At 39.1% G+C, this 72,089-nt stretch overlaps 3 protein-coding genes across 4 annotated transcripts; all 3 read right to left on the reverse strand.

The window, feature by feature from the left end:
- Positions 1-10,009: 10,009 nt before the first annotated feature.
- On the reverse strand, positions 10,010-13,825 carry LOC131330401 ((-)-germacrene D synthase-like). Of its 2 annotated transcripts, none has more exons than XM_058363967.1 (7): positions 13,673-13,825; positions 12,971-13,241; positions 11,952-12,330; positions 11,402-11,623; positions 11,004-11,142; positions 10,648-10,896; positions 10,010-10,515 (listed from the first exon to the last, which is right to left on the reverse strand). In XM_058363967.1, exons 1-7 carry the CDS (start codon positions 13,808-13,810, stop codon positions 10,222-10,224), a joined length of 1,692 nt encoding a protein of 563 aa, XP_058219950.1. In that variant the 5' UTR covers positions 13,811-13,825; the 3' UTR covers positions 10,010-10,221. The 2 variants fall into 2 exon arrangements, with proteins under 2 accessions (XP_058219950.1, XP_058219951.1); XM_058363968.1 differs by having other exon boundaries at positions 10,011-10,515; positions 11,952-12,327.
- A 15,084-nt stretch (positions 13,826-28,909) lies between these two features.
- Positions 28,910-44,438, reverse strand: LOC131330400 ((-)-germacrene D synthase-like). Its single transcript, XM_058363966.1, has 7 exons — positions 44,279-44,438; positions 43,182-43,467; positions 30,858-31,233; positions 30,307-30,528; positions 29,905-30,043; positions 29,549-29,797; positions 28,910-29,416 (listed from the first exon to the last, which is right to left on the reverse strand). The coding sequence occupies exons 1-7, from the start codon at positions 44,414-44,416 to the stop codon at positions 29,123-29,125; spliced, it is 1,704 nt and encodes a 567-aa protein (XP_058219949.1). The 5' UTR covers positions 44,417-44,438; the 3' UTR covers positions 28,910-29,122.
- Positions 44,439-53,364: 8,926 nt separating this feature from the next.
- On the reverse strand, positions 53,365-58,629 carry LOC131328740 ((-)-germacrene D synthase-like). Its single transcript, XM_058361642.1, has 9 exons — positions 58,332-58,629; positions 58,154-58,182; positions 57,023-57,145; positions 56,322-56,592; positions 55,353-55,728; positions 54,804-55,025; positions 54,403-54,541; positions 54,039-54,287; positions 53,365-53,906 (listed from the first exon to the last, which is right to left on the reverse strand). Exons 1-9 carry the CDS (start codon positions 58,627-58,629, stop codon positions 53,613-53,615), a joined length of 2,001 nt encoding a protein of 666 aa, XP_058217625.1. The 3' UTR covers positions 53,365-53,612.
- Positions 58,630-72,089: the final 13,460 nt, after the last annotated feature.

Below are 72,089 nucleotides of genomic sequence, written 5' to 3' on the forward strand. Positions count from 1 at the left end.
ACTAATAAATGTAGTTTGGAGGGCCAAAATATGTATATTTTGGCACTTATTACCCATGTCAATTGTGTTGTGGACAGTTTATGATGAATATACAGGTTAGACCTCTCAACAAGATATTTGAACCTTTCAATTTTGAAGAATAAGTTTCGTTCCGCTAAGGAAAATAAGTATTTATTTTTCAAGTAATTGTTTATTTTTTGAATTAAATGTGTTGTATTGTGAGAAAATGACCTATTTTGTAAAGCGAAAAATAAGTACTTAAAAAATAAAAATCTTAACAGAATGTGTTAATATAGAAATAATAGCAACAATCTGCAAGACTTTAAACTCATTGCATTTTGTAGGTAATTTTATAGAGATTAAATTATTTACACCGCCGGTGTAAAACATTTGTTTTCTCCAAATCAATTACATTGCGCTACGTCGCCTTGTTCTATTAATTAGATACCTTCCCCCGTGCCCCGCCCTTTTACCATTTGTACCGGCACCAGTTCCGACTACTGCGAGATGTAATTCAACGTCATGAAAGTTTCTACAAAGAAGATGCCAAATTTTTCAAGTTTTTTTGGCGTAGAACCTTTCAACCTATATTATGTTAATCAGGGTCGGCCCAAGAAATTTGGATGTCCAAGCTAAATTGTGGGATGGTGCTCTACGTATTTTTAGAATTAAACAATGATAGAAATATTTCTTTATATTACTACTTTAGACTTTATAATGCATGTTAATTACTTTGTCACCAACAACAAAATGGTTGTCTTGATTTGTATTTGACTTGGTTTCAAAACCTGGCAATTAAAATAGTATTATTTTTGGAGAAAAAACATTTCAATAGAAAAAGCTACGGGAAAGACTCAAACTTGAATACTCCACATGGACTAGATATTTGTGTTATAAAATGATCAAATAATATATATACTAATTTAAAAATAATATTGGAGTACCCCTTAAATTTAAATTTTTTTGAATGCCCGAGGCCCTGGGGGCTGCCCAGGCCCCGATGTTAATTCAACACCGACGTCTGGGCTCGGACAAAATGCCAGAGGAAAGTTCTGAATTAAGCACGCAAATCACGGTCTAAACTCGTGGATATTAAAGCTATTAATTTAACCTGGCCTCTGAAGCTCGCAGCAACCCCTGCATCTAAACGGCTTTTTTTTCCCTTAAGCCCAAAAATTACACGAAACTGAAAACAATTCCACAATCATCGTATATTACTATTTTTTATCAGTGAAGAAAAGCTAATTACTCCAACATATTTTGAATTAGTAAGTATGTACAGTCAATTCTATTAAAATAATATTAGAAAATATTAGTATTTTACCATATTTTCTAAGGTTGATTTTTGTGTTTCCTGTTTAGTTTAAACTATTATTCATGTTTCATAGTTAGCCTATATATGTTCCTCATTATTTATATTTTCCTAATTTGTTTATGTTTCTTAGCCATCAAGTCGTTTTTTTAGCCAACTTAAAAACATGAATAATTGTCTAAACTAAAATTATTCATGTTTTATAGTTAGCCTATTTTTCGTTATTATTTATGTTCTCCTAAATTGGTTATGTTTCTTAACCATCAAGTCTCGTAACCGGCACCAGTAACACCTACAATTCAACGACATGCTAATTTCTACAAAGAAGATGCAATATGTTTCTTTTTGGCCTAAAACCTTTCAACCTATGTTTGTTAATTCATGAACACCCTCATTTGGGCTAAGCTCGGACAAAATGCCAGAGGAATTAAAGTTCTGAAGCACGCAACGTACGTACGGTCTAAACTCGTGGATATTAAAGCTAGCTGCTAGTATTATTTTAATTTAACCTGGCCTCCGTAGTTCGCGGCACCCCTTGGTTGAATATTTATAAAACCTGGTCTCTTCAAATTGGCTGGAAAGACTATTCAAACCATTAATTGTTATTTTCTTTTCTCTTTACTCTGCCGTGCAAGACAAATATAGACCTTTTTTTTTTTTTTTTAATCTGCAAAAGATGTAGTTTTATGAAAAACAGGAAAAGGGGAAATAAATCCAACAAAAAGTTGAATGATACATCATAAGGGCAAAGTCCAAAACACCCAAAGATCTACAATGGTCCAAAACAATAAAACTTTACAGGTCAACCCTATACCCAAATAAAACAAATGAAAGCCCAAACACCCTAACCCGATCCAAACAGAGATCGGCCCACCCAAACCCTAACCACTTCAATCTCTACCGCCGCACAAACCACCGAAAAAACAACCTCGCCGTTAAGTTACCACTTTTTACATGCATCTAAACAGCTTTTTTTTCTCTTAAGCGGTATTAGAATACAAGTGTAATTAGAATTAGGCATGAAATGGTAAACAATTCCACAATACCCATAAGCCAAACCCAATTACTAGCTTCCATTATATAAAGAAACAATCTCAAATAATTCCACATTCAGTATATGCCAAATCCAACTATGAAGCTCCATTATGGGGAGAAATTATATCACCAAGTACAAAGAGAAGAACACGCCCACACAAATGCGATGAAGAAATTCAAACTCTTGACCTTTTAAGCGATGTAATAGTCTCGGTCAACTAAACTAGGCTCAGTTGGTTTAGACATATGAATAAACCATCTATACTCTTCATTCATTAAGTACGCCTCCTAATCCTTTTACAGTTTCTTCGATTCTCTGAAAATAATACTCCATCTAAGAGCATCCGCACTAGAATTTCTATATTTTGGATTAATTTACATCTCAAAAAGTCACTTTATTACTTTAACTATTTACTTTTAAAATAACTACTGCATCAGGTTCTTTACTCTTACTCTCCTCTCAATAAATAATCAAACTCACCTCAATTAAATACTCCATTTAACTCTTCCTTCTGATAAAAAAAAAAAACTCTCCTTTGCCTCTGAGAGAAAGTGAGAGTTGTCTAAACAAAAGCAGGACTCCGCTGTTTAGAGAGAGATGTGCGCGTCTAACGTAGATAGCGCGTGCGATCTGTGCAAGGCTCCGTTTCGATCGGGTTTGAGGGGTTTGAATCGTCCAATTAAGGGCTACTATATTATGGGATCAAATCTTCTGTTTCTCAAGTTTGCAACCTCGTCACTCATCGCCGAGAACCTCCTCGATCTGAGCCGTCGTCGGCAACAACACCTTCGCGATCCCCTTTATCTGCGCCGTCGTTGGCAACAACACCTTCGCGATCCATGCCCGCAACTCCAACCCAACCGCTGGTATGCAACAATTACAAGAGAGAGAGAGAGATTGGGAAACAATATAAAAATCAGAAGCAAGTGAACAGTTGCTCGTCTCAATGTTCTAAATGGGGCTTGGCGCTAGTAGGGCGGAGACCCACCTCCAAGCGCCAAGCCGCCTAGGCGCCGCCAAGCAATTCGGCGTTTGTATTTTTTTTTTAACAAACCATTATCCAATCAAACTATATTCTATGTATCCATAATACAAGTTCAAAGTTCTACATAACCATAATGCAAAGTTTAATGTACAAACCCAAATGAAATTAAGTAGTAGCAACTAGCAAATAAGTTGAATAAGACAATAAGTAGAAATAAACGAGATCGGAGATCTCTAATGCCAAGTTAAAAGTTCATCTCCTTTCTTTAACTCTTCTCCTCCATACCCTTCCAAAACTTGATCTACATTAGTTTAATACTATACATTTTAGGCCGCCAAAGGCCTCCAAAGACGTTGATGATGCCGCCAAGACCGCCAAGGCCGTCTAGGCGGCCGCCAAACACCGCTAAACCTCCCTGGGTGCCAAATCGCCGAGACCGCCATGGCCGCCAAGGCCGCCAAACACCGCCACACCTCCCTGGGCGCCAAATCAAATGCCAAACCTCCAAGCGCCTAGGCGGCCTCGGCGGCCGCCATTTAGAACAGAGGCTCGTCTGTCCAAACGAGTTACCGTAGCAAAACTAGAGTTTCTTCAAAGTAGAGAGGAAAGAAGATAGACTGATCGATGTAAGGGATTTTGGGTGTTTTTTTCTGTTTTGGCTCTTTAATTTAGTTTAAAGAGGATAGTAAAGAAAGAGATGTGGATGCCCTTAGAGCAAGTTTACCAGTCAAGGTAAACAAGCTCTTTAGCTATATTAGCTCATCAAAATGAGAAAAAGTGTCATGCAGCAGCCTCTGTAAACAATTAAGTAGAGTTCCTCTATCTACAGTTGTACGCTACTAGTAGCTAAGGACTGTTCATTAGGTATGTGATTTTTAACATTATTTTCTCTCTCCTCTCTCCGTCCCTCTCTCTTCCTCTTTCTTTTTTTTTTGAAAAATCTGCACTTTGGTGCACTATTGAAAAAGGAAAGAAAATATATTTTAATAGAGGATAGGTTAAATAGATAGTATTGGTGTAATGTTAAAAGAAATATAAGTAGATAAAATAAAAAATGTGCACTATTTACAAATTTTTTTACCTAATGACCGATAAACTTGCTCTTGGTGTCTTTAAAAGCTTGTCCAAGCTTTCCTCCTTCCTATGAAGGAAAGGCTCCTCAAAGAAAAACGTTGCTTTCATCTCATGTCATTTCCTCGAGATTTTTTGCCTTTGACTTGACTGCTGCTTTGTCTGTGTGGCGAAAAGATCCGCCTGAAAAAACTAAAAAAAATTCTGCCTAAAAAAAATTTGACTTGCCTACTACTACCTCCGTCCCAATTTAATTGTCACTTTTGGGAGTTCGTGTTACTTTTCAATTGATTATATCTTGTAATTTATAATGTTTTTGGTGATTTTGAAAACACTGAATTATAGAATAAATCGATCTATTAAACAAGATCCATATTGGATATAAAATTCATTATCAATTTAAAGATATAACTAGTTTTTTTATCTAGTTAGAATAGAATTGGGACAAGTAAATTGGGACGGAGGGAGTATTTTATAAATAGCAAGGAATTAACTAACATTTTAATTAGTTAGTGTTTATACCCGTTCTTAGCACCCAATTTTAAACGAGCACCAGAAGGCCATTTAATTGAAATTTCATAAAATGAAGAGTTGTTGGATCAGAATCAGTGGGCCAAAACAAATATCAATTGGGTCTACTTAATTATAGTTCAATTCAGCCATGGGTTCAGAATCCCTTATTTATTATGAGCTATGAGTATTCATGGTCAAATGAAGCCCATAAATGAAGAAACAAGATTTGGCATAGCGAAAAGGCCTTTTTATATTATCTATGAGGCCCAATATCACATCAATTAGAAGCTGGAATCTCACGAAGAAATGGGGAGTGAATTAACGGGGATGATTGCCACATGGCCATGTAACAAGTCAAATGACCCATTATTCTTTGACGCCCATGAAATGAAGAAGGGAGAAGGCCCACTATCTCTTATAAACCACCCATAACTTCCCATGATGGGGAAAAGCATTTGGGTAATTTTATTAGCTTCCAATAACCCCACTATCCCATGATCCCATGAAGTGGAAGTTACAAAGGACACTTGGCATCACGAGAAGAGAATAGCAAATCCGTTTGCATGCAAAACCGTGGAGCACCTCAACCTATAAATATGAGAACTCAAGAAGAAAAAAGGGTTCTCACACCAATCAAGCCCACCGCTTAACCAAAGTCTTCCCAGCGAAGCAACTATATTTACTTTTCCTACATTCAACTCAATTACTTCTTCAAGTAATTCGGGTTTTTACTTTCCTTATACCTGACTTTGTTATTCCGATATAATAAAGTCCTTTTTACGTTGCTTTCTTTCCTACACGGTTAGGAAAATTATGAAATCCACGCTCGTTGTGGCAAAACCACGAACCGTCACTGCGATCTAGCCCATAGGTTCGTAGCACTTTCGCCGCTATAGTTACGAAGTCAAAAAATAGACATCCAGTCCTTACGTTAGACGCGACAAGTCATGGCACGCCCGTGCTCAGTCCTTAAGCCATTTTGTGACCAAACATCTTTTGGCACGCCCGGTGGGACCCTAATTGTTTAAGGATTTTTATTATGGCAAGGAAGCAACAGCAGTAACTATCGGATCCACCCATCCCGGATTCACCACAGAGTCCTGAGGGAATGGCAGTCGACGTGCCATTACTCGAAGAAATTGGTCCTCAGATCAGCGCTCAAGATCTTAGCGACGCTACAGACAACGTCAAAAATTATATGTTTTTGGCAGGACGTGAGATCTCCCACAATGTTACGCAGTCAATCTCGCAATCATTCACTCAATCCTTGGAACATCTGACTCTAGCAATGAACAAGATAGTTGCTACGCTTACAGAGAGACTACCTCTCGCTCCTTAGCAGCAAATCTTCCCACAGTTCAAAGGTGGAAATTCCACCTCGTCCAACTTTTTATCATGCTTCCTCGTCCAACAGCCCTGCACTCGGGGGGGGGGGGCAAGGAGGTAAAGGAGTCACTATTGGAGGAGTTCAAATGCTTCCAATAAACAAAGACCAAAGGTTTATGATATCGGAAAACCAACCCAAACCTGACATGACGGACAAAAGGCCTCTGCAAGGAGGCCAGGGTTTTAGAAAAGACAAAAGAATTGCTCACACACCTCAGGGCTCTAATACTCAGGGGCAATTCCAATCTAGAACCAACATGCACAAGAGGCATGCCCACAGCCGCCTCTTGTGCCAAACATGTTTATAGGAAGAGATCAAGTCCTAAACTTGTTCCAGGAGCAGTTAGGACCTAGTTTCAGACCTTTGAGTAGACCAATGTATAGGAAACCTCATACCAAAAATGTGGATACTACACCTTTCCCAAAGGGCTATAGAGTCCCAGAATTCTAGACATTCAATAGAGAGAGCATGCAGTCGATTAATTGTAGAGCACATTACCAGGTTTCGAGTTCAATGCGTAGAAGCTGGGACCATTGATGCTCTAAAGTTATGGCTTTTTCCCAATTCTCTCACTGGAACAGTCTTTACTTGGTACATCAACTTACCACCAAACTCAATGGAGACCTGGGCATAATTGGAGGTCGGAGATGTTCCACCAGCAGTTCTACAAGGTAGAACCTGAAGTGACGTTAGATGATCTGTCCTATTATCGCCAAACTCATCTCGAATCTGTGGAGTCCTATCTCTTATGTTTCAAGACTACTCGATTTAAGTGCAAGATTGTCCTCCCAGAAGCCGAATATGTGCGCATAGCATTAAATGGCTTAGGCTTCGAAATGAAGAAGAAATTCTATGGAATAGAGTTTAAAGACTTGTTTGAATTGTCCTCTAAGGCATCTCATTACGAAAGACTCTTGGTGGAGGAGCAAGACAGGAAGATAGCATTTAAGGAAATGTATTCCTAACCACGAGGTTGCTGCAATAGAGACAGAAGCAGACTCGGATGTGCTGTGGCTAAAATCATCAACAAGAAGCCATACATTTACAAGGCCTTTGTCACAATGGAGCCAATGAAGTAGCCTATCCAGAACACTCCTAATAGGCCAATCAGGGCCAATACTTTTGAAATCATCAACAAGAAGCCATAAGTTTGGCATGCATATAGCTCATAAAAGTTAGCATGCTAATCCTAATAGTCTTCCAACTTCTAACGCCAAGGAGTTTGTTCAATTGGGTATGAGAAAGAAAATAAGTGTTTGTCCTCCAGGAGATCGTGCATGTATTCGAATTCTACGAAGGCCAAGCATACTAAACATTGGGGTCATTGCAGGATTTGCTAGGTTGTTAACTTCATAGCGAATAGAATTAGTCGAGGTGAGCGAAAACTGGCAAGAACATCCGGTCATCCAAAAAAAAATAGTCGTCAAATTTCTAATATATCTAAATCAGAAAGCAAGCCTCAAAGAAGGCCTACTTTGCCTATATATCATCTACTCCATACGGCAACTCCAATTCATTTAAGAAACAATGTGACCTCTATTTCATCTTGGGCCATTATCCGGTTAAAACTGTCATAAGAATGACTTTGGCTCACTTCAACTTAGTAACTTTCAAAATCTCTAAGTGTTTCATCCCACTTTAGGTCCATGAAAGTTTAAGATGGATGTATTTCTTGGGCTCACTGCAACCAGTAGGAACAATGTGCTTGGGTATCAAAAGGCAAAATTTAATAATTGACATGAAGTCAAATAAATAATATGGCTATGTAAGCGTGTGGACTCCCGCAACTGAAGGGTCATACTTGGTCATAGAACTTGAGAATTCAATTTTTAAAAATTGGATTACTTCAGCCAGTGAAACAATGAACTTGGTATCACAATTTGAACAGGAAATTCGGTGTTGGAACAACAAATAGGAGCAACAAATAGGAGTGTGGATGCCATGTTTGATTATTATCAAATGAAGTAGGCAGTGTAGCGAGCATGTGGTTATGCAATGTCCTCTTCTCTGATTCTTGCTATAATGACAACCATTGGAGTCAATACTATTTACGTTTCATTTCAGAATTGTACTTTTTCTAAAAATCAATAAAATGTGAGAATTGCAAACCAAGGAACAAATCTCTGTTGTCCCATTAAAAAATGATGCACTTGTTAATTTATTGTTTAGACATTTTGTCGAATAATTGGTGAGCAACCTACGTACAACAAAACTAACTGTATTTTACTCAGGAATAAACCAACTAATGATAAAATTTAAATCAGAGGGAGAGCAATTAATCATGTTAAAAAAAAGCTGTACCGATGTGTATCTATTCAAAATTAAACCGAAGGGAAATAAATAGACACTAATACCCACGATCTTTGTTCCTTTGGAGACGTTGAAGACGTTGGTCAACCATCCCGGCCGCTTGACAAGCTTGAACAAGTACTTGTTGCCAAAAAATTCAGGGGAGGGTAGAAGATAAAACAATGTGGCTCGGTGGAATGCGCTTAAATATTAACAAATTATTCAATCTTTGCTATGTCAAATTGAGAGGAATGCCATGCTAACTAGGGAAGAGGCTTTACTATCAAACATGATACATTCCAAAAGGGCTACGAGATGCGTTGGTCACTTGGTTGTAACCAAAACTGCAAAGGCCATTCGGTTTTTGTTTTAATATCATACAGAGAGATGGCAGTTTTTTTTCCCTTTTTCCGAAGAGTTGCCATTGGTTAGGCAATGGCTAGCCATGCAAATATTTAATGTTTTAATTTGGTAAAAGACACATACTAGTTGGGAGGGGTGACCGGATGGGTAAGAGGTGTGGAATAGGGTTGGAATTCATAGGAATTGGTGGGGGTATTTTTGGGAAGCAAAAAGTAGGAAACATCTTTATGCTTTTAAAAGTAGTATAGATAAAATCCACACAGACTGACTCTTAACTAATCAAACACAAAATTTGAAGCTTACTGTAGTTTTTGCATAGTCAGACGCATATGATTTTCCTTCCTTAGCCATCTCATCATCGATCTTGTTATAAACATCTAAAAGGGCTTGATAATATAGCTTCATGTAGTCTAGAAGTTGATCCAATTAAGGCTCTCATTTTTCCCACCTGAAAATCAAGTTGCCAATTTGAATGCCTTATCTTGCATTAGATGAAATCTGAATTAAGATCGGGAAGGGGAAAGAACGAAAGCTCTCAATTGCATCGGTGAAGAGAACAAGTTCTTCCAAGGTACATCATAAACGTCGTCCATAATTGAAGCCAAGGTAATCGCTTTAGTTACTAATATTGATGCTCAAAGCACACACCCATCATCCAAAATTATGTGGCACTCCACCACTCTATATCCCTTGCAAAAGGTAGTTTTATCTGCAAAGTCTAAATCTTTCCAGCACCAGAAAAAACAAAAATGAAAAATGGAATTAGTAACATGAAACAAGATCGTTATCTTATACTTGTAAGACCACTACAATTTGACTCAACCAACGAAGGCGATTACCTGGTGATTTCACTTAGCTCCCTCTGGTGCAAATTTTGCAATAGGTTAAAATCCAATTTTGCAAACTCCATTAGAGTTTTGTTGTGGGAATCATCTTGTTTTTAGTGGCATAGCGATACAAATAGGTGTTCATAAGATTACTTGATCTTCGGGTGATACAAGGGGAAGTAGAGATAGATTGAAATGGGAATTTTATTGATCAAAGGGATAGAGATGGGATCGAGCATATATTTCATCCCAATTAATTCGTTACATACAAGTGCTTGCCCTCCTCCTCGCTCTACCTCACCTTTCTACACAACTGGAAAATGAAAACAGAAAGGAAAAACAGATCTTTTATTGAAAACAGAAATTGGCTATTGCAACATCACACAACATTCCTACTTGGCACCGTATCATTGGGCTCAACCTTTTGCAAGAGAGATTTCAAATTGGCACAGAATCAACGAGTACCGAGGTCACTATTTCCTTGAATTTGGCCCCAGAATGTGTGTAACTATCTGCATCCTTGTATACAATATGAAACGTTCGTGCCACATTGAAAACTCTCAAGAGGACAGGCATTGGGACAGCGGTTGGGCGGAGGCACTCTGAGTTGTTGTCTTTCCATGCACTTGTAACTTGTTTCTGAAATTCAGCAACGGCCTCTTCTTCTGTCGCACCATATTGTTTCATGTAGCATTCAACTGCTGAGGCTGCGTGACCTCTTTCTTGCTCAAACTGCAGTTGCACCATCACAAATGTTAGCATGAAAAAAGAGGTAGTACGAAGGATCGATGTCATAATTATATATATGCTGTACTATGAGTCTATGGCTACTTTAGAACAAGTTATATCCTCAATCGATCTTACCGCGTGGGAAACGATGTCGTCCATGAGCCTGCCAATCACTCCAGAAGCTTCAACAATTAAAGGATCACTGATAACCCAATCAAAGGCCTCTTTGGTCGCAACCTCTCCCATTCCAACAAGGGAAGCGGTCGCAAGTGATCGGAGACCAGCACTCAGTTTCCCAACTGGCATATACTCTTCCAAGGTTGGAACGTAGCCTTCGTGATACCATTTGGCTTCAATCAAGTATACTCTAACCATATCTTTCAACTGCAATTCATTTTGAGGACAATGAGTAAGTACTATTTGACGGAATTCTAACTTCTAATAAATTGTAAAAATTAAACAAAGAAGTCAGTTTGTTCAAGGCGAAGTACTGCGGATTTGGCGTATTCGACTCGATATGATCTTCCTTGCTTGGCCATTTCATCCTCAATCATGTTGTAAGTATCCAAAATCTTCTGATAAAAGTGTTTAATGTAGTCCGGAAGTTGATCCGGGGCATTGACATCCCACCTGACAATCCAAATAGGTTATGGGAAATGACCAAGGGGTATAGCAATAGTTGTTGAAACCAAATTTAGATAATAACTTTACATTCTACTTTTAGATTTCGAAATTTATACTCTAGCATTAGTTGACAACGTTCCATCACAAATTCAAGATTCAAACACAGTCTAGGAATCTCAACTTAAAACTTTTCAAGGTTTTGATCTTGTGAGAACAGGTCAAATAAAAAATAGTTTAAGATCACGATGGAGAGGGAAATTTTAACCTTTGAATTGCATCATGGTAGATCACAAGTTCTTCGATGGTAGCATTGCTAGCATCATATAAGTCATCATTAATGGAAATCAAGGAAATCAATTTGGTTAGAATCCTTATAGCAGGAAAATATTGGGGCTCATAGTACACTCCCAATATCCAAAAGAACAACTCCACCCCTCTGTCTCTAGCGAAAGGTAGTTTCCCTGCAACGTCCAAATCTTTCCACCACCTAAACACAAAAATTGCACGGTTAAGAAAAATGAAATGATATATTATTGATTGTATGTAAAACATAGGTCTAACATGTATATAATACCCCGGATTTCTTTGTGAAGATGAACTGATAATGTAGCATTTTTTTCGAAAAGCTATAAAGTCTTCAAAAAAGACGATACAGGCGATACAACCTTAGGTTAGTAAGTTTTCCTTCAGATGCCCTTGTCCTTTTAACCTTTGTATCTTTTCAGAGATTAATGAAATTCTTTTGCCGAGAAAAAAAAAAAAAAACTAATCAAGAGCTTCTAGATAGGCTTATTGAATAGTTCATATTATGTCACCTTGTGAATTCACTTAGCTCTCTCTGGTGCAATTTCTGCAATAAGTTGAAATCTAATTTCGCAAAATCCAATAGAACTTTGTTGTGGGAATCATCTTTTTCATAGAAGGAGATATAATGCCTTGACTCGAGCCTTGTCAAGCCCAGGTGGATGGGCTGATCTAGAGCATGAACTACTTGTGCTGCAATTGGATTATTGCTCAAGTTTGGTAGTGCAGAATTGAGGTGAGTGGTGGTAAATTCCAGTGCTTCATCTAGTATGTCTTCTTGATGCACCCTCAGATGTGTAGCTTCATACAAACTCAACAATCCTCTCACATCACCAATCAATGATTTCTTAAATTTCCCTTCGTCGTCCTTGAATTTGTTGAATACATCTGCTTAAACCATTCAAAAACATGCATGCATGATCAATTTGAAGACAAGATGTTAGAGATATGAAAATTATAAGAAATTGAAACGAGAATCAGTAGTTGTGGCTTTAGAAACTTTCATGAAAGTAGTCAAAAGGCAATTACTTTTGTATAATAAAATAACGTATGATGAATCTTATAATTGTTGTTTACTATCTGTATAGGATTTAGTATTCAAAAATCCTATTAGCACAATTGCAGTCAACGACAGGTAAATTAAATATTGGTAATTTCACAAGCAAAAAGATCACTAAGAAAAAAATAAAAGGTTTTCCTGGCTCCATTAAAAAAAAAACATTTTGGCTATCTTTTCCGAGAACATATATATGATTTCCAAGGTCTCCTTTATCGTCATTTAATCGCCTTTTTTTTTTCTTAATTGGTCCGGTTTCCTACTTTTTGATGAATTTTTCTCGATCAATTACAAATACTTACATATACACACTCACATTCACATGGGAACACACACACAGTACACATTCAATGAGTGTGCGTCCAGGTTTATATATCTCTTCGTTGAGAATAACAAATTTCAACCAAAATATGGGTACTATAAAAATCGGGGATGTAACCAAATAAATATAGGTAATAAGTAAAAGAGAATTACCATAGGAGACAGGATGTCCTTGCTGTCTAAGTACTCGAAATGAGAGAGCCACAGTGTAAAGATCTTCATCGTTGGCTATTTCATGATTGGTTTCATATATGTGCTGTAATGTTGTATCAATCTCTGTTTCGAAATGGTAGCCTACGCCTAGGCGTTGAATTGCATCAATCAAGCTCAACTTCTGTGAAGGTTTATCAGCACTTGCCACTATCATCTCTCTGACTTTTTCTTTGAGCTGCTCAATTCTTTGCTCCGTTTTAACCTCTGGTTCCTATGAAAATAATGATAAATATGCTCATTTGAAACTAGTCTAATTAATGCAGTTGTCTTGCATGATACTAAACATGTCACAAATGGGTGCCAGATATTATGTCTATGAACTATATAGTGTTCAAACAACAGTATTTGTCACCAAAATATGACCGAAACATTTGTAACTACGAAATCAAATATCCCTAACAATCTTGGCTTTGTGAAGAGAACTACTAAAGTATATATGATGGAAACGAAGATATTGAAATTATATATATTGCTACGTAACTCAATCAAATAAGAATATTTTTATGCTTGTTTTTCACTATATATCCTAAACCGAGATTAATATATAAAAAAAATAGCATTTATGTTGATCATTTTGGAAGGCTGTAAGGATTTAATTTAAGTATTCTACATATGATTCAAGACAATCTGAGACAATTTTACCATGGCGACAGAAGCGTACGCAAGGAAATAATCTCCCCAAACACTCGGATGGAAATTTGCAGAGCGACGTGGAGGGCCCTGGGGTACTTGGCCTTGGCCGTGGGTCAATGTAAGAGTTGGGCTAGAGTTTATTTCCATTTTCCTAGTGGGTTGCTTTGGAGGCTATGAACGGTTAAGAGAAGGGGGAGCCCGACTAAACAAGAAAGTATACTCTTTTAGTCCTTGCTTTCTCTCTCTAGTTGGTTGGATAGACAGAAGAGCTCTCGTACTCGCTATTTATAGAGTTTGGATGTCCTCCTATTCTAAAAAAAATTATATAATAAAGATTGCTTGCGGTTATAGGTCAAGACTACCCTTTTCTTGGCCAGGTAAATTGTATTTCAACGGTTGATTAGATTTTATTTTTTTTAATCAGCAAAGAAAAGTTAATTATATACTTGTAACTAAGGCTGTGTTTTTATTAACTTAACTTAAATTTGAAAATTGTCCTTATTTGAATTTTTTTCGCATTTGTTAATTTTTTATCAAATTTTTGTGAATTATTGATTCGTCTTAACTAGAGGAATTGGAAAAATAATTTTTTTTATTTTTACCTACGTATTTTGAGAAATAATCACTTTTTAGCAACAAAAAAAAAATCACTTTTTGGCCTAGGAACGGGTCAATGTTGTTTACTTACGTTTTCACTTCAAGTTTTCTCCCTCGTGCTCATTTGAATTGTGGAAATTAAATATTAGGTTTGTTTGACTAAGCTCGTGCATGCAACTAATTAAGAGATTAACAATGCATGGCTGGTCGTATTTATTAGAAGAATATGAAATAGTGGTTTTATTTGGTTATCAGTTTTGAAATAAATTTTTTTGATAATTTTTTTTATAAATTTGTGTAATTTTCGTCTTTAGTGAATTTTTTTAAAAGTGCTATATACATCCAAAAAAAATACAGTAAGACAAAAGACTTGATAAAAAATTATTAAAGACCAAAATCACGATAACAGTCAAAAAAATAGAAAAGAACATTTTTTAGAGGAAAACCAAACAAAGTGAGTGTCATTGCATAACTTTTCTAAGGCCAATTCTAATTAATACGAAGTGTTAATCTATAATTAACTTTTCTTGTAATAAACCGTTCTCAAACAAGAAGCCTTATTTTCAATTGAATTGTGAAAACTCTTCTACGAAACTACGTGCAATTTTTTAGTTTAAAAAAAATGGGCTAGCTAGTTGGACAGGCTTAGAAATATTGAAACTTTTAGAGGGCTGGACTTGAATATGCACAAGTCTCGTTATTATCTGGTATAAGCCTCGCCCCGCCCGATGCATGTGCACCATACCCCTAGTACCACGTACTATGACATGTAATTCTACCATTACGAAAGTTTTTCCTAAGAAGAGGCTAAATTTCCAAACGAATAGTAGAATTTTTACCCCTTGAGTATATTAATTGTATTGGTGATTCTCAGAATATATAACCAAAATATTAATAGAAAATGCATATAGAAAGAAAATTTTGGCATATCATTTCAAATCAAAAGAGAACACAGAGATGATCGGCTATTTTATTCTAAAAAAAATTGAAAAAAAATTGCAGATTGCTTATAGTTCTAACTATCCCTATCGGGCTAGTATTAATATACATATTTTTGCGGATCACCAAATCTGTGTATCTAGAAGAACAATATTTTCCTTGCGAGGGACATTGTGCTTACACAATTCATTCTCTTGTCAGCGAAGAAAAGTTGGTCTCCAAGATATATATAATTTTGACTAGGTATGTAAGGTCAGTTCAAATCTTGGACTGGATCGATGTTGTTTGCTTACGTTTTCACTTCAAATTTACTCCTTCGAGTACAAACTTTTACCGCGGAAAATATTGGCTCTCTGATTATGAGGTTCGTAGAGACTTTTTCTGTTGTGTTTATTGGACTACACCCTCATTTTGTGGAATTTTAGTGATTTATAGAAATAAAAGAAGCTTTCTTGTTCACAAATTTAAGTAGAAAAACATATTGTACCCAACAATTATACCAAAATAAAGTCATGATTTTGAGGTGAATGTTATTGTTAAATCAGGAGCTGAGCGATTGACTCAGGTGACAGAGATGTGACAGACACTTTCCCACGAGAGGTGAGGCCACCCAAGACCTAGCTCTGATACTATGTTAGAATTCTTGGTAGGTTCCAACTCAAAATCAATTGGCAATATATAGATGAAATAAACTCTAGAATATATTAATCAACTTTGGGTAGCTTAAATGAGCGATGTGAAACAAGTCTAACAATTATGAACTGAGAGTGATGTAGTTATGAGAGTTTGAAGCATGAAAAAGTTGTAGTTACGAGAGTTCACGGCTATACAACAGCTTTCTGCATGTGATGAGATTTTGTGGTAAAAATGTAACATCCATTCCAAATTAGAGGTCTACATATGGATGATCACGAGTATATAAGAACCAAAGTTTAGTAGCTGGGCCGCGGCAGTGAGCCTGATGTAAAGTACAAGGAAATTTTGCCTCAACCTATAGGTGATTCAGGTCTTTTCGTAAACGGCAAAGAAAACTTTATTTATCGTCAAGATCAAAAGATGACAATACAATAAAAGAAGAAATGCATTGAAAGAGCCTCAAAGAGTATGGTGACTCTTCTGCTATTACTACTCACAAAAACAAAGACTTCCATATATACCTATATAATTTCCTCCAAAGAAGAGGCCGAATTTTTCGAACGAGTTGTGGGATTTTCGTTTCTGCAACAGTAGCCTAGAGAACCTTAATTTCAATCCAAGTACGTACAACGTACGCGCCCTCGTTTGGGGTCGGACAAAATGCCTGAGGAAAGTTCTCATTGCGCACTGTAAGCATCCTTTGTTGAACAGTATTATTCATGGCTGGCAAGACTCTTCAACCATCAGTCTTTTTCTCTTACTCTGTAGTGCAAGACTCTGATGCCTGTTTGGATGGGGTATTGTGAAGGGGTTGTGATATCCCCTTTTAATTCCTGGCCCCAGCCGAAGACTCCGTTTGGCATTCCAAAATGGAGGGGTATTCTCTTTATCCCGTCTTTCACTACACCAGCTAATACTGGCTGAGGGGGTATTAGCGATGGGTAGGGTTCGACCAGTTGCTGTGGAATTCCCCCAATTCCTCCTATATTTCGGACAATTCTACCCCTCGTAATCCCCTTTTCCCACCCCAAGGAACCCATTTCCTATCGCAACTGTTCGCGGCACTGGTTCTTCGAAAGAGACGAGCAAGAAAATTAGTATTCCAAATTTCAATCCGTTTGAACCGGTGAAAAAATTTTAATTTTCTAATCATTTTATCCTAAATGGTCATAATTAAATTTTGACTCTAGGACTCTTGTTGGTTAGCCCTAAAAAATATGGTTAAAAAATTAAGTGCTCTAATTTTTAATTCGCTTAAACCGGTACGAAGATCATATTTCTCTGATCATTTTATTCTAAAGGGTCATAATTAATTTTTGGCTTTAGGGCTCTCATTGGTTAGCCCTAAGGATATTTAGTTATACGATTTTCTTAAAGCTAATCAACAAGAGTTCTAGAGTCAAAATTTAATTATGACTCTTTAGAATTAAATAATCAAAAAAATAAAATCTTCCCACCCATTGAAACGATCAAATTGAAATTTGGAACACTTCATTTTTTTTCTCAACTTTCCTCCAAACCAAGCCTTGCAGCTTTTTTCTTTTTTTCTCTGTCCCTTGTAGCTCATTTAACAGCTTTTTACATCAATCCTCATTCTTTATACCCCTAATTAATCCTCCATTCAAACCAAGTACTACTTTAACCCACATTTCTAATACATCATCCAAACCATGTATTATTTAATACCCCTCCATAAATGTGGGTAATCCCTTATTAACTAGAAGAAATTAAATAGACATCATACCTACTAGACTTATCTAGGTGTTCATTCTAGAGGTTTTAAATACTTATGTTCTCATCCTTAAAATACATTGTTGCCCCATTATACCCCTATCCTTATATTATTATATATATTATTTATAGAATATTTTTATTTTAATCCTTAACTATAGGCCACTAAGTTTCAAATCCCCCAATCTCTCTTTATCTCTCCCGATTATCCCGATTATGGAGAAGACCCACTGGCGACGGCTCTCGGCATCTCCTAGGATTGCGCCCTTATGATAAGTATAAGCCAAGTGTGGTATATGCCCAACACCCCAATACAAATTGGTACCCGTACAAAGTCAAGTTGTCCAACTAATCCATCCTTCTCCCATTCAGCATCTCTCTCTCCCCCCGCCAACCTCCTGTACTCCGCCGTTACCTCTGTCACCGATGCTCCTGGTTCTTCGACGAACCATGGATGGCCCACGTCGCTCGAGCGATTAATTGCTCTATAAGTGACGGATGGCATGATTTTGTTTTTCAAAATAAGCGATGGTTCCGTAGTCGCAGGCAAACATTTACCATCGTCGTATTTTAACCTGTTGATTGTGAGAACTCGCCCTCCTGAGATCACATCCAACTCACCGCCCCTGTACTGAATTAGTTGCTGCATCATGCCCACTATTTCGAAGACCGGTGGATAAGCCACTATTTTTGTCATGATTTCGGTATATGTGTTTTGATTATTTCAAATTTTGTTATGATTTTTTATTTCGGTGTATGTTTTTCGATTTTTGTCATGTTTGTGAATTGATGATGTTTTGTTCATCTACCTCGATTGAAACCTATACTTCTCAAAACTTGTCATGTTTTCTGATTTTTGTCATGTTTTCTGATTTGATCATGCTTTGTTCATCTACCTCGATCAAAACCTATACTTCTCGAAACTTGCCATATTTTCCGATTTTGTCATATTTTTTAATTGATCTTATTTTGTTCATCTACCTCGATCAGGTATTGCCGTATTGCCATGTTTTGTGAATTGATCGTGTTTTGCAATGTTTTCCGACTTACACATTTGTTTTTGTAAGAGTCATGTTTTCTTTTCAGATTTTAGGGGAATAAAAATATGAGAGAGAAGATTAAGAGAGAGAAAAAATTCAAAAGATTAGGTGAGAGAAATGTTTGAAAGAGGAGAAAGAATTGAGATAATTAGAAAAGATAAAAAAAAAATGAAAGATTTGAAAAATTAGGAGAAAGAAAGGATAGTTTAGGATTTAATTGAATTTGAGGATAGAAAGAGAAGTATTTAAACACATTAGGATGAACACCTAAATAAGTAGGGTAAAAAGGATGGCTAATTAAATTCCCCTATTAACTAATACCCCATATTATCTAATCCCTCTTATTGTATAATACCCTCAAACGTAATCCTGCATCCAAACGAGCCCTAAGGGCTTGTTTGGAGGGGGGCTATCAAAGGAGTATTAGTAATATCCCCTCCTAAGACCGTGGGCTCATGGTTAAGCTATGGTTTGGGAAAACATTTTGTTGGGGTATTAGCTAAGCCCCAGATTCTCTTGTACCCCCTAATACCCCGGTGGGGAGATTATTTATAGAGAGGTTCTGGAGTGTTATTACATAATACCATATTTCTCTTCCATTTTAACTACAAAACAACAATATCCCCTCATTTTTCTCTTATTCAAACCAAGTACTATTTAATTCCTCCATCACATCAATATAGGTCCATTCTTCTTACATAATACCCCATACTATCTTATCCCCCTTCATAAATCCCGCATCGAAATGGGCCCTTATTGGTTATCTGATTACTTGTTCCCTTGAGTTAATTTTTCCCATACACATTGTATCAATTTTTTCCCATACACATTGCATTTTTTCTGGATTCGTAAGGTGAAAGTATTGCTGATCAACTGCTCAGACTATCGCAATTAAACTTGTGCACTATCCAATTGAAGGGACTAAATGGAGAATTAAGTTGATCCAATAGGTATTAATTACTCATTCTGTTCCTTTTTAAGTGTCTCGGTTTGACTTTCACACAGTTTTAGGAGTCAACATAATTGTACCTTCAAAATATTACTCCCTCCGCCCCAGTTTGTTTGTCCAATTTCGACATACATGCCTTTTAAAAAATTGTCAAAATCTCACAATCTATAATGTTTTACATAATTTCAAAAACATCATATTTTAAATCTAATTGAGATCTATCAAACAATATCAATATTCATATAAAAAATATTATAAATTGAAATATATAGACAATTTTGTAAGAAATCCCAAATAGTGAAAATGGACAAACAAATCGAGTCGGAAGAAGTACTTTTTATACTTACCTTTTATAAAGACATCATCATTACACTTTTACTTATCAAACTTTACAAAAGGACACTTATTTAGGAAAATCCAAAATAAAATACAAAACACTTAAAAAGGAACGAAATGAGTAATAATCAACAACAAAAAAAATATGCTTACCCCAAGATGAAGAAAAAATCTTCACGTGGAAGTCCAAGTAAATGGCTCATATTATGCATGCTTTTTAGCTAAAATATATAATAGATAAATTAATCCTTTGATGGGATGTGCTTTGGGCTTCCGGCTGCTATTGGTTTTCCTTGCTGGTTTGGGATGTGCGTGCCGTTTGACTCGTCTCGCATTTTTTTTTTCTCCATCCAACTCTTGGTTAAATTTCTCCCTCCCCTTTCCTTGATGTACCTTGTTGAGTTCTCCTTAAAAAAAATATTTTTGCAGGGCATTTCAGAAAAATTAATCCTTGGAATGTTAGCAAATTTCTGTTTGTGGGCCTACATAGATCATAAATTTAAACATTGTATGTTGTCAAATAAGACTTGAGTGATGTCGGTATTACCCATAAGGTTGTGATCGTTAAATTAATGTGACCCGAGTAATAGACACATTTCTATTAGCACGTATTTGGGTCATATAACGTGCGTTAAGTGGTGCAGACTTATTTTATATGTAGAGACCAATTAAATGGCTCAATATGGTTCCATCTATTATGATGGGCTATGATGGAACCAGGGCATATAAATAGGTGATCAAGGTCCCCACTCCAACCCTAGCCTCTTAAATAATTCCACATTCAGTATACGCCAAATCCAACTACGAAGCTCCATTACGGGGAGAAATTATATCACCAAGTACAAAGAGAAGAACACGCCCACACGAATGCGATGGAGAGATTCAAACTCTTGACCTCTTAAACGATGTAATAGTCTCGGTCAACTAAACTAGGCTCAATTGGTTTAGACATCTGAATAAACCATCTATACTCTTCATTCATTAAGTACGCCTCCAAATCCTTTTACAGTTTCTTCGATTCTCGGAAAATAATACTCCTTCTAAGAGCATCCGCACTAGAATCTCTATATTTTGGACCAATTTACAGCTCAAAAAGTCACTTTATTACTTTAACTATTTACTTTTAAAATAACTACTGTATCAGGTTCTTTACTCTTACTTTCCTCTCAATAAATAATCAAACTCACCTCAATTAAATACTCCATTTAACTCTTCCTTCTGATAAAAAAAAAAAAAAAACTCTCCCTTGCCTCTAATAGAAAGTGAGAGTTGTCTAAACAAAAGCAGGACTCCGCCGTTTAGAGAGAGATGTACGCGTCTAACGCAGATAGCGCGTGCGATCTATGCAAGGCTCCGTTCTCGATCGGGTTTGAGGGGTTTGAATCGTCCGATTAAGGGCTACTATATTATGGGATCAAATCTTCTGTTTCTCAAGTTTGCAACCTCGTCGCTCATCGCCGAGAACCTCCTCGATCTGCGCCGTCGTCGGCAACAACACCTTCGCGATCCCCTCGATCTGCGCCGTCGTCGGCAACAACACCTTCGCGATCCCCTCGATCTGCGCCGTCGTCGGCAACAACACCTTCGCGATCCATGCCCGCAACTCCAACCCAACCGCTGGTATGCAACAATTACAAAAGAGAGAGAGAGAGAGAGAGAGAGAGAGAGAGAATATAAAAATCAGAAGCAAGTGAACAGTTGCTTGTCCTTCCAAACGAGTTACCGTAGCAAAACTAGAGTTTCTTCAAAGTAGAGAGGAAAGAAGAGAGACTGATGTAAGGGATTTTGAGTGTTTTTTCCTGTTTTGGCTCTTCAATTTAGTTTGAAGAGGATAGTAAAGAGAGATATGTGGATGCCCTTAGAGCAAGTTTACCAGTCAAGGTAAACAAGCTCTTTAGCTATATTAGCTCATCAAAATGAGAAAAAGTGTCATGCAGCAGCCTCTGTAAACAATTAAGTAGAGTTCCTCTATCTACAGTTGTACACTACTAGTAGCTAAGGACTTTTCATTAGGTATATGATTTTTAACATTATTTTCTCTCTCCTCTCTCCGTACCTCTCTCTTCCTCTTTCTTCTTTTTTGAAAAATCTGCACTTTGGTGCACTATTGAAAAAGGAAAGAAAATATATTTTAATAGAGGATAGGTTAAATAGATAGTGTTGGTGTAGTGTTGAAAGAAATATGAGTAGATAAAATAAAAAATGTGCACTGTTTACAAATTTTTTTACCTAATGACCGGTAAACTTGCTCGTAGTGTCTTTAAAACCTTGTCCAAGCTTTCCTCCTTCCTATGAAGGAAAGGCTCTTCAAAGAAAAAGGGTTAAATATCTACTTCCCCCTCCAACTATTCCAATTTTAGTTACTTTCCCTCCAACTATTCCAATTTTAGTTACTTCCCCTCCAATTACCAATTGAAGCTACTTCCCCCTTCAACTTTCAAAACGTTAGCCACTCCATTCAATCCTTAACTCCCATCCAATTCATGGACGGAAAACCCAATAGCACTAACCCCAATAATGGTTTTGGTGCCCCAAAAGTGGATTTGGTGCCAAAAGAAAGGTAATCTGGACATTCTAACTCAAACCCCAAACGTGATTTCACCATTGTGTCCGGATGTCCAATTCACCGAATCCACGTCATGAAATGGATGCTCTTCCACAGGGAGAAATGGAAGAGGCATTAAAGGGTTGTTGGGCTAAATAAGCCAAGTGGCTTTTTTTTTTTATCCATATTCAAATTTTTTTCGTATTTGTTAGTTTTTCTTCAATTTTTTAGGGATTATTGTTTCGTTATGACAAAAGGAATCTAAAAAAGTAAAAATTATGATCGAAAATCAATTTTTTTGAATAAAGACGAAAAATTGGCTTATTTGCTTATTTTTGTCTTCAAAGAATTAGGTTTTCGATCGTAATTTTTAACTTTTTAGATTCCTCTCGTCACGATGAAGCAATAATTTTTAAAAAATTGACGAAAAATTAACAAATGCGAGAAAAATTTGAATAAGAACAAAAAAAATAAGCTACTTGGTTTATTTAGCTAAATAATGCTATGGGAATCACACTAACACTTCAGCTATTTTTTGCAACTATTTAGTGGGTCCCAATTTAAACTTTGGTTAATAATTTTTAACACGTCAAAATTGAGTAGTATAGATGGAATATTGTTGAGATATAGTGTATGCATTTTTTGTACGTTGAGCCACAAAAATTTGCATTTCAAAATAGACAAATGTTTTGAATTATTATTTTTTCTTTATTAAAAAATATTATAGTTTGGTTCATAATTTTTTTACTTTTTAAATTCTTCTTGTCGAGTTGAGCTAATAATGCATAAAAAAATTGACGCAAAACTACCAAATGCAAAATTTTCATGAATAAAAATTAAAAAATGCAAATTAATTATTAAGCCAAAATAGGCTTTTGCATTGCAAAGATTAAACTGTTCTTTCTACTAGTTAACCCCAAGGAATTGGCCAAGTGGTGTTGGCCTGACACTTAAGGGTTTGCTCACTCCTAAGGTATTGAGAGAGAGAGAGAGAGAGAGAGAGAGAGAGAGAGAGAGAGAGAGAGAGAGAGAGACTGACTCTGTTCGTGGATTGGAACGGGGACTTGAGATGCAGACGAGGATGAAGGGGTTTTGACTGAAAAAGGATATACATACATATATATTGGCATATTGGGAGGTTAAAGACATAAATCCCTTCAATTGGATGAGGGGGTTAGAGCTGCTTGTTTTCCGTCCATGAATTGGACGGGAATTAAGGATTGGATGGAGTGGCTGACGTTTTGAAAGTTGGAGGGGAAAGTAGCTTCAATTGGTTGTTGGAGGGGCAAGTAACTAAAATTGGAATAGTTGGAGGGGGAAGTAGACATTTAACCCAAAGAAAAACGTTGCTTTCATCTCAGGTCATTTCCTCGAGATTTTTTGCTTTTGACTTGACTGCTGCTGTGTCTGTGTGGCGAAAAGATCCGCCTGAAAAAACTAAAAAAATTCTGCCTAAAAAAAATTTGACTTGACTGCTACTACCTCCGTCCCAATTTAATTGTCACTTTTGGGAGTTCGTACCACTTTTCAATTGATTATATCTTGTAATTTATAATATTTTAGGTGATTTAGAAAACATTGAATTATAGAATAAATCGATCTGTTAAACAAGATCCATATTGGATATAAAATTCATTACCAATTTAAAAATATAACTAATTTTTTTATCCAGTTAAAATAGAATTGGGACAAGTAAATTGGGACGGAGGGAGTACTTTATAAATAGCAAGGAATTAACTAACATTTTAATTAGTTAGTGTTTATACCCGTTCTTAGCACCCAGTTTTAAACGAGCACCAGAAGGCCATTTAATTGAAATTTCATAAAATGAAGAGTTGTTGGATCAGAATCAGTGGGCCAAAACAAATATCAATTGGGTCTACTTAATTATAGTTCAATTCAGCCATGGGTTCAGAATCCCTTATTTAGGGAAAATGACGGCCTAAGACGTGTTTTGATAATTAATACCCGTCAAGGACATGCTAAGAACAATTGTTAAAGCTGAAAATGTTCTTAGCGGGTATTAATTATCAAAACACGTCTTTGACCGTCATTTTCCCTTAATATTATGAGCTATGAGTATTCATGGTCAAATGAAGCCCATAAATGAAGAAATAAGATTTGTAGCGAAAAGGCCTTTTTATATTATCTAAGAGGCCCAATATCACATCAAATAGAAGCGAAGTGGAATCTCACGAAGAAATGGGGAGTGAATTAACGGGGATGATTGCCACATGGCCATTTAACAAGTCAAATGACCCATTATTCTTTGACGCCCATGAAATTAGGAAGGGAGAAAGGCCCACTATCTCTTATAAACCACCAGTAACTTCCCATGATGGGGAAAAGCATTTGGGTAATTTTATTAGCTTCCAATAACCCCACTATCCCATGATCCCATGAAGTGGAAGTTACAAAGGACACTTGGCATCACGAGAAGAGAATAGCAAATCCGTTTGCATGCAAAACTGTGGAGCACCTCAGCCTATAAATATGAGAACTCAAGAAAAAAAAAAGATTCTCACACCAATCAAGCCCACCGCTTAACCAAAATCTTCCCAGCGAAGCAACTATATTTACTTTTCCTGCATTCAACTCAATTACTTCTTCAAGTAATTCGGGTTTTTACTTTCCTTGTACCTGACTTTGTTATTCCGATATAATAAAGTCCTTTTTATGTTGCGTTCTTTCCTACACGGTTAGGAAAATTATGAAGTCCACGCTCGTTGTGGCAAAACCACGAACCGTCACTGCGATCTAGCCCATAGGTTCGTAGCACTTTCGCCGCTACAGTTACGAAGTCAAACAATAGACATTCAGTCCTTACGTTAGACGCGAAAAGTCATGGCACGCCCGTGCTTAGTCCTTAAGCCATTTTGTGACCAAACATCTTTTGGCACGCCCGGTGGGACCCTAATTGTTTAAGGACTTTTATTATGGCAAGGAAGCAACAGCAGTAACAATCGGATCCACCCATCCCGGATTCACCACAGAGTCCTGAGGGAATGGTAGTTGACGTGCCATTACTCGAAGAAATTGGTCCTCAGATCAGTGCTCAAGATCTTAGCGACGCTACAGACAACATCAAAAATTATATGTTTTTGGTAGGACGTGAAATCTCCCACAATGTTACGCAGTCAATCTCGCAATCGTTCACTCAATCCTTGGAACATCTGACTCTAGCAATGAGCAAGATAGTTGCTACGCTTACAGAGAGACTACCTCTCGCTCCTTAGCAGCAAATCTTTCCACAGTTTGGTATCTACGGCGACGGCCAAGACCAAGCAGGCCAGTTCAGTTCAAAGGTGGAAATTCCACTTCGTCCAGCTTTTTATCATGCTTCCTCGTCCAACAGCCCTGCACTCGGGGGGGGGGGGGGGGGGGGGGGGGGGGGGGGGGGTAGGCAAGGAGGTAAAGGAGTCACTATTGGAGGAGTTCAAATGCCTCCAATAAACAAAGACCAAAGGTTTATGATATCAGAAAACCAACCCAAACCTGACATGACGGACAAAAGGCCTCTGCAAGGAGGCCAAGGTTCTAGAAAAGACAAAAGAATTGCTCACACACCTCAGGGCTCTAATACTCAGGGGCAATTCCAATCTAGAACCAACATGCACAAGAGGCATGCCCACAGCCGCCTCTTGTGCCAAACATGTTTATAGGAAGAGATCAAGTCCTAAACTTGTTCCAGGAGCAGTGAGGACCTAGTTTCAGACCTTTGAGCAGACCAATGTATAGGAAACCTCATACCGAAAATGTGGATACTACACCTTTCCCAAAGGGCTATAGAGTCCCAGAATTCTAGACCTTCAATAGAGAGAGCATGCAGTCGATTAATTGTAAAGCACATTACCAGGTTTCGAGTTCAATGCGTAGAAGCTGGGACCATTGATGCTCTAAAGTTATGGCTTTTTCCCAATTCTCTCACTAGAACAGTCTTTACTTGGTACATCAACTTACCACCAAACTCAATGGAGACCTGGGCATAGTTGGAGGCCAGAGATGTTCCACCAGCAGTTCTACAGGGTAGAACCTGAAGTGACGTTAGATGATCTGTCCTGTTATCGCCAAACTCATCTCGAATCTGTGGAATCCTATCTCTTATGTTTCAAGACTACTCGATTTAAGTGCAAGATTGTCCTCCCAGAAGCCGAATATGTGCACATAGCATTAAATGGCTTAGGCTTCGAAATGAAGAAGAAATTCTATGGAACAGAGTTTAAAGACTTGTTTGAATTGTCCTCTAAGGCATCTCATTACGAAAGACTCTTGGTGGAGGAGCAAGACAGGAAGATAACATTTAAGGAAATGTATTCCTAACCACGAGGTTGCTGCAATAGAGACAGAAGCAGACTCGGATGTGCTGTGGCTAAAATCATCAACAAGAAGCCATACGTTTGCATGGCCTTTGTCACAATGGAGCCAATGAAGCAGCCTATCCAGAACACTCCTAATAGGCCAATCAGGGCCAATACTTTTGAAATCATCAAGAAGAAGCCATAAGTTCGGCATGCATATAGCTCATAAAAGTTAGCATGCTAATCCTAATAGTCTTCCAACTTCTAACGCCAAGGAGTTTGTTCAATTGGGTATGAGAAAGAAAATAAGTGTTTGTCCTCCAGGAGATCGTGCATGTGTTCGAATTCTACGAAGGCCAAGCATACTAAACATTGGGGTCATTGCAGGATTTGCTAGGTTGTTAACTTCATAGCGAATAGAATTAGTCGAGGTGAGCGAAAACTGGCAAGAACATCCGGTCATCCAAAAAAAAATAGTCGTCAAATTTCTAATATATCTAAATCAGAAAGCAAGCCTCAAAGAAGGCCTACTTTGCCTATATATCATCTACTCCATACGGCAACTCCAATTCATTTAAGAAACAATGTGACCTCTATTTCATCTTGGGCCATTATCCGGTAAAAACTGTCATAAGAATGACTTTGGCTCACTTCAACTTAGTAACTTTCAAAATCTCTAAGTGTTTCATCCCACTTTAGGTCCATGAAAGTTTAAGATGGATGTATTTCTTGGGCTCACTGCAACCAGTAGGAACAATGTGCTTGGGTATCAAAAGGCAAAATTTAATAATTGACATGAAGTCAAATAAATAATATGGCTATGTATGCGTGTGGACTCCCGCAACTGAAGGGTCATACTTGGTCATAGAACTTGAGAATTCAATTTTTAAAAATTGGATTACTTCAGCCAGTGAAACTATGAACTTGGTATCACAATTTGAACAGGAAATTCGGTGTTGGAACAACAAATAGGAGTGTGGATGCCATGTTTGATTATTGTCAAATGAAGTAGGCAGTGTAGCGAGCATGTGGTAATGCAATGTCCTCTTCTCTGATTCTTGCTATAATGACAACCATTGGAGTCAATACTGTTTACGTTTCATTTCAGAATTGTACTTTTTCTAAAAATCAATAAAATGTGAGAATTGCAAACCAAGGAACAAATCTCTGTTGTCCCATTAAAAAATGATGCACTTGTTAATTTATTGTTTAGACATTTTGTCGAGTAATTGGTGAGCAACCTACGTACAACAAAACTAACTGTATTTTACTCAGGAATAAACCAACTAATGATAAAATTTAAATCAGAGGGAGAGCAATTAATCATGTTAAAAAAAAGATGTATTGATGTGTATCTATTCAAAATTAAACCGAAGGGAAATAAATAGACACTAATACCCACAATCTTTGTTCCTTTGAAGCTTACTGTAGTTTTTGCATAGTCAGTCGCATATGATTTTCCTTCCTTAGCCATCTCATCATCGATCTTGTTATAAACATCTAAAAGGGCTTGATAATATAGCTTCATGTAGTCTAGAAGTTGATCCAATTAAGGCTCTCATTTTTCCCACCTGAAAATCAAGTTGCCAATTTGAATGCCTTATCTTGCATTAGATGAAATCTGAATTAAGATCGGGAAGGGGAAAGAACGAAAGCTCTCAATTGCATCGGTGAAGAGAACAAGTTCTTCCAAGGTACATCATAAACGTCGTCCATAATTGAAGCCAAGGTAATCGCTTTAGTTACTAATATTGATGCTCAAAGCACACACCCATCATCCAAAATTATGTGGCACTCCACCACTCTATATCCCTTGCAAAAGGTAGTTTTATCTGCAAAGTCTAAATCTTTCCAGCACCAGAAAAAACAAAAATGAAAAATGGAATTAGTAACATGAAACAAGATCGTTATCTTATACTTGTAAGACCACTACAATTTGACTCAACCAACGAAGGCGATTACCTGGTGATTTCACTTAGCTCCCTCTGGTGCAAATTTTGCAATAGGTTAAAATCCAATTTTGCAAACTCCATTAGAGTTTTGTTGTGGGAATCATCTTGTTTTTAGTGGCATAGCGATACAAATAGGTGTTCATAAGATTACTTGATCTTCGGGTGATACAAGGGGAAGTAGAGATAGATTGAAATGGGAATTTTATTGATCAAAGGGATAGAGATGGGATCGAGCATATATTTCATCCCAATTAATTCGTTACATACAAGTGCTTGCCCTCCTCCTCGCTCTACCTCACCTTTCTACACAACTGGAAAATGAAAACAGAAAGGAAAAACAGATCTTTTATTGAAAACAGAAATTGGCTATTGCAACATCACACAACATTCCTACTTGGCACCGTATCATTGGGCTCAACCTTTTGCAAGAGAGATTTCAAATTGGCACAGAATCAACGAGTACCGAGGTCACTATTTCCTTGAATTTGGCCCCAGAATGTGTGTAACTATCTGCATCCTTGTACACAATATGAAACGTTCGTGCCACATTGAAAACTCTCAAGAGGACAAGCATTGGGACAGCGGTTGGGCGGAGGCACTCTGAGTTGTTGTCTTTCCATGCACTTGTAACTTGTTTCTGAAATTCAGCAACGGCCTCTTCTTCTGTCGCACCATATTGTTTCATGTAGCATTCAACTGCTGAGGCTGCGTGACCTCTTTCTTGCTCAAACTGCAGTTGCACCATCACAAATGTTAGCATGAAAAAAGAGGTAGTACGAAGGATCGATGTCATAATTATATATATGCTGTACTATGAGTCTATGGCTACTTTAGAACAAGTTATATCCTCAATCGATCTTACCGCGTGGGAAACGATGTCGTCCATGAGCCTGCCAATCACTCCAGAAGCTTCAACAATTAAAGGATCACTGATAACCCAATCAAAGGCCTCTTTGGTCGCAACCTCTCCCATTCCAACAAGGGAAGCGGTCGCAAGTGATCGGAGACCAGCACTCAGTTTCCCAACTGGCATATACTCTTCCAAGGTTGGAACGTAGCCTTCGTGATACCATTTGGCTTCAATCAAGTATACTCTAACCATATCTTTCAACTGCAATTCATTTTGAGGACAATGAGTAAGTACTATTTGACTGAATTCTAACTTCTAATAAATTGTAAAAATTGAACAAAGAAGTCAGTTTGTTCAAGGCGAAGTACTGCGGATTTGGCGTATTCGACTCGATATGATCTTCCTTGCTTGGCCATTTCATCCTCAATCATGTTGTAAGTATCCAAAATCTTCTGATAAAAGTGTTTCATGTAGTCCGGAAGTTGATCCGGGGCATTGACATCCCACCTGAAAATCCAAATAGGTTATGGGAAATGACCAAGGGGTATAGCAATAGTTGTTGAAACCAAATTTAGATAATAACTTTACATTCTACTTTTAGATTTCGAAATTTATACTCTAGCATTAGTTGATAACGTTCCATCACAAATTCAAGATTCAAACACAGTCTAGCTAGGAATCTCAACTTAAAACTTTTCAAGGTTTTGATCTTGTGAGAATAGGTCAAATAAAAAATAGTTTAAGATCACGATGGAGAGGGAAATTTTAACCTTTGAATTGCATCATGGTAGATCACAAGTTCTTCGATGGTAGCATTGCTAGCATCATATAAGTCATCATTAATGGAAATCAAGGAAATCAATTTGGTTAGAATCCTTATAGCAGGAAAATATTGGGGCTCATAGTACACTCCCAATATCCAAAAGAACAACTCCACCCCTCTGTCTCTAGCGAAAGGTAGTTTCCCTGCAACGTCCAAATCTTTCCACCACCTAAACCCAAAAATTGCACAATTAAGAAAAGCGAAATGATATATTATTGATTGTATGTAAAACATAGGTCTAACATGTATATAATACCCCGGATTTCTTTGTGAAGATGAACTGATAATGTAGCATTTTTTTCAAAAAGCTAAAAAGTCTTCAAAAAAGACAATACAGGAGATACAACCTTAGATTAGTAATTTTTCCTTCAGATGCCCTTGTTTTTTTAATCTTTGTATCATTTCAGAGATTAATAAAATTCTTCTGCCGAAAAAAAAAACAAAAAAACTAATGAAGAGCTTCTAGATAGGCTTATTGAACAGTTCGTATTATGTCACCTTGTGAATTCGCTTAGCTCTTTCTGGTGCAATTTCTGCAGTAAGTTGAAATCTAATTTCACAAAATCCAATAGAACTTTGTTGTGGGAATCATCTTTTTCATAGAAGGAGATATAGTCCCTTGACTCGAGCCTTGTCAAGCCCAGGTGAATGGGCTGATCTAGAGCATGAACTACTTGTGCTGCAATTGGATTACTGCTCAAGTTTGGTAGTGCGGAATTGAGGTGAGTGGTGGTAAATTCCAGTGCTTCATCTAGTATTGCTTCTTGATGCATCCTCAGATGTGAAGCTTCATACAAACTCAACAATCCTCTCACATCACCAATCAATGATTCTTTAAATTTCCCTTCATTGTCCTTGAGTTTGTTGAATAAATCTGCTTAAACCATTCAAAAACATGCATGATGAATTTACATAGTGAAATTTATTTGTTTCTCTTCTTGCTTTTTATTACTAGTGTGGGGCTCCGTTCCGGATGGTTCGTCCTTTTTGAATGGTGGTTCGGGGTTAGCTCCTGTCTCCTTTGCTCAGTCCTGCAAAACGAAGCACGACTAAGAGACCACAGCGGAGGTTCTCCGGGATGAACCTCCGGTGCAAGAGTCAGTTTGCTTGCCAGGAAGAGTTAGAGATTGGGAGCTAGGGTTTTGTTTGAGCATACCTCTTCCAAAAAGGCATAATGGGATATTTATAGGGAACCCTTAGCTTGGTCTCCAAAATTGCACCAACGCTCAACACGCGTCTGCTGATGTCACTGTTGCATCACGTTTAGGGTTTTGCAACCGTTTTCATGATGAGCTGGCACCTTCACGTGCCACCATCATTGTCCTCATAACCGTTCGGATGACGTCACGACCATCATCATAGCCAGGGTTGCTGTTCTGATGCGGATGAGCTGGATCGTCGGCTAAGCCATGCTCGGCACCGAGCATGTTGTGGGACCTTCGGCAGCTATCCAAACGAACGTATCCTCCACCCCGAGCAGGTGTAGGGAATGGAGCATTAAAGGAGGTGTAATTAGAGGAACCCTCGGCGACAGGGACCCTCGGCTACGGTTGCTGATCCGAACGTCCAAAGAAAGATGTCTTGGAGTTGAAAGTAATACTAAATCACGCTCGGAATGGCCCGAGCCATTTTGCTCGGCCTGCTACAATAGCCCCTCAACCCATGCCGAAGATCTTCACTCGGTATGGGTTGATTTAAGATTTGGCCGAGCTTTGAACCTTCGATAGATTAATCCGAGCCCCACATAAGGTGACAGCTGTTAAGAATCTGAACGGGTGTGTCAGTTGAAGAGACGGCTGGCATGGGCAAGGACTTCAGTCGCCACGTGTCACGTAGAGGTTGGCGAGGGGTTCGGCGGTGAAATGATGGGCGGGAAATTCGAAAAGCCCCGCCCTGTTTATAAATACCGGTGAGGAAGGAGAGAGAAAGTTCTTCTGCACTTTCTCTCTCTAACGCTTGGAGCTTCTCTCTCTACATTTCCGTTCCAGAACTTAGCTTGAATCCAGATTTTCAACTTCAAGCCCCATTCCAACAGAAATCTTCAGGTATGTCATCGATTCTTATCATCTCACTCTTTATCTTGCTTTCCACGCTTATTTTCTGGGTTTCTGGGATGATTTTGGGGTTTTTTGTACTGTATGAACAGTAGATTCTGGGGAGAACGATGATGTTCATCCCTGAACTCAACTTGTTCTTCCGAGCCCCCATAGGATGTCTGGGGCTCGCCGAACGATTTCTTTCGATGGGGGTAAATTACCGAACGGTCCCCAACTCTCTTGTTTGCCGAACGCTTGGGAGTCTTTAAAGAAGTGCCGAGCCCATTATAGGTTAGAATATGACTCGTGAGCCGATAAGATGAACCAAACTTCCAAACGATTTTCTTTGCCGACGCAGATTTCAATAGCTTAATACCCCTTTGTTCTTTTCCTAGGTCTGGCTCACGAGGTCATCGACGTGTCTTCAGACTTGGATTGCTCGGAAACCGAATCCGATCGTCAATTCATCAGCGAGCTTCTCGAGTGGCGTAGGTTGAGGAATAGCCGAGCGGTTATATCTTCTTCAACGAGGATGTCGGCAACTTCTCCAGTGACAGACGATTCTAACGCCGAGCGTGACTTCGAGTACGCTGCAGACGGATTCACTACGGAGCCTGAGATTAGTTTTTCTTCTGACACCCAATCTGAGACCGAGCCATGGGTAGGACAAGAAGCCAAGTCGAGGCTTATGTCAGGGGCCGAGGCTTCAACGTCGGCGCCGAGCGATGCTGATCTCTTTGACAAGGGACTGCTATGCCCTTATGCCCACTACTTTAGTGGCGATCCGGGAGAGTATGCAGCGTTTCGTACGAAGTACGACATTCCCGACGACGTTCTGATTCACAGAGTCAAGAGCACCGATATAAAAGACCACAGGGATCACCGTCCCGAGCATATAACCGTGCCCCTAATGGCCATCTGCGAGGCCGGGCTTCGGTTCCCCCTCTACCCCTTCCTTAAGGAGATACTATGGAAGTTTAGTTTGCCACCCCATCAATTGGCAATCAACAGTTACCGAATCATCATGTCGGTAATTGCTCTGATGGAGAGCCAAGATCTGGACTTCAGGCCGACGGACCTTTTCTTCACCTACACCATGTCTCGTCATGGTAAATCTGGCCGTCGGTACCTTTCAACCCGTCCTAAAAAGAGCCCCTTGATCCAGGGTTTATCCGACACGGATAAGTGGGCCGATTTTTACCTCGAAGTCCACGGGAACTACGAATTTGGCGATGGTCTTCGTCGGTACGCAGTCCCTAAAGTTAAGGATACGAGAGGTACCAACGAACCGTTCCTTTCTTAATCTAATAAAAATTTTGCTCGACTTTTCGTTTGTTGCTTAACGTTTGCACTCCTGCTATCTTTCGTTTGCAGAGCTCGATCCTATATCAAAAGGACTTAATACAAATTCTCGAGAGAAGGCTTGCGACACGCTCCTCGCCCAAGCTTGCCGACACGCTCCAACTCTTCTTGATTATAAACCCTCATACAAGGGTGTGCTGAAAAGGAAGGAGAAAAGTAAAGAGGCCGAAGCCGAACTAGGGAAGAAGAAAACAAGTGCCCCCAAGACCACCGGAGTATCCAAAAAGGGGGGTGCTTCAAACGTCGAAGGCGTTCGGGAGAAACGGCAACAGGGAGTGCGGCTGCCGAAGATTGGATATACGGCCGAGGAGTGGCTCACTCCGCTTAGATCCGACGTTCAAGCCGACCTTGCTGACGAAGATATGTCGAGGAGAAATATCCCCAGGCCCGTCATTCCAACGAAGTCGGCAAACCCTGCTCGCAGCCGAGGCTCTTCCGACCAGCAGACACAGCAAAAGGAAAAAAGACAGAAAACATCCGAGGATGTTTTGCCACAGAACATTGCTCAGTCTGCCCCATCAAGCGTTGCACGAGCCTCTCCGTCCAAGGAGCAGAGGAATCTTCTCGAACCTCATATCGACCTCACCGACCCTGAAACAGAAGCTGCTGTCCGACGCCAATTCAGTCCCTCCTATACAATGTCTGATGGGAGAGTCCTGCAGCTGAGTGATTCCGTTAAGGAAGAACCAAACCTCGCAGTGACGCTCCTCAGGGGTCTAGCTCTTCCGAGAGACTATGACCAAGTGCCGACCGATCTGATTCCTGGGCTCGGAGAAATGTGCTCCCATCTTGTGCAGGTATAACTTGTGCTTAGATTTTGTACTTGTGATTTTTGCTTTGTACTTGTGATTTTTTCTTGTGGTAATCTTTACTTCCACGTTTTTGACAGGCTGGACAGGCTGCCCTGAAAGCCTATGACAAGGCCACCAAAGTCTCTGCCGAGCGTGAACGATACAGGTTTGACCGAGATTCGTACCGAACCAAATGGAGGATCTCGGATCAGCAAGCAAAGGATGCGGAGGTAGAGGTGGAGAGGCTGAAGAAGGAGCTTGCCGACGTTAAGGCTGCTGCCGAGGCCGATGCTGAAAAAATGAGGGTGGAAGAGAAAGAGAAACTCAAAGCTGCCGACGCCAAAGGCTATGAGGCCGGAATAAACCGAGCTGCACTGGAGTATACCCAGATAGCACATAAGATGGTGAATGACGAGCTTGAGGCTCGGCTTCCAGATTTCTTTAAGCTGGGTTATACTGCTGGTGCCGAGGCTATGGCTGCGGTAATGGCAATTCAAGCCGATTCTGTCTTTTTGAAGCAGCTTCCTGAGCCGACCGTGCCGGATCTTGAGCTTCCTTACTCCGAAGAGGAGTGCCAACCCCTGCCTCCTGAGGATGAAGATGAAGAAATGACCGAAGCGCCTGTGGCCGATCAACAGGAAAAAGCTGGAGATGATGAGAGCCATCCCGAGGCTCAAGACAAAGTTGCCGAAGATGCCCAAGTTTAGGATTCTCTTTAAGTTTTATTTTGTTTTGTTTCTGAATATTTTTGAACTTTGCTTTTGGACTGGATGGCTCCGAACGTTTAGGATTTGCCATGCCAGATGTAATAGTTTTAAGGGGGTCGGCATCGAACGTTTTACCAAGCCGAGCCCTCTTGGTAGGAGATTCTGAATTTCAAGTTTGTGTTTAAATGACTTAGAAAAAATTCTCAACTTTGTTATTGTACTGAATATTTCTTCATGCCTTAGAAATATTTTCTGAGTTTGCTCGCCGAAGGTCAAGCAGCCTTGGCTTGTTTCCAGGTTTATTTACTTGTAACAGCCCCTGCGTTGGTATAAGGCTCGGCTTCAAATGCCAGTCTTGTGCCAACGTAATATGTTAAGTAAATGTCTTAAATGGCAATTTGTTCAAGTCAAAGTATGAACATAGCCGAACCAATATGTTTAATCGAGTTGTGGCTGGAAATCAAATTGTCCGAGCCATAACATGTTTGCACTAAAGAAATCCGAACGTAGCTGTAATTGTCAGAATACCGAGCTTATAGCGATTGATGTTTGAATCATTGTAATCAAATATAGAGAACACTGATGCTTCAGAAGTAGGAGAGACTTTTCATTAAATAAAAGATGGTCAAAACAAGTACAGCATTGTGGTAGGAGAAAAGTAATAGTCTTGAGGGCTTCTGTGATAGATTGAGACCGATGAGAGACTTCAAAGGTAGGCCTTCCTGAGGTTCAGAGCATTCCAGGGGTTCTCAATTTCCCTTCCTTCTTTGTCTTCTAACTTGTACGAGCCGTTGCCGACCTCTTTAATCACCCTATAGGGTCCTTCCCAATTCGGTTTGAATTTTGTCTTCTGGTTGGCTCGGACAACCTTCCGCCAAACCCAGTCGTCGGTTCTGAACTTCTTGAGCCTTACGCTTCGATTGTAGCCCCGAGCGACTTCCTGCTGATAGTTGGCTAACTTGAGCTGAGCATCGTCTCGCTTTTCTTCGGCTAAGATAAGCTCGGTTGCCACTGCATCATTGTTGGATTCTAGATCAAAAGTTTCGGTGCGCAGGGTCGGGAACCTTGATTCCAGTGGGATGACAGCCTCCATGCCGAAGGCCATTGCAAAGGGAATTTGGCCAGTGGAGCGTCTGGGAGTGGAGCGATAGGCCTAAAGGACCCTAGGCAGTTCCTCGGCCCATTTTCCTCGTTTTGAGTCAAGCCGACGTTTGATGCCAGCGCAAACAGTCTTGTTAGTGGCTTCGACCTGGCCGTTGCCCTGGGGGTAGGATGGGGTTGAATTGAAGAATCTAATTTCGAACTCAGCACAGAGTCCAGTTAACTCTTTTTCGACGAATTGGGAGCCATTATCCGACACAATTGCATAAGGCACGCCGAACCTTGTGACGATGTTCCTCCAAACGAATCGCCGAACGTCTGTGTCAGTTGTTGTGACTAACGGCTCGGCTTCCACCCACTTTGAAAAGTAATCCGTTGCAGTGATCAAAAACTTGAAGCCCCCAGGGGCAGTTGGAAGTTTGCCAACTATATCCAAGCCCCACTGAGCAAAGGGCCATGGACTAGTGATAGGTTTGAGAGATTGAGCGGGCTGCCTTGGTATGGGGGAGAAAAGTTGGCAAGGCTTGCACTTTTTGACCACTTCTTCACAATCCTTCTTCATTCCTTTCCAAAAGTATCCCTGACTGAGAGCTCTTTGACATAGGGAACGGCCGCCAGAGTGACATCCGCAGCTGCCAGAGTGGAGCTCGATTAAAATAATTGGGACCTCGATTGGGTGAACAACTCGAAGATATGGCCCAGTGAAGCTTTTCATGTATAGTTGGCCGAGCTCAGAGATCCAGTAGTAGGCTGCTTTGCTGCGTACACGGTGGGCCTCCTTTTTGTCAGAGGGTAGAGTATCATCTTTGAGGAACGAGACGATTTCATCCATCCAACTTGGGCCGAGGGAAATGTTGAATACTTCTTCCGAGACTTCGAAGCTTGGCTGGTGAATTTCGCCGAAGCTGATGTGTCGGAATTCAGATGCTTTGCTTGCCGAGGCCAAACTTGCGAGAGCATCGGCATGAGCGTTGTTCTCTCTGTTGATCTGTTCGATTTGGAATCCTTTGAACCCTCGGATTAACTCTAGAGCGGTAGCTTGATACTTAATCATTCTTGGGTCCCGAGCTTCATAATCACCTGTTACTTGATTGACGATCAGCTGAGAGTCGCAGAACACTTGTAGGTCTTCAACTTGTAAACTTGTCGTGGCTCGGAGACCAGCAAGCAGAGCTTCATATTCGGCTTCGTTGTTTGTGGCTTAGAAGTTGATTGTGATAGCACTTTCATGAAGGACGCCACAAGGGTTTACAAGAACGACCCCTGCACCTGAGCCGTTGCTGTTTGATGCTCCGTCAACGTGCAACTTCCAAACGTCTCCGCTAAATAAGTTCCAAACTTTCCGAGCCTCTTGCTGTTCTAGCATCCCATAATTAGGCTTGACCAATGTTTCCTCGTCCGGGCTTCCAGGGGTGAATTCAGCAATAAAGTCTGCCAATACTTGTGTCTGGATTGCAGTTCGAGGCTCAAAGTGGATATCCAAATTTGCTAATTCGACCGCCCATTGAGATACTTTGCTTGATAGATCAGCCTTCCTCAAGAGATTTTTAAGTGAAAACTCCGTGAGAACTATGATGGGGTGTTCTTGAAAATAAGGGAGCAATTTCCGAGCTGCTGTAACCAATGCTAGAAGAAGCTTCTCCAGTGGCAGATATCTAGTCCGTGCTGGGAGCAAGGTTCGGCTTGAAAAGTAGATAGGTTGGTCCTCAAGGCCTTCCCGTCGGACAAGTGCCGAACTCACGGCATATGGAGAGACAGCTAAATAGAGATGGAGAGTTTCAAAAGCTACTAGTTTGACAAGAAGAGGAGCCGAACAAAGATAGGATTTCAGCTCGGTGAGGGCTGCATCACAATCTTCCGTCCATTTGAAACTTCGTCGGCTTTGCTTCTTGAGAGTTTGGAAGAAGACATGGCATTTATCCGACGAGCGGCTAATAAACCTGTTGAGAGCCGCTGCCATCCCAGTTAGCTTCTGAATTTCGCGAGGAGTTGATGGTGGTTTCAATTGCTGAATAGCTGAGATCTGGTTCGGATCTGCTTCGATACCACGCCGAGTAACCAAATAGCCGAGGAACGTCCCAGAGCTAACTCCAAAGGCGCATTTATCGGCGTTAAGCCATAGCTTGTGCTTCTTCAATATTGCAAAGACCTCGGCAAGATGAGAGAGGTGATTCTCGGCCTTGAGACTTTTCACCACCATATCGTCAATATAAGCCACCATGATTTCTCCGATGAGAATTCCGAACAACAGGTATACCATTCTTTGGAATGTGGCACCCGCATTCTTAAGGCCGAACGGCATAACCAGGTAGCAGAAGAGGCCTCTGGGTGTGATGAATGCCGTCTTTTCCATATCGTCGGGATCCATGGCTATCTGGTGGTAGCCTCGGTAAGCATCCAAGAAACTCAGCCGAGCATGACCCGCCGTTGCATCTACCAATTGATCAATTTTTGGAAGGGGAAGACAGTCTTTCGGACAAGCATCATTCAAGTTGGTGTAGTCCACACAAACTCTCCATTTTCCATTCTTCTTTTTCACCACCACAGGGTTCGCGAGCCAAGTGGGGTATTGTACTTCTTTGATGGCGCCAGCCTCGAGGAGTTTGACAACTTCTTCATTAACTGCGTCGGCGTGAATGCTGGCCGACCGCCGAGGCTTCTGAATCACAGGCTTTGCTGATTTTGAAACTTTGAGGGAGTGCTGGATGAGCTTTGGGTCAATGCCTGGCATTTCGTATGGCGTCCATGCAAAAACTTCGATGTTGCTTTTGAGGAACTGCAAGGTTTCTTCACTCTCGGCTTGGGATAGACCAGCGCCGAGCATGAAATAACGTGATGCATCCTCGTTAAGTGGGAATTTGATAAGATCCTCAATTGATTTCTCTTCAGGAAGAGATCCGACGTCTTCGAGAACTGGTTTGTCAGGGACTTCAACCCAATGTACTCTTTTGGAGCTCGATGACTCTCCAATGGCCGAGACGTAACACTGTCTGGCTTGTAACTGATCTCCAAATAGGTCTTCTTGTTTGCCGTTAGCGCCGATGTACCTGACCACTTGATGGTAGGTTGAGGCGACGGCCTTGATTGAATAGAGCCAATTTCGGCCAAGGATTGCGTTGTATGGGCTCGGTGCATCTACAACGACGAATTCTTGATTAGAAGCAACCGAGCCCGTAACGACAGGGAGGGTAATCCTTCCGAGAGGCCAAACTGGAGTGCCACTGAAACCAATTAAAGGGACTTCTGCTGGTAATAGGCACGACTGTGGGATTTTGAGCTCGTTGAAGAGAGATAAATACATCACTTCTGCCGAGCTTCCTTGGTCAATAAGCACCCTTTTGACCGAGTGAGTTGAGATTTGGAGTGTGACCACCAGAGCGTCGCAATGGGGGGTTTGGATGCGTTGAAGATCTTGCTCGGTGAAGGAGATTGACCAGGGACGCTCGAGCATTTTGACTCTTTTTGGAGCACGATCGATGGAAAAAACTTGGGTAACATTCTCAGCTTTGACAAGCTCTTGACAAAGTTGTTTTGCTGCCTCCTTTGTTGTTGACCCATGAATAACGTTGATTACTCCGACTGGTCGTGGAATAAGGTTTTGTCCACCAGCGTTCGGCTGTCTCCTCGGCGTCTTTGTCCAATCGACATGATCATCAAGAAGTCCTTGTGCCGCTAGATTTTCCAAAAGTGCCTTATAGGGAGCGCAAGCCGTGGTGTAATGCCCGAGCTCGTTATGGTACGAGCATCTCTTCCGATTGTTGTTATTGCCTTCTTCTGTGTTCAATTTGGGAGGGTTCGGCCAAACAAATAACGGTTCCCTCTCAATCGTACGGAGGAGGAAATAAATTGGCTCTTTGAAAACTGTGGTTTCAGCTATATAGTCATGAGCTTTCGGCCCCTTTTTGTCTGCCACCTTGACTGTGTTGACCTGCTTCTTCGGCTGGACAGCGACCACAGGCTTCGGTGGCGCGATTTGGGGCGTGGGAACATGAAGGCTTTGAGGTACAATTGAGTTCTGTCCTCCTTGGAGTTCTCGCTCGGCGAGGAACTCTTCGTAGGAGCAGAACTGTTCTACCGTCCTCATTAGCTCGTTCATTCCATGAGGCGCCCTTATTGCCAACTCATCCAAGATCTTGCTTCCAGTTTCCAAACCATTCTTAAAATTCCTTGCCGCCCAGTATTGATCAACACCGGGTATCTCGTTAAACAACTGCCAGTAACGTTCGGCATACTTCTGAAGCGTTTCGCCGGGCCTCTTTCTCATCTGTGCCAAGGCATCTTCTTCCTTGGCTTGCTTGTTGCTAGTGATGAACCGATAGTTAAAAGCTCTTTCAAGCTCTTTGAAACTATGGATCGATCCAGCCTTTAATTGGTTGAACCAAAGCAAGCCGAGGCGCCCAAGACTTGAGGGGAATGCTTTACACATGATGGCATCGTCGTCGGTGACACACGAGATGGTGCTTCTGTAACTAATGAGATGGGTGTATGCCTCGGTCGTGCTGGGATCGAACTTCTGAAACTTTAGGAGATGTAGACCTAGCTTCGGCAACGTGGCTTGGATCTTTGCCGAGAAGGGTGATTCTGTCAGCTTTTTCAATTGGTACTCGTGGGTTGGCTGAGGGGGAAGACCTTCCCGAGCGTTTCGAGACTTCTTTGATGCTCGGCATTCTTGTTCCTTTTGTTTTCCTTCGTTCTCATCCTGCCGACGTTGAAATCCCCTCTCCTTCTTCTCTATGGGGACCTTTTTGTAGTCATCTTCTGGAAGATTTTCGGTATGGTAAGCCCTTCGTTGGCTAGGGCGATCGTCTTGCCGAACGACGACACTTACACTCCTTTCACAGTTTAGCCTCCGAGCGCTTGCTGAATTTGTTGCTCGTCCTTCGTAGGCTTTTTCCCGAGGGACTTCATCATGTTCGATCCGATGGCTCTGGGGACCTTTCCCGTTTCTTCTCGGCGTTCGGCTTCTTTGCCGTTCGGATTTGTACGGGATGAGAGCCTGATCGTTGTGTTGGAATTCCACGGTATCGTAGCTTTGGGAGCCCTGGGAGTATTCGTCTCCAGCCGATGAACTTGAGAAAACAGTATGCGGGCTCCCCTCTCGTTGTCCTTCTCTGCCTCTATGTCCCGCACCATTGCCAAGACGTTTATGAACTGGTGAGAGTTGCTGCCTAAGGCGAGCGCTATCCCCAGTTCGATGGTCTGTCAATGGTGGGTCCAGGCGGTCGTGGACTGAGATTCTTTTTGGCCGCGCATCAACACCCAAAGGAGGAGGGGGTGGTAGATTTCCTCTCCGGCGCCGACCCTGAGATCCGGAGTGGGATGCCGTAGGAAATTCTTTGGCCTTAATTTTTTCGATCTCCATTCGTAGGACGGCTACATCAGCGTTGGTCTGTTCTTGTTGCTGTTCTAGCATTTGTACGTATACTAGAGCATCTTCACTCAGGCCCACTGGACGTTGGATGGAAGAGCTCACGCCTGGTGGAGTAAATCCAGGAGGGTGAGATGGGGAGGTAACGTTGATACCAGTTTCAGAGGTGATGTGCAAAGAGGAACTGAGGGGTTGAAAGAGAGGAGGCGGTGGTGCTCCGCCCATTTTTCTTTGGAGGAGACTGGTGGAGATTTTGAGGGGTGAGGTTTTTAGGTACGAAAGAAGTGGTCGGGGTGGGGGAGCCGCCGTGGATCTGAGAATCAAGTTTCACGTCGGGTTCACCAAATTGTGGGGCTCCGTTCCGGATGGTTCGTCCTTTTTGAATGGTGGTTCGGGGTTAGCTCCTGTCTCTTTTGCTTTGTCCTGCAAAACGAAGCACGACTAAGAGACCACACCGGAGGTTCTCCGGGATGGACCTCCGGTGCAAGAGTCAGTTTGCTTGCCAGGAAGAGTTAGAGATTGGGAGCTAGGGTTTTGTTTGAGCATACCTCTTCCAAAAAGGCATAATGGGATATTTATAGGGAACCCTTAGCTTGGTCTCCAAAATTGCACCAACGCTCAACATGCGTCTGCTGATGTCACTGTTGCATCACGTTTAGGGTTTTGCAACCGTTTTCATGATGAGCTGGCACCTTCACGTGCCACCATCATTGTCCTCATAACCGTTCGGATGACGTCACGACCATCATCATAGCCAGGGTTGCTGTTCTGATGCGGATGAGCTGGATCGTCGGCCAAGCCATGCTCGACACCGAGCATGTTGTGGGACCTTCGGCAGCTATCCAAACGAACGTATCCTCCACCCCGAGCAGGTGTAGGGAATGGAGCATTAAAGGAGGTGTAATTAGAGGAACCCTCGGCGACAGAGACCCTCGGCTACGGTTGCTGATCCGAACGTCCAAAGACAGATGTCTTGGAGTTGAAAGTAATACTAGATCACGCTCGGAATGGCCCGAGCCATTTTGCTCGGCCTGCTACAACTAGTACCAAAAAGTGAGGCTTAAGACTACGTTGAGTTGTAGCGAGCAACAACACTAATAGAGTATATATGCATTCTCTAAAACTCTCTCGTTGCTTTTTTCTTACTATCGTTCTCGATTTCATTGTTTGTTTTTAAAATACTCCCTCTGTTTCAAATTGTTGTGTCTGTTTCCTTTTTGGGACCTCTCAAAAAATTGTCTATATTTCACAATCTATAATGTTTTTTATGGATTTGAAATCCTTGTTTAACAAATTTAATTGAGATCTATCAAATAATATCCTTATTGAATATAAAAAATATTATAAATTAAAAGGAAACAGGGACAACAATTTGGGACCAGAGGGAGTAATGTAATTTCCCGTCGCCGGAAAAAAAATCACTTTCCATAACAGTAGAAGACACAAAGGTGACTTACCACAAGAGACGGGATATCCTTGTTGTCTAAGTAATCGAAATGAGAGAGCAGTCATGTAAAGATCCTCATCATTATTCACATTTTTTTGAGCAATTTGATGATCGGTTTCATATATGTGATGTAATATTTTCTCAATCTCTGTTTCGAAATGGTAGGCCACACCCAGGCGTTGGATTGCATCAATAAGCTCTAGCTGTTGTGAAGGTTCACCCTTAGCTTCCACTAGCTGCTTTCTCACCTTTTCTTTAAGCTGTTGATGATTTCGCTTCATGTTGATATCCACTTCCTACAGGAAAAATAAATAATTACAACCATGTCTTAACATTATTACGTGGATTAGAACCATTGGTTTAACGGTTGCGTACTTGCACTTAGGTGTAGTGAGATATCGGGTTCAATTTTTATTTATTGATCAATGGGTTCGGATCCTTTATAGATTTGTCTAACAAAAAAGTATACCTGCAGGTTACGTGAATCTTCATCATCTAACCCGAGAAATTTTTATTTTTATTACCACAGGAAATACATTCTGGTCTAGGAATTGTGTGAGAACAGAAATTAAAACGAAAACATGACCTAGAATACTTGCTTTTCCAAGCTGGTTTTAAAATTGAACGCGGTCAAAATCATTTTCTTAACCAGGTGAGCCCATGCTGCACTCGTCTACCATTTTAGGGGTTTTCTAGTTTTTCCAATTTCGATAATCCAATTTGCGTTGATCAAAATACAAAGATGTCCTAAATTATTGGTCCAATTTGATAACTCAAATAACAAAATTATGTATGTAGTATTCCCTTTCGACCGTTTTCTATTTCATACTTTGCATGTAGCTAGGTTGGGAGTGAGAAAGGATTTTTTTGGTCAACTTGCATGGGAGAAATCTTAAATCTCAGTTAAGTTTGTTTAAGAAATAGCCTTATCTAATTATTTTTATTTTCCCATGTCTTTTGGAAAATAGCAGATGTATTTACGTAGAGTAGAACAATTAGATAACACGATTGGACATAGTAGAATTTTATTCAATAATGGTCCTATTTTCATCTAGACCACCCCACGTGTATCTTCATTTAAAGAAAAAATAATACAATTAATTTTACCATGTCAGCAGAAGCGTATGCAAGGAAATGATCTCCCCAAACGCTAGGATGAAAAACTGATGCAGGGCGACGCTGTATGATCGGAACGGGTGCCTTACTTGCGGTTAATAAAACTGTTGGGATAGAAGCCAATGCCATTTTTCTGGGTTGGGTGGCTGTGTTATGTGAAGGAATAAGATAAGAGGAATGAAGAGAAATTATGGTGTTGAATAAAGAGCAATTGTGCCTTCTATTTATAGAGTGGCTAGATTCTGATGGGACTGGAGACATCCTTTAGGAGGCAGCAAGATAATGTTGTTTATTTGGGAGAGAAGAATTACACTTTCTATGTGACACGGTTATGTCTTTTACTCTATTTATTAATCTTTGTAATATCATTTTCAAAGATTAATAAATTTCATATTTTGTTGTTAAAGAAAAAAAGAATGTGTGTGTGTACTACATACATTTTAGGGGCTCAAAGTGAACTTCAATATTAGGGCTCCATACTTACTTTTGTGAGAACAAATATACAATAACGTATAGTACACAAGTAGATAAAATTACCAAAAATAGTAATTATTAAAAGAAGTAATAAAAACACCACTTGAACATCTGTCTCCTTGCATTTTTAGCGACAAATATAGCAATTATAAAAATTAGGCAAATGCTAATCAATGTCTCTGAGGCACAAGTTAAGATGCGGTATATATAGATTATTCACAAGTTAAGGACCTAAGGTACAATAAATAAGGAAGGTGGAATGCATATGGAATATGCACAAATGTCACAAGGAAACATTAATCAATGAATATTTCATGTAAATGATTTGTCTATTTATTCTCATATGTCCATATTTGTGCGAACTAGTAATCTGTGTATCTAGAAGAATACCATTTTCCTTGCAAGGGATTTTTTTTTTTAGGCAGCAAGATTTTATTAGAACTCGACAAAGGCTACATTGAGGCAGCCAAACTCTATCTTGATCAAGAGAAAAACTTGAAATATAGAGAGAGCCAAAAGAAAGAGAAAAAGGAAAATGATACATCCAACACTAAGTTGAATGGATCCACAAACAAGGTGGAGTCATCCAACCACTTAGAACTTGAACAATTTACGACGTACTACTATTTTTGTTTGCAAAAAAAAAAAAATATATATATATTATTATTTTTTTATCAGAGAAGAAAAGTTAATTACTCCAACATATTTTGAAATAAGTATGTACGGTCAATTCTTTTAGAATAAAATATTAGTATGTTACCATGTTTTCTAAGGTTGATTTTTGTGTTTCCTGCATGTTTAGTTTAAACTATTATTCATGTTTCATAGTTAGCCTATATATGTTCCTCATTATTTATGTTTTCCTAATTTCAAGTCTATTTTTTTTAGCCAACTAGAAAACGTGAATAATTGCTGTGTTTCCTGTTTAGTTTAGACTATTATTCATGTTTTCTAGTTAGCCTATGTTTCGTTATTATTTAAGTTCTCCTAAGTTGGTTATGTTTCTTAGCCATCAAATCTTGTAACCTATATAAAAGACATGTTAGGCCTATGTTTTAATACACATCTATGAAAGCAAATTTCTTGTTAATTCTCTTTTCTAACAAAGCGTTGTTTGCTTAGGTTCACTTCAAATAACTCCTTCATGCATGCATGCACGCCTTTGAATTGTGAAAATTATTAGCTTTCTGATTCTTTAATTGAATGGTGGAAATTATTAGCTTTCTGATTCTGAACAATTCAACGACGTGATATTTTCTACAAAGAAGATGCCAAATTTTACAACATGTTTCTTTTCTTTTCTTTTTTCGGTCAAGCGAAAAATTCAATAAAACTTAAAGAGAGTACCACATTAAGAGTACAACCAGAGTTTTGGATACTATAGCACAAGAACTCGCAACCTAGTCAAGCACTTGCCTGATATTCAGGCTTTCTCTAATTACAAATTTCCTCATCGCGATGGGCATGTCCATAACAAACACGAGGTCGCCTAGAGGAATTAAAGTTCTGAAGCACGCAACGCACGCACGGTCTAAACTCGTGGATGTTAAAGTTAGCTACTACAATTATTAATTTAACCTGGCCTCCGTAGTTCGCAGCACCCCTTGGTTGAATATTTATAAAACCTGGTCTCTTCAAATTAATTAATGGCTGCAAAGACTATTCAAACCATTAATTGTTATTTTCTTTTTTCTTTACTCTGTTGTGCAAGACAAATATAGAGCCTTGTTGGTTCTCTGATTACTTGTTCCCTTGAGTTACCACTTTTTTCCCGTACACATTACACGACCTTTGTAAACCTGCATCTAAACAGCTTTTTTTTTTCCTCTCAAGCGTAAGAATTACTTTGGGCGTAAAATGTTTTCCTGTAAAATATTTTACCTATTTTTCAGTGTTTGGTTGTATAAAAAATGAGGAAAACATTTTAAATGTAAATTTTTTTTTCATTAATTGGATGAAATTAACTTACCCTTAAATCTTCCATAGGTTATTTTTTGAAATGAACCCGCTGCCCTCCACTGCAATTCTTACTGCTCAGTTTTCTCATTCGTCAGTCTTAACCCAAGTTAAATTCTAATATTTTCAGATCTCTCCACCGTTTAAGCCCCCCTCTCCCTCTCTACACTATTTTGTCAATTTTTAAAAATATTTTCAAGTGCCAACCAAGCACCAGAAAATAAAAATTTGAAATTTGTTTTTAAAAAAAAACATTTTACATGAAAAATATTTTACTTACACCGAAACATAACGGAGCCTACATGAAACTGGAAACAATTCCACAATCATCATCTACATGAAACTGGAGCCTATATTAGTTGCATCCTTAGGTTGTGGCTGAACTTTATAGAACCAACCAAATTTAAGAATGTAGCAAAATGCACTACAAGAAAAATGAAAATTAGTGACGAAAAAGTGGCGACGAAATTTAATTTTGTCACTAAATGAGTATATTTGGCGACGAAAAAATAAATTCGTTACTATTTTGATAACTTTCGTGACGAAATAATTTCGTCACCAATTATGCCTGTTTAGCGACGAAAAAAATATTTTCATCACTAAAGGTACCCATTTGGCGATAAAATACATTTTTCGTCGCCGAAAATTTAAAAAAGGTGACAAAATTATTTTTTGTCGCCAAAGATAATCATTTGGTGACAAAAAATATATTTCGTCGCCAAATGTGAGCAATTTAGTGATGAAATATTTTTTTCGTCACCAAATGCTTAATTTTGGTGACGAAAAATAATTTCGTCACCATTTTAACGCTTTCATCGACAAAAATATATTTCGTTGTCAAATGAGTACCTTTCGTGACGAAATTTATGAATTGCGCTTTGTCACTAAATGTATTTCTGACATAACTCTTTACTAAAATCTCCGATTGAGATAATTCAAATTGGATTTGAACAATAACTCAATTGCCTACAACTTTCATGTTTATCATAATTGCTAATTTTAATGTTTAAAGGTCCAAAATTACATTCGAAATATATTTTCATGTTAAACATATGTGTTATATATTAGATATTTCAAATATTTTCTGAAAAGTGTGTGTAGTGCAGTTGGTTGGAGCTTGCGCGAAAAACTCAAGGGACTCGGGTTCGAAACCCAGCAGGAGCAAGAAAGATGGATTTCTTTTCCCATATGAAAACATATTTCGCAACGAAAAATTTCGTCACCGATTTCTTATATTAGTGACAAAAAATTTCGTCACCAATGTGACCCATCGGTGACGAATTTTTTCGTCGTCAAAAAGAAAAATAAGTGAGGAAAAAAATTTCGTCACCAATTATTCACTTTTTGGTGACGAAATATTTCGTCATCAAAAGGCACTATAGGTGACGAAAAATAGATTTCGTCACCAGGTAAGAATCCTCGACAACCTTTAGTCGACAAATTTTTTTTCGTCACTTATATTATTTGTGATGAAAAACATGCAATTTGTGACGATTTTCATTTGTCACCCAATTGAATTTTTCTTGTAGTGATGGGTTAAGATATGATTCATACTTCATATTATAATGAAAGTAAGGGAGATTTAAGCTTTCAACGAAATCCAATACATGAGTATTCACTTTTGTTTGCTGAAATGTTATTCATATATTTGGCGCCAAATAATTCGGTTATATATCCATTTTGATGTCTCAAATCATTCGGGATACAAGATAATCCATTCTAATCGTTCTCCTTTTGTTTGTCAGAATTTTTTTCTGTAACTTTGAAATATAAAAAGTTTCTTTCAAATCTTTCGAATTTGTATTGCCATTTCACATACACAGACTTTTTGACCCATTTTTTTTTATATCTTTTCAAGTGGTACGTAGGAGAATACAAGTATAAAAAATACGTGAAATTAAAAATATTTCCACAATTATTATAAGTGCAACCCAACTACTGACTCCATTAGAGGGAGAAATAATTCAAACAGGTACATACAAAGAAAATAACACACACGCATGTGGGAAAATTCGAACTCCGAATCTCTTATTGAGATGCAAAAGTTCTAGCTAACTGAGCTAGCCGTAGTTGGTTGACACCAAGTTACTTTTCTTCATTTTGTGCTCACACCTTTCTTATAAACACTCAAAATAGAATTGAGTACCGGTGTTCGAGCCGTGCTTTTAGGCACAAGCATGCGCTAGTGCATATATAAGCCTAACCCAATTACTAGCTCCCCTTATAGAGAAAAACAATCTCAAATAATTCCACAATCAATATAAGCCAAACCCAACTACGAAGCTCCGTTATGTGGGGACAAATAATCTCACCATAAATAAAGGGAAGAACACACACACGCGATGGAGAGATTCAAACTCCTAATCTCTTAAAAAATGTAATAGTCTTGGTCAACTAATTAAATGAGACAGGCCAGTTGGTTTCGACATGTGGACAAGCATTTATACTTTTCATTCATTAATTACCCCTAATCCTCATACAGATTTCTCTTCTCGGAAAACAATACTCCTAATCCACGCTATCCCTATCAGTGTCTTTTAAACATTCTCCAACCTTTCTTCCTTCCTGTGAAGGAAAGACTCCTTAAAGAAAAACGTCGCTTTCATGTCATTTCCACGAGATTTGCCTTTGACTTGAGTCCTGCTACTGTGTCTGTGTGCCGACGAGAGTGCCTAAAAACGTTAATGTAATCAAATTAATATGCTTCTGTAGACACCCCATTCTGGACTGTCCAGATAACGTTATTTGTCGATTTTTTACTTCCTCGATGATGATTTTGGTCGAGAACAGTCTGAGGATAATGGTGTGTTTGAGCTTTGAGCGTCCCAAACCCCTTTTCAAACCTTTCAAAAGGGGTTTGACCCAGTTATAATTGGCGCACGCAGGTTCATATGTGGCGCACGCCAGTCAATTCCAGTCAAATCAACTTTATTCAGCCACTTGGGCGGGACTTTTGTGCCACACTGACGTCAGCTACAGCGTCCCTAATGATTACTTTCGGCAGAGACGTTCCCTCTCTCTCCTACACCTCCCATCAAGGCAAGTCCCATGCATTTAATGCATGGGAGGCTCCAACCTTGCCTTAACCAGCCAAACAAGGCCCTAGACCAGACTGATCTCAGTCTCTCTCTCCCCTATAAATACCCCCCTTGCATTCATTTGCAAGGGGTTGGCCTCATTAAAAAGTAGAAGCTCTCTCCTTCCTCCTTTCTTGCTTTTTATCCCTTTTTCTTCCATTGAAAGAGAAAAGAAAACAGCCCACTTCCACACACCCTGCTGACATCCAGTCACCATCTAAGCTTCCATCTCCAAGCTTTAAAGTTCAATACCACCTTCAATCCTCAAACAAAGAGGTATACCACCTTTGTGTCCTTTTCTGTTTTTGGCCCCTGAGGGGAACCAGTGAGGCCCAGGCTAGTAAGTAATACTAGTCCTGGCCTCAAACTGGCAAAATACGACAAACGTATGAGGTGATACATGGCGCACGCCAGTAACAATATGCCGTACGCCAGTCATGGTAGAACGAGCACTACTGGAGTGGGGATCATGGACTACCATTTCTGTCGTTTTATCTTTCTGTCAGTCACCCTTGTCTACGAAGATGGAACGACCATGGTGGTTAAGGGAGTTCCAAAGGAGGGTTTTGTGGGTTTGCCGACGACGAGAAAGTTGCAGTTGGGGTAGCGGCGGAGAATGACGGTTTTGAGCTCGGCGGCAAAGAGGCAGTTGTCGTCGGTGGGGTTTAATATTGAGGCGTAGTGAAGGAGGGCGTCGAAGGTGGGTTTGGGTAAGGGGGTGCCGTTGGCGGCGGTGGTGGTTTTCGTTTATTGGGACTCTAATTTGTTTTTGTTAAACGCAGATTTGTGAAGAGCAAAAACCAGTTAATAAAGGTTCTTTTTCCATTCCATCACGTTCATCTTGCTGAAATATTATTGATCTGAGAAATAATCAGAGATCGGTTTTGTGAGTACTGTGATGGTTATTTTCAGATTTGGAGTGGGTGTCTCAATTGGACTTGTAATTGGGTGTTATGTGTTCATCTTCTAGCCGAGTGACGTCAGTGGTGTCCGAGAAGGTGGTTTAGGTTTGGTGACGGCTATGGGGTAGAAGGTGGTTTGGGTTGCGTTGGGACTCTTGGGAGGGGAAAAGAAGATTGAGAATTGGACAATTGTGTCCTATTCGTAGAGGGCAAAATGGGAAGTTAACATTTTTCATTAATGGTGTCTAAAGCATTTGGGATTCACATAGTTACAGGGGGTTAACAGCCCCTTTGGATGGAGTGATTGCAAGAGAAAATAAAAGAAAGGGTTTTAATTTTTAGCTAAATCACTCATTTGGATTGACTATTTTGGTGAGAAATGGTGAGGAAAGTACAAAATAAAATGTTTTAATTAGCTCATCCCCTTTCTCATCCAATCATACCAAAAATGGTGAGATTTTGTGAGAAAGAGCTCCCATTTTTTATCTCACCATTTCTCACCATCCAAAGGGACTGTAAGTGTTGAGTTTCATAGTTAGAGAGGGTAAAGTGCTAATGGATGTTAGTTAAGGGGGTTAAATGTAATTTACCCTATTATTTAATATACTTCATATTCCTCATAAATGAATTGTTACACCAAATCACTGTCTTCAATAGCCAAGATAAGTTGAAAGGAGGAAGATTAAGGACAAATCTTCTCCAGATTGAATTGGCTAGAGATTGATACAACTGGATGGAATTATTGGTTGCATGATTTTATGGAACTTCCCAAGTTACAAATGGCTTGCACATTTCAGTGGCAAAGAAATGGAAACTAGGAAATTGATTGGCTACATTTTTGTTAACTAGAAGAATTATCTCTAACGGCTAAATGATGGGAACAAGTCAAGTGAAATATGGCTACCTAAATGGTTTCTAACGGCTAGTTGTGGATTCATTGAGGAAGTGGAATTTTGGTTTCAAAGTTTTGAAGAAAGGAAACAATCAAATGGAAGATTTATTGGTTGCATTATTTGCTCCAACGGCTAGTGGAGCCTCCTTCAATCATATCATTCACTCCAAGCATAAATAGAAGAAAGAGAGAAGAAGAAAGGCGACAGAAAAGCTTGAAGAACAAAATTTACATTTACCATTCTTTATCTGTCGACTCCACGCTTGCATCTTGAATATTAGTTTGAGTGTTGTTCTTGAGCCAAAATTGTAAAAGGGATTGTACATCCTTACTCATACTCTAGTGAGAGTTAAATATTTTTGTGAGTGGTTTTGGAGAGAAAACCACTTAGAGTTAGGTGTTACTAATACCGGAGTTAAAACTAGTTGGATTAGATGTGACTAGCACCGGAGTCAAAATTAGTTGAAGCGATTGGGGATAGATTGCTCATTGTAAAGGTTGTCTAGCACCCACAAAGCTAGAAGATTGTAACAATTGGAGATATCCCGAGTTGGACACTTGGGGAGTGGACTAGGCCATAAAGTTGCGGGTCGAACCACTATAAATTATTGCTTTTGATTCTCTCTTCCCTACTCTATTTATTTTCAGTTTTGCATATCCATATTGCATGAGTAGAATAGCATATCTTTGAAATTTAAATTGTGGTTGAATAGATTGCAATTAATTTTTAAAATTCTGCGTTATATTTGAGATACCCCCCCCCCCCCCCCTCTTGGGTTGCTATTTGGACCAATGGGGCTGCGTCCCGTTTGTTTTAACTGTTATCTCTGGGCTTATAGGCCTTTAGGTGTTGGGGCTTTGTTCTCCTTAGGTGCTGTCTTGGTTGGCATCTTCCCAATCAAGGATATGGGTCTCGAATTGGAATTTTTGTGCTATTCTTGTCCTACTAATCTATGTAACATTTTCAAAGGTTAAAAATATTTCTTTTTTCTGTTAAAATAAATTTAAAAAAAAAAATCACTGAGGCAGCTTAAATAATTAAAGGATCACTTAAAACCTATTCAAAGACCTCTTATACTCTTTAACACTTGGAGCATAGCCGCCATGAAACCATTTGGCTTCATTAAAATATGTTCCTGCTAATTAAGTTCTTCATCTGGGATTTCGGAGAAAATATTGTATTAGTATCAGTTTTTTACTAAATAATATCCACACAGACTGATTCTTAACTAATCAAACACACAGTTTGAAGCTTACTGCAGTTTTTGCATAGTCGGTGGCATATGATGTTCCTTTCTTAGCCATCTCATCATTGATCACGTTATAAACATCTAAAACGGCTTGATAATATAGCTTCATGTAGTCTAGAAGTTGATCCAAGGCTCTCATTTTTCCCACCTGAAAATCAAGTAGCCAATTTGAATGCCTTATCTTGCATTAGATGAAATCTGAATTAAGATCGGGAAGGGGAAAGAATGAAACCTCTCAATTGCATCGGTGAAGAGAACAAGTTCTTCCAAGGTACACCATAAATGTCGTCCATAATTGAAGCCAAGGTAATTGCTTTAGTTAGTAATATTGATGCTCAAAGCACACACCCATCATCCATAATTAATTAGCTCCCTCTGGTGCAACTTTTGCAATAGGTAAAAATCCAATTTTGCAAACTCCAGTAGAGTTTTGTTGTGGGAATCATCTTGTTTTTAGCGGCATAGTGATCCAAATAGGTGTTCATAAGATTACTTGATCTTCGGGTGATACAAGGGGAAGTAGAGATAGATTGAAATGGGAATTTTATTGATGAAAGGGATAGAGATGGGATCGAGCATTTCATCCCAATTAATTCGTTACATACAAATGCTTGCCCTCCTCCTCGCTCTACCTCACCTTTCTACACAACTGGGAAATGAAAACAGAAAGGAAAAACAGATCTTTTATTGAAAACAGAAATTGGCTATTGCAACATCACACAACATTCCTACTTGGCACCGTATCATTGGGCTCAACCTTTTGCAAGAGAGATTTCAAATTGGCACAGAATCAACAAGTACCGAGGTCACTATTTCCTTGAACTTGGCCCCAGAATGTGTGTAACTATCTGCATCCTTGTACACAATATGAAACGTTCGTGCCACATTGAAAACTCTCAAGAGGATAGGCATTGGGAAAGCGGATGGGCGGAGGCACTCTGAGTTGTTGTCTTTCCATGCACTTATAACTTGTTTCTGAAATTCAGCAACGGCCTCTTCTTCTGTCGCACCATATTGTTTCATGTAGCATTCAACTGATGAGGCTGCGTGACCTCTTTCTTGCTCAAACTACAGTTGCACCATCACAAATGTTAGCATGAAAAAAGAGGTAGTACAAAGGATCGATGTCATAATAATATATATGCTGTATTATGTGTCTATCGCTACTTTAGAACAAGTTATATCCTCAATCGATCTTACCGCGTGGGAAACGACGTCGTCCATGAGCCTGCCAATCACTCCAGAAGCTTCAACAATTAAAGGATCACTGATAACCCAATCAAAGGCCTCTTTGGTCGCAACCTCTCCCATTCCAACAAGGGAAGCGGTCGCAAGTGATCGGAGACCAGCACTCAATTTCCCAACTGGCATATACTCTTCCATGGTTGGAACATAGCCTTGGTGATACCATTTGGCTTCAATCAAGTATACTCTAACCATATCTTTCAACTGCAATTCATTTTGAGGACAATTAACGAGTAAGTACTAGTGGACGGAATTCTAATTAACTTCTAATAAATTGTTAAAATTAAACAAAGAAGTCAGTTTGTTTGAGGCGAAGTACTGCAGATTTGGCATATTCGACTCGATATGATCTTCCTTGCTTGGCCATTTCATTCTCAATCATGTTGTAAGTATCCAAAATCTTCTGATAAAAGTGTTTAATGTAGTCAGGAAGTTGATCCGGGGCACTGACATCCCACCTGAAAATCCAAATAGATTATGGGAAATGACCAAGGGGTAGAGCAATATTTGTGGAAACCAAATTTAGATAATAACTTTACATTCTACTTTTAGATTTCGAAATTTATACTCTAGCATAAATTGATAACGTTCCGTCACAAATTCAAGATTCAAACACAGTGTAGGAATCTCAACTTAAAGCATTTCAAGGTTTTGATACTCTTGTGAGAACAGGTCAAATAAAAAATAGTTTAAGATCACGACGGAGAGGGGAATTTTAACCTTTGAATTGCATCATGGTAGAGCACAAGTTCTTCGATGGTCGCATTGCTAGCATCATATAAGTCATCATTAATGGAAATCAAGGAAATCAATTTGGTTAGAATCCTTATAGCAGGAAAATATTGGGGCTCATAGTACACTCCCAATATCCAAAAGAACAACTCCACCCCTCTGTCTCTAGCGAAAGGTAGTTTCCCTGCAACGTCCAAATCTTTCCACCACCTAAACCCAAAAATTTTACGGTTAAAAAAAGCGAAATGACGTATTATTGATTGTATGTAAAACATAGGTCTAACATGTAATACCCCGGATTTCGTGGTGAAGATGAACTGATGATGTAGCATTTTTTACGAAATGCTAAAAAGTCTTCAAAAAAGACGATACAGGCGATACAACCTTAGGTTAGTAAGTTTTCCATCAGATGCTCTTGTCCTTTTAACCTTTGTATCTTTTCAGAGATTAATAAAATTCTTTTGCCGAAAAAAAAAAAACAAACAAACTAATCAAGAGCTTCTAGATAGGCTTATTGAACAGTTCATATCATGTCACCTTGTGAATTCACTTAGCTCTCTCTGGTGCAATTTCTGCAATAAGTTGAAATCTAATTTCGCAAAATCCAATAGAACTTTGTTGTGGGAATCATCTTTTTCATAGAAGGAGATATAATGCCTTGACTCGAGCCTTGTCAAGCCCAGGTGGATGGGCTGATCTAGAGCATGAACTACTAGTGCTGCAATTGGATTATTGCTCAAGTTTGGTAGTGCAGAATTGAGGTGAGTGGTGGTAAATTCCAGTGCTTCATCTAGTATATCTTCTTGATGCACCCTCAGATGTGTAGCTTCGTACAAACTCAACAATCCTCTCACATCACCAATCAATGATTCCTTAAATTTCCCTTCGTCATCCTTGAATTTGTTGAATACATCTGCTTAAACCATTCAAAAACATGCATGCACGATCAATTTGAAGAAATATGAAAATTATAAGAAATTGTAACGAGAATCCAGTAGTTGTGGCGTTAGAAATTTTCATGATAGTAGTCAAAAGGCAATTATTTTTGTATAATAACATAATTCCCTTGCCCCTGGATCGTATGATCAATCCTATAATTGTTGTTTACCATCTGAATAGGATTTAGTATTCAAAAATCCTATTAGCACAAAAAAAAATAAAAGGCTTTCCGGGCTCCACTAAAAAAAAACATTTTGGCTATGTTTCCCGAGAATGTATATAAGATTTCAAAGGTCTCCTTTATCGTCATTTATACGCCCTTTTTTTTTTCTTAATTGGTCCTGTTTCCTACTTTTTGATGAATTTTTCTCGATCAATTACAAATACTTACATATACAAACTCACATTCACATGGAAACGCGCACACACACAGTACACATTCAATGTGTGTGCGTCTAGGTTTATATATCTTTTCGCTGAGAATAACAGATTTTAACCAAAATATGGATACTACAAAAATCGGGAATGTAACCAAATAAATATGGGTAATAAGTAAAAGAGAATTACCACAGGAGACAGGATATCCTTGCTGTCTAAGCACTCGAAATGAGAGAGCCACAGTGTAAAGATCTTCATCGTTGGCCATTTCATGATAGGTTTCATATATGTGCTGTAATGTTGTCTCAATCTCTGTTTCGAAATGGTAGCCTACGCCTAGGCGTTGAATTGCATCAATCAAGCTCAACTTCTGTGAAAGTTTATCAGCACTTGCCACTATCATCTCTCTGACTTTTTCTTTGAGCTGCTCAATTCTTTGCTCCGTTTTAACATCCGGTTCCTATGAAAACAATGATAAATATGCTCATTTGAAACTAGTCTAATTAATGTAGTTGTCTTCCATGATACTAAACATGTCACAAATGGGTGCCACATATTACGTCTATGAACTATATAGTGTTCAAACAACGGTACTTGTCACCAAAATATTACCGAAACATTTGTAACCATGAAATCAAATATCCCTAACAATCTTGACTTTGTGAAGAGAATGAGGAAAGTATATATGATGGAAACGAAGATAGTGAAATTATATATATTGCCACATAACTCAATCAAATAAGAATATTTTTATGCTTGTTTTTTACTATATATTCTAAACCGAGATTAATATATTAAAAAATTGCATTTATGTTGATCATATTGAAAGGGTGTAAGGATTTAATTTAAGTATTCTACATATGATTCAAGACAAGCTTAGACAATTTTACCATGGCGACAGAAGCATAGGCAAGGAAATAATCTCCCCAAACACTCGGATGAAAATTTGCAGAGCGACGTGGAGGGCCCTCGGGTACTTGGCCATGGGTCAATGTAAGAGTTTGGATGTCCTCCTATTCTAAAAAAAATTATATAATAAAGATTGCTTGCGAATATAGGTCAAGAATACCCTCTTCTTGGCCAGGTACACTGTATTTCAATGGTTGATTAGATTCATTTTTTTAATCAGCGAAGAAAAGTTGATTATATACTTGTAACTAAGGTTGTGTTCTTATTAACTTAACTTAAACTTAACTTAAATTTGAAAATTGTCCTTACTTGAATTTTTTTTGCATTTGTTAGTTTTTCGCCATTTTTTGTGGGTTATTGATTCATCTCAACGAGGGGAATCAGAAAAGTAAATTTTTTTTTTTACTTTTCGCCAAATATTTTGACAAATAACTACTTTTTAGCAACAAAAAAAAATCACTTTTTGGCCCAAGAAGTGATTATTGCTCAAAATACTTGGGTAGAAGTAAAAAAAATTTACTTTTCCGATTCCTCTCATCGAGACAAATTAATAATCTACAAAACGTTGGCGCAAAACTAACAAATGCAAAAAAAAAAAAGATCAAAATTTCAACTTTAAGTTAAATTCATAAGAACGCAGCCTAAGTACATATTAGGTCAATTCAAATCTATGAACGGGTCAATGTTGTTTGCTTACGTTTTCACTTCAAGTTTCCTCCCTCGCAATCATTTGAATTGTGGAAATTAAATATTAGGTTTGTTTGTCTAAGCTCGTGCATGCAGCTAATTAAGAGATTAACAATGCATGCATGGCTGGTCGTATTTATTTATTTTGGTCGGCAAAAGAGAAATGGTGAAAGTACATAAACACTCCCTCAACTAATATTCTTTCTCGTAAACACCCCTCACATTGAAAAGCGTCCATGGAGACCCCCTCAACTACTCCGTTTACGTAAGTGACCCCCTTCCGTCTTAGAACCGTTTGCTGAGAGGTCACACATCAGTAATTTGGGCCTTTTTTGGACAAAAATGCCCTTTGACAGCTATATACATCTTCTTCTTCTCTCTCTTTGATAGCTATATTCTTCTTCTTCTTCTTCCTCCTCCACCACCGACTTCACCACCTCCATTACTGTCACCACTACAATTCCAAACCACCACGCAACCACCCAATCACCATCATTGACCCCCCCCCCTCCCACACTCGGTCACCACAAATCACCAATTTTAGAAAACCCCAACATCAAACCCTAACTCGGGAGTCATACTGCATAAGCTATTAATTAGTACCCCCGAGAGTAAAGGTGACCTCGCTGCCGAACACGGGCATTGGACCCTGCAACTCGTTGTTCTGCAACGAGACGTTGGCTAATTTCAGAAGACCCATCAGAGAGGCCGACACGATTCCGGTAAGCTGATTGCCCCTCAGCTGCAAATCAAACAAATCAGTGCATCCCAACAGATGCGGAATCGAACCCGTGAACGAGTTATGGTGGATCCAGACCTGGTACAATTGGGTCATCGAGCTCAACACATCAGTTGTTCGAGATAACCCAACGAGCTGATTGTTGAGCCATAGGTTTACCATATCGGAGCTACTGAAAGACGGCAACAATGACCCAGTGAGGTTGTTGTAAGACAGCCTTAGGTTCTACAAATTGGGGAAAGAAGAGAAGAAGTCTCGAACGGACCCCACGATGCCGGCGCTGCTCGCGGACAGAGTTGTCAAGCTGCTGGAGGGAGGTGAGATTGGAGAGAGAATGGAGGGGGCCGGAGAGGAGGTTGTTTTGGAAAGAGAGGGAGGTGATGTGGGAGAGCTGGTTGAGGGTGGAGGGGAAGGAGGCGGAGAGGGATTTGAAGGCGAGGTTGATAGAGGTGACCCAGGCGAAGGAGTCGCAGGAGACGCTGGTCCAGGTGCAGAGGTTAATGCCGGTCCAGCCAAAGGGGCGCGGGGGAGAGGAGGGAGAGGAAGGCGGTCATGGTGGTAGCGTCGGGGGAGGAGGCGGAGGAGGAGGATGGAAGAGAGAGAGAGAGAGAGAGAGAGAGAGAGAGGAATTTGTATGGGAGAGAGAGAGAGAGAGAGAGAGAGAGAGATAGAGAGAGACGGAAGAGGAATTTGTATGAGAGAGAGAGAGAGAGAGAGAGAGAGAGATTGGGGAGGGAGGTCTGGGTTTGTTAGGTCGGAAGAGAGAAAGGGTATCTTCGTCAATTCATTCATTCCATTAATAGAGTTTGTCTTTTTTTCGTTTCCAGTAGTTGAAGGAGTCTCCATGAGCGTTTTTAAATGTGAGGGGGTGTTTACAAAAAAGAGTGATAGTTGAGAGGGTGTTTATGTACTTTCACCGAGAGAAATTTTATTCAAAACTCGAAAGGGTACATCGATCAAGGGAAAGAGTAAGAATGCATCACTACTAGAAACATACATCCCAACGAGGTTGACACCTCTGTTCTAATACTATCATGTGCATATCACAATCCTAGAGAAAGAAACAAAAAGAAAGACATCCAATAAAGTATTGAACGTATCCCAAAAAATACAATTATAATATCAGATCCATCCAAGCTCCTCTTGAAATCCTCAATGGAATAATCCTTGATGTCAAACTTTCCTTTTATCCAAAAACCCATTCTAGTCTTGACCAATTCACTGAGCTCTTCCACATCTTTTAAGATATTGTTGAAAATAAAATCATTCCTTGCTTTCCAAAGGGTCCGCAAGACTACAAAAAAAACATGACTCCCAGCAGAACTTTTCTAAATTCTTAAAAAAATCGGACTCCAACAGGGGTATCCGACAAATGGTTTTTTTTCCTTTTTTTTTTCTCCAATCGATAGGAAAGGTCAATTGAGAAAGTCAAAGGGGTTTGGCCAAATAGTTGTGAGAAAGCAATAAGTACTCTTCTATAAGGTCACAAGTTCTATTCTCATAGAAGTCAAACATTCCAAACTTTGGGATATGTCCTTTTTATCTCTTTTATTGTATGTTCCGTCTATTTTATTTTTAGTGAGATGTACTTTTTATCGCTCATTTTTTCCCTCAATGTACTCCTTCAAGATTAATAAAATTTCGTTTGCCAAGCAATAAAAAAAAAAAAACATTCCAAACCTTGGGGCCACTGTGGGTTATGTCTGGTCGTTACCTTTAGGGCCCCGGAATTAGTTGAAGTACGCACAAGATAGCCCGGAGATCCGGTTATCAAAAAAAATTATTGTGAAAGTTTGCGACATAACAAAGTTCAAACAACTCAATTAATACAAGACATAAGTCCATCAATTGTGAGAGTCCAACAAATGGGTTTGCGGCTGTCGCTGGATAATCCATTTGGCAAGAAACCGAGTTGTTATAAAAAAAAAAGAAAAATTATCCAAAAATGTTATATATACACAGGTTTCCTAAATATGCAAGCTTATCTAGGATGTGGAAAAGGAAGCCAAGCAATGACAGAGGTGGCATTTCTCTTGGGCCAAAACGTTATTTGTCCATATCATACACAAAATTAATATGTTTTCTATACTATCTTTTATCGTAGTACAAGGAAATTGGCAGAGGAGTCACAGTCTCACACCCAATATAAGACAAGTCACAGGAAAGAAAAAGAAGAGAGAGATTCTTAATCGATTGCCAAAAATGGCATAGTCCCACTAGAGGGAGAAGTCATAAAGTCAATTAAATGAGTTGAAAGTTTTGAGGAAAAATACACATCGATATGCATGATTGTTAAAACATCAGCTCATTCGGATATCGGTAAGGGCTTAATCAATTTTTTCTTTAATTTCGATTGAGCTGATTTTTTACAATAATTCTTAAGAAAATATTTTAAATAGATTTAGCGGCTCTTAGCATTTGTGTGAAATCCCGAAACAATTACCACACAATCCGGTGTACATTTAGTGTACGCCAAATGACGTACTCATAGTCGGACTGTTAAGCACTTTTTGTGGGGAGAATAAAACAATACATTAGAAGAATATGAAATAGTGGTTTTATTTGGTTGTCAGTTTTGAAATAAATTTTTTTGATAAATATTTTTATAAATTTGTGTAATTTTCGTATTTAGTGAAATTTTTTAAAGTGCTATATACATCCAAAAAAAATACTCCCTCCGTCCCATTTTCTTTGGACTTTTTCAATATTCGTGTTGTTCTTTAAACTCTTATATCTTCCAATATGAATATCCAAAAATATGCAATATGGATCTTGTTTGATAGTTCTCGATTAAATCAATAATACAAAGTTTTCAAAATTATGAAAAATATTATAAATTGGGAGATATAAGAATTTGAAGAACGACACGAATATCAAAAAAGACCAAAGAAAATGGGATGGAGGGAGTAAGAAAAAAGACTTGATAAAAAATTATTAAAGACGAAAAACACGAATGACGAAATAGTCAAAAAATTTGGAAAGAACATTTTTTAGAGGAAAACCAAACATAGTGAGTGTCATTGCATAGCTTTTCTAAGGTCAATTCTAATTAATACGAAGTGTTAATCTATAATTAACTTTTCTTGTAATAAACCATTCTCAAACAAGAAGCCTTATTTTCAATTGAATTGTGGAAACTCTTCTACGAAACTACGTGCAATTTTTAAGTTTAAAAAAAAATGGGCTAGTTGGACAGGCTTAGAAATATTGAAACTTTTAGAGGGCCGGTCTTGGATATGCACAAATCTCGTTGTTATCTAGTATAAGCCTGGCCCCGCCCGATGTATGTGCACCGTACCCCTAGTACCACATACTACGACATGTAATTCTACCATTACGAAAGTTTTTCCAAAGAAGAGGCCAAATTTCCAAACGAATCGTGGAATTTTTACCCCTTGAGTATATTTATTATATTGGTGATTCTCAGAATATATAACCAAAATATTAATAGAAAATGCATATAGAATGCCCATATCATTTCAAATCAAAAGAGAACACAGAGATGTTCGGCTATTTTATTCTAAAAAAAATTGAAAAAAAATTGCAGATTGCTTATAGTTCTAACTATCCCTATCGGGCTAGTATTAATATACATATTTTTGCGGATCACCAAATCTGTGTATCTAGAAGAACAATATTTTCCTTGCGAGGGACATTGTGCTTACACAATTCATTCTCTTGTCAGCGAAGAAAAGTTGGTCTCCAAGATATATATAATTTTGACTAGGTATGTAAGGTCAGTTCAAATCTTGGACTGGATCGATGTTGTTTGCTTACGTTTTCACTTCAAATTTACTCCTTCGAGTACAAACTTTTACCGCGGAAAATATTGGCTCTCTGATTATGAGGTTCGTAGAGACTTTTTCTGTTGTGTTTATTGGACTACACCCTCATTTTGTGGAATTTTAGTGATTTATAGAAATAAAAGAAGCTTTCTTGTTCACAAATTTAAGTAGAAAAACATATTGTACCCAACAATTATACCAAAATAAAGTCATGATTTTGAGGTGAATGTTATTGTTAAATCAGGAGCTGAGCGATTGACTCAGGTGACAGAGATGACAGAGACTTTCCCACGAGAAGTGAGGCCATCCAAGACCTAGTTCTGATACCATGTTAGAATTCTTGGTAGGTTCCAACTTAAAATCAATTGGCAATATATAGGTGGAATAAACTCTAGAATATATTAACCAACTTTGGATGGCTTAAATGGACGATATGGGACAAGTCTAACTGTTATGAACTGAGAGTGATGTAGTTATGAGAGTTTGAAGCATGAAAAAGTTGTAGTTACGAGAGTTCATGGCTATACAACATACTCCATGCTTTCTGCATGTGATGAGATTTTGTGGTAAAAATGTAACATCCATTCCAAATTAGAGGTCTACATATGGATGATCACTAGTATATAAGAACCAAAGTTTAGTAGCTGGGCCGCGGCGGTGAACCTGTGGTAAAGTCCAAGGAAATTTTGCCTCAACCTATAGGTGATTCAGGTCTTTTTGTAAACGGCAAAGAAAACTTTATTTATCATCAAGATCAAAAGATGACACAATACAAGAAGAAGAAATGCATTGAGAGAGCCTCGAAGAGGATAGTGGGGGGATGGGGACTTTGAATTTGCATGTTCTAGTGCCTCGGGGGCTTCTGGGGGATTATTAGTGATTTGGAGAAAAGTGTTTTTTCAAAGCTGATAGCATTTTTTGCCACAGATCATTTATCCTGTTGCATGGCGTAATTAATAATGATTTTCCTTGCTCTGTGGTTAATATTTATGTCCCTAATGATGTGGTGGCAAGGAGAGGGGTATGGGAGGAATTGCTTGTGTTGAAGGCTAACTCGACAGTTCCTTGGTGTATTGGTGGTGATTTTAATGAAATTAAAACGGTTAGTGAGAGGGTAGGTTGCCGGAGGATGGAGAGGGGGATGAAGGATTTTCTTGATTTTGGTAACAGAATGGAACTTCTTGATCTCCCACTGCTGGGAAGGAGATTTACTTGGACTAATTTCCAAGATCGAGCGGTCCATAGTCGTTTGGACAGATTCTTAATTTCCCATCAGTGGCTTGAGAAATTTAGAGTGCTTCAGTGGGGGCTTCACAAACCTATATCTGACCATTGTCAGATTGTGCTCCATGATGATGGCCGGGATTGGGGTCCTAAACCTTTTAGGTTTATGGATATTTGGTTGTTGAATCCGAGGTGTATGACAATTGCAAAGGAAACATGGGAGAACACCCTGGTAAGTGGATGGGCCGGATTCAAAATCTTGCAAAATATTAATTGAGGGCTGTTAAGGATAAACTCAAGGTGTGGAATAAAGAGGAATTTGGCGATGTTAACTCAGCTCTGCAAGTAGTGGAAGCTGAAACCCACCGTTTCGATTTGTTAGCGGAGGAGAGACAGCTAAATATGGAGGAAAGAGCTCTGCGTTGCAAGGCTAACTCGAAGTTTTGGAGACTTACTCGCTTAACTGAGTCGTTATGGAGGCAAAAGTCTAGAATCAATTGGTTGAAATTGGGAGACAAAAATACAAGGTATTTTCAAGCTATTGCCAATAGTAGGTTCCGAAGAAATATGATGGGTTCAATTACGTCTAACGGTAGATTGGTAGAAAATCCGAATGAGATAAAGGAAGCAGCTGTCGAGCATTTTAGCACTAATTTTAAAGAGGTTAGAGCTGTCCGTCCAGTGCTAGGGGGAGTTTTTCTTAGGAGACTTTCAGCTGAAATTTCAGTCCGACTTGAAAGGATGTTTGAAGAGGAGGAGGTTCTTGCTGCTCAAAAGGAATGTAGCAACCTTAAGGCTCCGGGTCCGGATGGATTTAATTTCTCCTTTGTAAAGCAAGGTTGGGGATTTATGAAGGATTTGATTATGCAGTTCTTCTCTGATTTTCATTCTAATGGCAGACTCACAAAAGGTATAAACTCAACTTTTGTTGCTCTGATTCCTAAGGTGGATTGTCCTTTATCTTTTAAAGAATATAGGCCCATTAGTATGGTGGGATGGGTGTATAAGGTGTTATCCAAAGTGTTAGCTAATAGAATCAAAGCCTACTTACCTTTAATAATCGGAGAATCTCAAGCTGCTTTTATAGGAGGAAAACAAATTTTGGATGGAGTTCTTATTGCAAATGAGGTTATTCACAGTTGGAAAAACTGCGCGCAAGGGGGGCTAATTTTGAAAATTGACTTTGAACGGGCATACGATTGTGTCAATTGGGGTTTTCTGCTAGATCTTTCAGCTAAAATGGGCTTTGGAGTGAAATGGTGTGGGTGGATTAAGGAATGTATCTCGACGGTATCTATGTCTGTGTTGGTAAATGGCTCTGCTTCAAAGGAATTTAAGATCAAGAGAGATATTAGACAAGGGGATCCGTTATCCCCCTCCCTATTTAATATTGTGGTAGAGGGGCTTAACATTTTACTGGAGAGAGCGAAGGAACGGAACATTATTAAAGGAACAAGAATAGGGGTTAATGGGGTTACGGTGACGCATCTTCAATTTGCGGATGATACAATTCTTTTTTGCAACAATGACTTGGAGGAGCTGTCTAATATTAAAAGAATCCTTAGATGCTTTCAGCTCATGTCAGGTCTAAAGATTAACTTCTCCAGAAGTTCCTTATGTGGCGTTTAAGTTCCTCAACAGGATGTGCTTTCCCTAGCTCAAGTGATGGGTTGTAAAGTCGATCACCTTCCAATCAAATACTTGGGCTTGCCTTTGGGTGCTAGTCCTAAAAGGCTCAAGACGTGGGATCATGTGGTTGAAAAGATGGAACGTCGTTTAAGTGTATGGCGTGGAAGATACAATTCTATTGGGGGTAAACTCACCTTGATCAATTCATCTCTTGTCAATCAACCTATTTACTTTATGTCTATCTTTAAAATGCCAGTGGCAGTAGCAAAATCGTTGGAGAAAATTCAAAGGAAATTTTTTTGGGGGGACACGATAGACAAGAGGAAACTCCACCTGGTAAAATGGGAGGTGATTTGCAAGAAAAAGGAGAATGGGGGTCTAGGAGTGAAAAAATTGTTGGTGCAAAATTTGTCCCTTCTAGCCAAGTGGTGGTGGAGGTTCAATAAAAAGTCTAATTCGTTGTGGGTGAGGGTGATCAGAGGGAAGTACAATTTGGAGCAAGGTTGTTGGTTTCCTAGTATGCCAATCTCTGGTAGGGCCTCAAATTTTTGGCGGGATATATGTGCAATTGGGGAAGTGTCCTCGTGTATCGGAAGTATCATCCAAGAGGGTTTTCGAATCCAAATTCGTTCCTTTTTGGAGATTTCTTTCTGGAACCATGTATGGTTGGGGGACACAACTCTTAGGGAGGAGTATCCCCGTCTGTATCTAATTTCTACTCAAAAAGAAGCAGTTGTCAGTGCAATTTCGGGTGGTATTGGAATGGATAGATGGAATCTGTTTTTTAGTAGAGATTTACGCGATTGGGAATCTTTTCAAGTGGAGGAATTAAAGCAGAAGTTACAACCAATTTTTCTGGACCCGTCTTGTCGTGATCTCTTGAATTGGAGATGGACCTCGGATAATCTGTTCTCGGTGAAATCGGTGTACAATCAGTGGGAAAGCAATGAGCACTCAAGAAATTCGGTGTTGGGTGCTTTGTGGAAGAACCTTAGCCCTCCTAAGGTGGAAATCTTCGCTTGGATGGCTTTGCAATCCAAGGTGGCTACACGTTCTGTGCTTTTGGGTAGAAATTTGATTCCAGAGGGTCAATCTACTCTGTGCCCTTTTTGCTCGCTGCACTTGGAAACTCCGCAACACCTATTTTTGCACTGTCACTTTTCGTGGGATGTTTGGTCACAAATTCTAGACTGGTGGCATTTGAGATGGGTGTGTCCCGCATCTCTGGAAGCTCATTTCGGGTGGTGGATGGAAAGTAGATTTAGAAATTTGGAGAAAAATTTGTGGGAAGTTACTTTCTTTGCAGCGTTGTGGTCTTTGTGGTTGACGAGAAATGATTATGTTTTTAACAACGCCACATCGGGAGCTGGGGTTGTGGGCGAGTAGATTAAAGCTAGAGTTGCTATATGGATAAAGGCAAAGTTCAACATTAAGGTGTACACGGTCGAGGATTTTAAGGTTTTTTTTGGATGGAATTAGAATGTTGAAACTGTAAAGATTGTTTGCAGTGGTGTATGAGGTGTTTGTTTTTTCCTCCAATTTTCTGTTGGAAGTCATTGTAAGGGGCGTGGCTTTTTTTTTTCTGCTTTTGCTAATTGTTTGTGTAAGTTTGTTTAGCTTTCGTCACTCGAGCCCCCTCGATGTACCCTTTCGAGTTTATATATATGTTTCGTTTTGCGAAGAAAAAAAAAAGAGAATAGTGACTCTTCTACTATTGCTATTCACAAAAACAAAGTCTATATATTGGTCAGCATGATTACATAAAAACCAAAGTTTAGTAGCCCAGCCGTAGCGGTGAGTCCAATGCAAGTCTAGGGAAATATTGCCTCTGCTTATAGGTGATTCAGGTTTTTTTATGAATGGTGTAGAAAATTCCATTGATCATCAAGATCCAAAGATGGAGCAATGCAATCGGAGAAGAAATGCACTGAGAGAGCCTCGAAGAGTATAGGGACTAGTACTTCTGCTACTAGCTTCCAAAAAAAAAAGATTCGTCCAGGCTACTCAATTTATTTTTACAGAAAACCAAACAACAAAACAAGACACATATTGACAAGATACCAACAAAAATAGTAACAAAAAACAAGAAAAGATAAAAATTCTCCCAAGTCCTCCAAGGAATTGTGACGGGCTGCCCTTGACCGCATTGCAGACGGCGACTCGTGAAAACCCTCTGCCACCAATCGACTTTGTATCGAGCAAACTTGCAACCCTCATTCGGTCGTAACCGAATAGTCACCTTCGTCATCCGATGACCTAACCGGGAACCCCCTCTACCCATAAAACCCTGTAGTCGAACCCTTGACATCTGCCCTTAACCGCAACATCCAAAACTCTGTCTTCTCAAGCGTCTTGTTATTGAAAAAATAAAAAATAAAAAAATCGAAAAAAGTAACATTTTATTAGAGTTGAAAATAACGTTTTTGCGGGCTGCGCAGATTATATCACTGCAAAGAAGCATACCTCCCATTAAGCTCGAACAAGTTACAAGGTCAGTGGTGGTCTACTTGGGGTGTTTATGGTATTTTTTTTAGGATGTGTATTTCGCAGTGATGGAAAAAAATCATCAGCTTCTTGCCAACGTCTGTTTTGAGTCTCAGGTAGCTCTTATTTGCCTTAGTTTCATTTAATCTTTGTTTTCTTTTTAGAGATTAATAAAATTTCTTTTGCCGAGAAAAAAAAAAGGAAAAGAAACTTAAACCATGATATTGATACATGTAACAGGGAAAAGAAAAAGACTTCCATATTACCTATATAATTTCCTCCAAAGAAGAGGACGAATTTTTCGAACGAGTTGTGGAATCTTTGTTTCTGCAACAGTAGCCTAGAGAACCTTAATTTCAACCCAAGTACGTACAACGCACGCGCCCTCGTTTGGGGTCGGACAAAATGCCTGAGGAAAGTTCTCATCAAGTGCGCACTGTAAGCATCCTTTGTTGAATATTATTCATGGCTGGCCTGGCAAGACTCTTCAACCTAACTCTGACGGAGTCGAGTTTCCAACAACCATATGAAAAACATGAATATTCGTATCGAAAGAAAAAAGAAGGACCAGGAACGAGAGCACTCTCTTTCTTATACTCTGTAGTGCAAGACTCTTATCCACCTGTTGATTTCTAAAAATCCTACCAAACCCCTTTTTGGTTATCTGATTACTTTGTTCCCTTGAGTTACCAATTTTTCCGAGTGCAATTTTGACCCTCCTTAAGTGGAGGCTAGGGTGAACAAAACTCAACTCAATTTTTCCCGTACACATTGTATTTTTTCTGGATTCTTAAGGTGAAATTGCTCAAATTATCGGTAATTAAACCAATTGAAGGGACTAAATGGAGAATTAAGTTGATCCAAGACGAAGAAAAAGAAGCAAGATTGTCCGCTTGGTAATAATATTTCAATTTCGATTTTGTATGTACTATTCAGAGGGTTATGTGTCGATTCATTTATGAGGAATATGAGGTGCAATACGATAAAATCTTCACTTGGAAGTCCAAGTAAATGACTTATATTATGCGTTGCCCATGGCATGTAGACTATTAATTAGTAAATGCTGTGTTGTTTACATAAAAAAACAAGCCTGTACTAAAAATTCAAAAATTTCCAAATTATAACACAAATGGGAACTGCACTTGAGTGACTTGTGGGATTCGTTTTGCTCTGGATCACTCATCATCAGCAGAAGAACGAAAAGAATAGACCAACGCTTATTTAGTTGCAATTACCCACACCACAAAACATGTGATGCATGTGGAAGGCATACGTGATGTAAAGCAAAATGAGTATGTACCACTGGCTTAAAAACCCTTTCATTGTGTTTAACAATTTAATTTATGAATGCATTGACAAATTCCAAGTCTACAATTAATGCTATATCCCTACGAATCATAGTAGAAAGGAAAAACTTTATAATTTCAGAAGAAAAAGAAAAGAACATATATATTAATATACACAGTACTATATACAAGCTAAAAGATTCAGCATGGAATTACAAGGCAAAAAGCTTAACACACGGGAATCACTACTTCTAAGAAACATTACAATGTCAATGCTTCCTCAGGTGCCCAACTAAGAATAACAATCAAAGAATTAATAGTACTAAATTGAGCACACCAGGCAACCCAACTGATATCATTAAGACATTGGGACTCGGGAGGACTATTATCAACAAGTCACAATTCTGCACTACAAAAGTCATCATCATAAAGTTAGTTATCAGATTAAATCCGGGGGGGGTGGGTGCAAAAAAAAAAAAAAGGAGGTGTTTTGGTGTAGGAATCTTTTTTTTTTCCAAATTTAGACATTATCTATCATCACAACTTAGCCTCACAACTTAGCCTCAATTAATCTTTGCTAGACTGATTAGAGAAAGATGCCCAGACTTAAGTTTATTTGAGCTGTATGTGTTTGATTTGCACACAATAAATAAAGAGGATTCCTAACCAGGTCATACTTGAGAAGAATTTCTTCAAGCACTAGAGCAATCTGTTATAAACACCTGTTTTAACTATTACTATATGTTTTTGCTGACAGAGAGATACATATAGGTGTTTAAACGATTACTTGAACTTCGGGCTCAACTTTTTACAAGAGAGATTTCAAATTGGCAATGAATCAACGAGTACCGAGGTCACAAAAAGTTATTGAGAAATGTGAAAAAGAAAAATAAAATTTTCAAATATGGGAACGAAACAAAGCACGCTCCCAAGTCCTCCAAGGAACTGTGACACGCTGCCCTTAACCCATTGCCGACAGTGGCTCCTGAAAATCCTCTGCCACCAATCGATCGACTCTATATCCAACAAACTTGCAACCCCAATCCGGTGGTGACCGAATAGTCACCTTCGTCATCCGACGACCTCACCGGGAACCCCCTCTAGCCGTAAAACCCTATAGTCGAACTCTTGACATCTACCCTTAACCGCAACACCCAAAACTCTGTCTTCTCAAGCGTCTTGTTATTGAAAATAATTTTTTTTAATCGACAAAAGTAACATTTTATTAGAGTTGAAAATAACGTTTTTGCGGGCTACCCAAATTATATCACTGCGAAGAAGCATACCTCCCATTAAGCTCGAACAAGTTACAAGGCCAATGGTGCTCTACTTGGGGTGTTTATGGTATTTTATTTATGATGTGTGTTTCACAGGTTGAGGCCTTATGATTCATAGCCGGTCATTACTTCTTTTTGGGTGTGATGGAAAAAAATCATCAGGTTTTGTGGGATGTAAACTCCTAAGGATTTGGGTGCAAGGTCAGGGAAATGGAACTTAATCTTGGGTGGGGAACAAGGGGATGCCAAGCATAAGCAGTGACGGAGGCAGCATTTGTGTTGAGGCCTAATCGTTATTTGTCCATCATCATAGACAAAATTAAGGGGAAAGTATAGATATCCATGATTGTTAAAGTCACGGGTCACGCTGTCATGTTAAGCCTTTTGTGGGGCAAATCAAAAATAGTACTTTAGAAGCATGTGAAAAGTGTCATTTCATAACTTTCCTAGGGCAATTCTATGGTTAATTAATTAATTCCGTGCTGTTTCGGAAGAGAATTACAAATATCTCAAAGAAAAATGCTCTTTGTACCCAAAAAGTAAAACATGTGGGGCCAATTTATCTCACTTGGTCGTTGGTGTAGCTCTGCCTTGTTTTTTATTTTTTATCGACAAAGAAAATTTTATTAATTAAAAAATCAAAGTTATAAAAATTAAAAAAAAAGGGAAAACACGGCATCACAATCAACGATCTACATTCCAACCAACACCACCATCACCTACAAATGCATGTACGTAATTTGACATAAAGAAATGTTTTTGAATTTATTTTCCAATGAATTGTTGAAAGTGTTTTATAACACTGCAGATTATTATTGAAAAACATTGGTTATTATTACCTTTTCTTTTCTTTTTAATCAACAAAAAGATTAGTATATTATTAGAAACATGATACGGGTAAATCAAGAAGAAAAAAAAACCTAAACCATGATATTGATCTATGAAACAGCAGACAAGAAAAAGAAAAAGACTTCCATATTACCTATTATTATGAAAGAAACACTTCGCCAAGTGTTGTGTAGCACTACCCTCAAAGTCGATACCTTTCCCCATCCCAGTCTACCGGCACCAGCACCGCCTACTACGACATGTAAGACGTTATGAAATTTCCTACAAAGAAGAGTCTGAATTTTTCGAACGAATTGTGGAATTTTTCTTTCTGCAACAGTAGCCTGGAGAACCTTTCAACCCAAGTACAACGTACGCGCCTTCGTTTGGGCTCGGACAAAATGCTTGAGGAAAGTTCTCATCAAGTGCGCACTGTAAGCATCCATTGTTGAATATTATTCATGGCTGGCAAGACTCTTCAACCATCAGTCTTTTTCTCTTACTCTGTAGTGCAAGACTCTGATGGCCTGTTTGAATGGAATATTGTGAAGGGTTTGTGATATTCCCTTTTAATTCCTGGGCCCAGCCGAAGACCCCGTTTGGCATTTCAAAATGGAGGGATATTCTCTTTACCCCGCCTTCCAATACAGCTGTTAATACTGGCTGAGGGGGTATTAGCGATGGGTAAGGTTCGATCAGTTGCTGTGAAATCCCCCCAAATCCTCTTGTATTTCGGACGATTCTACCCCTCGTAATCCCCCTTTCCCACCCCAAGGAACCCATTTCTTATTGCAACTCTTCGCCGCACTAGTTCTTCGCAGAGACGAGCAAGAAAAATTAAGTATTCTAAATTTCAATCTATTTGAACCGGTGAAAAGATTTTAATTTTCTGATCATTTTATCCTAAATGGTCATAATTAAATTTTAACTCTAGGAATCTCGTTGGTTAGCCCTAAAAAATATGGTTAAAAAATAAGTGTTCTAATTTTTAATTCGTTTGAACCGATACAAAGATCATATTTCTCTAATCATTTTATCCTAAAGAGTCATAATTAATTTTTAGCTTTAGGGCTCTCATTGGTTAGCCCTAAGGATATTTAGTTGTACGA

The sequence above is a fragment of the Rhododendron vialii genome, chromosome 6a (assembly GCF_030253575.1).
Source record: "Rhododendron vialii isolate Sample 1 chromosome 6a, ASM3025357v1".
Taxonomy (NCBI): domain Eukaryota; kingdom Viridiplantae; phylum Streptophyta; class Magnoliopsida; order Ericales; family Ericaceae; genus Rhododendron; species Rhododendron vialii.

Bases quoted from the DNA above. Each gene is read 5' to 3' on its own strand.
- LOC131328740 (XM_058361642.1), bottom strand. From the start codon at position 58,629: ATGGTAAACCTATGGCTCAACAATCAGCTCGTTGGGTTATCTCGAACA. The intron at 56,593-57,022 runs GTAAAATTGTCT...TTGTTTTCATAG, and splicing joins CCTATGCTTCTGTCGCCATG to GAACCGGATGTTAAAACGGA. The intron at 54,542-54,803 runs GTTAAAATTCCC...TTGGATTTTCAG, and splicing joins TACCATGATGCAATTCAAAG to GTGGGATGTCAGTGCCCCGG.
- LOC131330401 (XM_058363967.1), bottom strand. From the start codon at position 13,810: ATGGAAATAAACTCTAGCCCAACTCTTACATTGACCCACGGCCAAGGC. The intron at 11,624-11,951 runs GTGACATAATAT...TTTTGTGTTTAG, and splicing joins GAGCTAAGTGAATTCACAAG to GTGGTGGAAAGATTTGGACG. The intron at 10,897-11,003 runs GTACTTCGCCTT...AATGAATTGCAG, and splicing joins TCGAATACGCCAAATCCGCA to TTGAAAGATATGGTTAGAGT.
- LOC131330400 (XM_058363966.1), bottom strand. From the start codon at position 44,416: ATGGCATTGGCTTCTATCCCAACAGTTTTATTAACCGCAAGTAAGGCA. The intron at 43,468-44,278 runs GTAAAATTAATT...TTTTTCCTGTAG, and splicing joins CATACGCTTCTGCTGACATG to GAAGTGGATATCAACATGAA. The intron at 29,417-29,548 runs GTAAGATCGATT...GTGCAACTGCAG, and splicing joins ACGACATCGTTTCCCACGCG to TTTGAGCAAGAAAGAGGTCA.